Raw genomic sequence first — 50,525 nt, 5'->3', positions numbered from 1 at the left:
CAATTCTCGGTTAATATTTTCGGAGCAATTATGCATCTGTCGACAAAGACTCGCATATAAGTATGTAAGTAAGTAATAGTAAGTTTATTATTACTCTACGTACAACTAAACATTCCAAAAATTCTAGTTAGATTTTTATAAAAAGAAAATTTACTTTAGTAAATGTATAATAAAAAAGTAAAGTAGTTATGTGATTTGACCGTATTTGATCGATCTATTTACTGTTTGATCTTGTTAAATCCTAATTTCTATACATATGTAATTCCTTTTCAAAATATATAAATCCACATTTACGGAAGACTTCCTTTTTGGGCGGAGTTACAGTAAAATCTGTCCATCTGCTTAAGTTATAAAACAAGTTTGCATTCCGCTGCGAGGTGCACCGGCTGACCGCTCCGCCCCAGCCCGCCCAAAGGCGCTCCGTAGGGCGGCAACAATTTTCCACGGGCGTCGCGGGTACCAGGAGAACAGAACACCAACAGAGCTCACCGAAGCCTCCAGAACGACGCGTGACGTCACTGCTACCACCGCTAGACAAAGACGCAACAACAACCACTACGCATGCGCAGAAAGCAGACATCGGTGTAAGCATGTGTTAGTACAACGAATGTTTGTTACTGAACTTAAACACATGAAAGCTCCGTGTTATTTTGGGTTTAACTTTGACACCTTCAAAGTAATGTCAACTTATTTACGGCCTGTTATTTAATGGAATTATTTTTATTCTAGGTTTAAACATGAAGCTATTTAAATTAGGTACCTATTTCTTTCTTGAAATCTAGGTAAATTTTTGAGAAATGTTAAATGTACCTACTTACTTCACGTTAGCACTCGTCGACTTCTACGACATAGATATCACCTTTTTTACAACGAGACTTATGGTAGATTTGCCGCAGATGGCATTAACTACTTGGCCGGACAAATAGGGAGCGCTGAAGGCTCTCACCCGGTACAACGTTTAAGACAACAGGCTTGAGGGTGCCCGTCGAACCTCGGCTCAGGGCGTCGTCTGAGAGGAAAAATATTTGAAAGAATTAATCGACCCTAGTGGGTCGATAGCGATAAGCGCTGATTGAGGGAAATCGTCGACCACGGCGGCGGGGTCGGTATCGGGGTCCTGAAGTGATTGGTGTCACGAGCTGATAGGCTGCCTCTATGGCTAGTAATCTGGTCGTCGGGATCGTATATTACCTTCGAACGCCGGTACTTTTCAGTACCGTCCCTAAGTGGAATGTATTCGGAAGCCGCAACTACCAGGGTACTTGGGTGGTGCGGAGCAGAATCGAAACAACGTTTTGAAGCTAATTTGAGCCATTGGGCAATGGTTGGCAGAATAGATATCACCTACCCCGCATACATGTAGAGGTACTAAACATCAGATTATTCTACTAGTTTCTTTTTGTTCTGAATTTTGAACCAATATTTCTATTAAACAAATGAATGCCGCTAAAATTATAAGTAATAGAGTAAATCTCAGAGCAGCGGTAGCCAATATCTCTGGCTGCGTCATTGACCTATCAACGCAAAAAAGTATAGAATATTTTGTCTAACAGAGTTGGCTCGACCATTATAGACGGCGTTTCGGCTCACCACCTATTATGTTGGTCTAATAGAAAGCTCCGTGCTTCGGAAGGCACGTTAAGCCGTTGGTCCCGGTTCCGTATGAGCCATGTCAGGGGCCTTTGGCGACTCAATAATAACCCTGACACCAGGGTTGATGAGGTCGGTAATTCACCTCACAACCCACACGATAGAAGAATAGAAAGCTGGATGAGGTGAAGGTATTTAGTTTGTCTTGCACTCTGACTACCCCATTGGCATATAGTCGGCCAATAAATAATATTGATTTCTGCGAGATTTACTCACAACTCATGCTGTAATTAACACGTTCACTGTATAACAGAAAATTAAGATATCAACCCCTCACGTGCATTGGTATTTTTCGATAAACACATTGGAGTTTATGTGCATAGACACACTATGGCAAGAAAAAATGTGCCCCACATATAGGACATGCACGTACGATAGTTTCAAATTTAATGCCTCATATGTGGTTCATAGTACACCGTGAACGTGTTAAAATAAGTAATAAACAATTTTTACACGTACTTAAACTATGTTACAGTGTAACTATGTTACCTACTGAATAAAGATATTTTTGAATTTGAATTTAAGGCCATAATCTCTATCTGGGTGAGCAGAGCCGGGGTTTGACAGAACACAATCTTCAGCATAGCTAGCAACTGTAGCCTGGACACATTCAGTGGTTAAACTAACATCAAACATGTTCGTGGTATTTGAAGAGTCGAGTTTGAGTGTTGAGTCAATGTTTTCTTTTGTGCCACTGTGTTACAAATCAGGGGTGTAAGAAAATATTATTTCCTAAACTTTTGTCTAGAACTTAATTTCCTTAAAATACTCGGCATCTGTCGTATAAAGAGTCGTCGAGATGTCGAGTGTCACATGTTTTATCTAGGTCCTTAATTATATATATATATATATATATATTTATTTTTTTTATTTGGGAAAGCAACAGCCTTAGTCTAATTATTTACATTATATGGTTGTTAGTAATACACATTCAGAGGCCAATTATAGCTATCCACGTGTTACATAGAAAAAAAAATACATAAGTAGTTAATTGAAACTGGTTGGAACTGTGGCTCAATATAATAGGGGAAAAAAACAAAAGCTTATAAACATTATACCAACAGGGAGGGTATGTGAAATGACTGTGTGGGGGTGTGTTTTGTGTACCTATGTTTGTTACTATGCTCTCTTTCCATGGTCTTCATGTAGATAAATATCACAACACGATCATCCCTTGAATCAAAGCTATCGAACAGTCAACTACATTGTAGGGGAAGAGGCAATGAGAATAAGTAGCAATGGATGTTATGTTATGTTATGTTAGTGGGCTCTGTTTTCCGCATTTAGACTCTAAGATGGCCCATTATGCGTGTAATTGTTGACTACGTAAGCCAACCTGACTCCTTTCAGAAGCTCAGAAGCTTCCTGGGGTTTTCACAGGGTTTGCGGAGCGACTCTCATTCCTTTGAGGGTTTTTACCCGTTGTGCTGACACTCCCGTGCATTCCAGGACTACATGGGAGGCAGTTTCTTCTGCATCCAGACAGCCTCTACAAAGTGGGCTGTCCGTTATCCCTATATTAAACAGATGTTTGTTGAGTGGGCAGTGACCTGTAAGTAATGGAAGTCACACCTATATTTACAAAACTACAATCAAATTACTAGAGCCGCTTACGTGGCCTGCCTGCCCCGCTATGTACTCCTATCCGTTATTGTGAATCGCGCCGGCATCACCGCCACATTTTCTGTAGATTTGCCGCAAATGGCATTAACCACTTGGCCGTACAACGCATGGCCACACCGAGAATGACAGTAGTAGGTATTTTGTTTTGCGACATACTCAAATCGAGTCAAATTTACTTCTTCTTTATTTAAAAGCTCAGGTAGGTCTGATAAGTTTTGTTCTTTGACGAAGCTTGTGTAAATTTCTTTGACTCTTTAAAATTACATTTTTGACGCAGCCTGCGGTAGATTCCTAGTAGTTTTGTCCTATTTTTTACAATTGGAAAATATTTTAATCGCTTATATTTTCCAAAGTTGAATAACAAAATGATTATAATTCGTCTTAAATGATAGCCTATTGAGTAAATAGACTTTGATGTGAGGCGGTTGTAATTCATATAAATTATTTTGAAATAGGTTTTTTTTAAGTTTCCTGAAAATACCTCCCTTTTACTCCCTTTTCCCTACTCTAATGTTTGATACTAAAGCCCTTTAATTTACGACTGTTACGACCTTAACCGTATGAAAATGACGTCCCTTGCTGACGCAGTCGAAGCGTACTTTCATATTTCACTTTACGTAACGCGTCGGGAGCACCCGGCGACATTTCACGAGCCAGCACATCAGGAGCGGGGTATCGAGCTTTCCGTACGGCGTCGTAGGTCGTGACGCGGCCAATGACGTCACTGCTGGGGTGGCGGGCGCCACGGCCGCCCGAGGGTACTCACCCCCCCAGTGAAAGTCGGCTCCACGGCGTCAGTCCAGCCTGGCCCGCACACCAGGCCGCATGGCTCGCTATCACCGGCTCTACTCACGATCAGATAACCTCAAAACTCCATGCAACACTCCAATACAACCTGTAAAAATAGAATCAGTTTCCATCTACGAATTGCTGGAAAGCCATCAAGTCGGGACGCGTAAACTTTGCTGTAAGGTTCGAGTGCACTGAAGTGTGTTGACAGTGCCAGTAATAAGTATAGTAGCACCGTTGATTATCGCAAATGTCTGCAATGTGTAAAAACCATAACAATAACATCCCGGTTTTCAAAATCACGTTAATATCATCATAAATACTCAATTAATTCCGTAGGTTATTGGTGAAGTTTTCAAAGTTAGTGCAACTTCGAAAATGTCCCAGATTGATGTGTAACCCTGTATCCGGGTTATAAATAGGAACTATAACCCAGTTGGAGTGGCCATGAATCGCCTCGTTTTTCAGTTGATTTAGTTTCCGTGTTCCACATGGACGTCATCAAACGAAGGGTTGGGAGCGCAGGCCACCAGTTGCGGCGTTGCACTGATCATGAAGACAGATCTCAGGAGTTAATGAGGCCTACGACTCCTGTTAACCCAAACTCTTTATTTACAATCTAATTTCAGCGGCGATGCACGAAAGCTGCTAAAAATAACTGGGGTTCGCGCGCTCCCGTCTCGCCCGCGGCCGCTCCGCGTTTTCACTCACTACACTATTTCTGTCTATACGAAAGCAATATTTCTACATGAAAAAGATTATTGGACATATTCTTTGTAGACAATGAGAAAAGTGCGTAAAAAGAAGCCGATAGTCGCGAAGCGGCTGTGACTATATGTGTTGAAAGTGATCGTTTAATATTGTGTTCCCAGAAATACAGTGCACTTTTCAGGTGAGTACAGCTATTTTTTGTTCCTCTTTTTTATAACTTGTAGTAAACTTTATAAGTACGGATTGTTAACATTACTAGAGGTAACGTCGCGAGCCTCCTATGGGTCAGTAATCGTAAAATTCGCAAATAACAAAGTGGAGTAGGTAAACTGTAAACTAAGCCCAAGTTTGAAAATGTTTACTGCGTAGGTGTGTGTGGGTTTACAGACCGATACATATGACATTAAATTGCTTTATGGTTGAACAAAACAAAAGATTTGTTAGTGGTACATTCTGGAATAACATGGTATTCTTTCTGATCATGTTTCTTGAGCAAAATATTCGTAATGAAAAGGACATGTGACAGTAAGGTCAATACAGATAACCTACCTACTGCAAATATTACATAGCTACCTAAAAAATATTATTATTATTTAGATATAAGATATTTGGCAGTGTCACTTAAACTCCTACATAGGTATTTAATGTTGTATCGCTGCGTTGTTTTTATATGATTAGGTCAATCTTTACGATATATGAAACGTATGAAGTGCCTCGAAACGAAATCGACTCGAAAATATATAAATATTCCTCATCCGATTTTTACTTTCAATTGCGATCGTAGTCATGCAAGGATAAGGATAAAGCTCCGTGGAAAAAACTGGACTTTGAAGATACTTAGTGTCCAAAGAGATACCTATTCCCTAAAATAGCAATTGAATATTTTAAATTCAGAACTCAATTCAAAGGCGGTGTAAATCCTAACTTAAGATTCTTGTAACCCGACTGACACGAATTTACTTCTGACTCAACTTCCTTAATAGACAGCGCTCGTCTTTCATAGTTGATGTCCTCATTTACGTGAAACTAGCATGTTTATAAACAGGACATTTCATTTATGTTTCAGTTTATTTAAATTAGTAATTTTCTAATGCTAAAATATCAAATTCAGTAAAATCGGGATTTTCCAAAATACCAAACCACATGCGCGCTGTTCGTTTCCACAGAAGAGAAAATTCGGAGAAATACCGACTACGAAATAACGTCATGTCTAATCTTATGGACCTATAATAGACGAGGGGTTGGTAAGCTGTAGCCGTATAATAGACGTCCATTATAAACCGTAGGTACCTAGGTACTTACGACGCCAATACAAAATATCTACTCATTATCTACTGACGAATTGTGGTTCTGCCGACCTCAGTAGGGATTGCGAATGAGAGTATTAACAAATTAATCGAATACTGCGACGTAGATAAATAAAATACAATATAATGACTAAAAGGATATAAAAAGCTCTATAAATCACGAATGACGGACAGCTATCATAAATCACCATTACTGTCGTGTGCAGTGTGACAATTACTAAAATGGTCATCTTTTGGCACCTACCCTACCCGCATTGTTGAGCTTGTAATATTGACAGGTAAATAGCTTTACGACGCCGGAAATATATAAATTATATTAATTGTTAGTTATTTACGCCACACTCGTAAGGGATAGATAAGATTTAGAGTAAATTCTCAGTTCTAAAGAGGATCAGGTAGGTAATGTAGATGGGCTGATGGGTTTGTGACTAATTCTGACCTATCACTATATAAGTGCTATGAGTAGCAAGTTGTTGTCTATTGACTGAAAGCTCTGCCTACCCTAATTGCGAGTATTTTCTCTGTAGGTGTGTGTGTATGGTAAGATTTGATATTATCAATATTTTGTCATGTACTCATACAAAATATTTAGAAAAATGTTGAAGGCAAGAAAAAAAACGTTTAATTAACAGCAACACTATTTATTCACCATTATCTCAATAACATCATAACAAAACTCTAAAGAAATGATTACATAAACAAAACGAAAGTACAAATATTAATAATTGGATAAAATTGATAAAATAATAGTTATAATTATCTTCTAGGTCTACATGGCATTGTAAAATGCCTGAGCAAGAATTACAATTTCACATGGCTAGAAACTTGATTAGAGACTAGTACATACCATATAAGTAACATTATGATGAGCCTATAAGGCACTAATATTATAGCTTATTATATAATATATATATATATATTGTATACAGTTTGTGCATTAAAATCACGAAATATGGAAGACTGTCTAGTACACTGGACTAAATCTGATTTTCAATAACATGTGTAAAATATTTAAGATAATAAATTATGTACAATATTTATCAGTAGATATCAGGTAACTTCTTTGGTGTGATATTTGTTAAGTTTATCAAATAATTGTGCAGTTTTTATGGCATACTACTAATATTAATAGGTATGATATCCGGTTATACTCTCTACAATTGTAGGTACAATCTTAAATACAGGAGCAATTGCATTCCTGTCTTAGCTAGCTGCTACTTACTAACTGGATAATTGTCAAGAGACTATATTTTAATCTTAATTGTAAAATGACACTAGCACCAATAGGGTAGTTTCCAACTAGTCAAATCAGTTACTTTTTACTAAACACCAAGACACAAAATTACTATAAAATTTATATGAAAAAGCAACCTGTGACATCATAGAAAAATGTGACATAATGCCGAACTTATTATTACATTTTTCTTTATTCATTAATAAGTTAAATAGAAAAAAGAAAATATTTTTGTCACCTCTAGATCTGTTTTTATTTAGTAATCAGAATTTCATAATTTTTAATCTTTGACCTAGGAAACTACCCAATTCTTACACTAAGAATAACAAACAAGTAATCAAAAACTATCATTTCTTTGCAAAAATAGGGTCTAAATATGCAATTACCTTAGGCCATATTTCATCAGAGGTACGTCCTTCAAATTCCTTTAGAATCCCTTTCTGCTTATAAAACTCTATGACAGGACGAGTGACACTTTCATATATCTCAAGCCTTTTCTTTACTGCTTCAGGCTTATCGTCTGGCCGTTGAATTAGATCATCACCAGTTTCATCATCTTTGCCCTCAATCTTAGGTGTATTAAATCCAATATTATACACTCTTCCTGAAGGCAGATGCACCCAACGGCTTTTTACTCTATCAATAATAACCTCAAATGGCACCACAAGATTTAAAACAACATCCACAGGCTGTACCTTCCACAATGCGTTTGCTTGTCCAACTGTTCTAGGGAATCCATCTAATAACCAAGGCTTATTTTCAACTTTCTTCAGTTCTGTTATCATAAATTTAATCATAACATCATCAGGAACAAGTTTTCCTTCCGTCAAATATTTTTTTACCTCTTTTCCAAGTTCTGTTTGCTTCTCTATATGATCTCTGAGTTTATCTCCACTGGATATATGCTCAACTGAGTACTTCTTTACAATTCGAGACGATATTGTTCCTTTTCCTGATGCTGGTGCTCCCAATATGAGAGCTTTAAGCAGTTTGGTCACAGTCATGGTAGATGTGGACTTTGATACGTTTGTGTACTTTGGCACTGATAAGTTAACAAACTAACCTATAAACCTGCGTTTGTTCATTTAATATTCGACAAATAAACTGACCTTGCATCTACACTTATTGATAAAAAGAATAGCCATATAAATTCCACTTTGATTGTGATAAAAGTCACTCGAAACGATAATTATTAATATCGCAATAGCGATAAAATATATTTTGTTACCGAATATTATATTATATAAACCGTTACTCTTATGCTATTTTAACGTAAACCTTGTGGTTATTAATAGTATTGATTTACACATCACTCAGGAATTAATAACTTGTATAAAACACGAAATTGAATCATTTTGAAATCGTAACATTTCACAGATGAAGAGGAAATGTCAGATGCAAATGTCAAAACAAAATGTCATTTCCGCGCGAGAACGTTTATGGAGCTCGCTAAGAGCTATCTATTTGTACTGCCCAGTCACATACAGCGACACAGCACAAGCTATTATAAGATTTCCTGGCTTTTTTTGTTCATATCTGTAATGTGGGAAAGTTCAAACAGTTGGACCAAAACTAAGCTCTATTGAACTATAAAGTAACAAAGTTGTGTAATTATTTTAACGCATTTCCGAAAGACGCATCCGTTGAACATGATATTTTTTAAAGTCTTCTATACTTTTAGAACGTTTAATATTTGATATTCATTAATTATAACAGAATGGCGCTGGTAATGTTGCCTTGCGACCTCCCCTGGTGGACGTCAGTGCAGCGTCACCTCAAACACCTGCTGCTGGCGTCATCCGCGTCTAAACTCACCGCCAGCATGTTGAAAATACACGACATGTGCAAGTACGTATCTAAGTATTATAAAAATACTGTTATCACTGGCGGGATTTCTTCTCTAGTATGGGTTGTAAGATCAATGATCGACCTCATCAGCCCTGGTGTGTTGTTATAGAGCCGCCAAAGGCACGAAAGCCTCTGATATGGCTCATGTAACGACTACATACTCGAGATCGACAGCTTAACGTGCTCTCCAAAGTACCCACGGATAATCTTACTATCGGACAATTCGGGTGATCAACCTGCAATATTCCAGCCAAATTAGGAATCACAAAGTGATTTCAACGACGTAAACCGCCGCAATTGTCCAGTGGTTGAGCGTTTAACTCACGATGCGGCGGTTCCGGTTTCGAATCCCGGTGGGGACATAAAATCACACATGCTTCAGATTACGCAGTCACATAGTCACCTAACCTAGCCAAAGAATTATTTTGACGTATATCACCCATGTGTCATCAATATTCATATAGACGCACTGGCGTAGGTACGTAGACGAAGTGCTTGCGATGCACAACAGAGCCTGTTACAAAAAAATATGGCTTTAGTGGTCACTTATCTAACATTCGCTTTTCGATGTTTCAGTAAAAAATATTTGGTAGACAATCGCGTTTAGAATCTGAAATATAAAAGAAACGATTGATTTTTTTATAATCTTACAGCATAGGGATAGACCCAGACGACGACATCAAAGACCCGGATCTCATGAAGGGGTTGGAGCAGTTCCTCGAGGAGGAGATGGATGAAGAAGAGAGGAGGAACTTCCTGGATAACACCATCCGCATCATGGTCAACCGCGCGCTGCACCTCAAAAGATGGCGCCCGCCTAAAGGACTGATGTTCAGCTTGCAGCAACAAAGTACTTAACTTTACGTTTTCCCAAGTAGAAACAATTTACCTCCGTATTCACTATCGGGGTAGACTGAGCTTCGAATGGTCTATTGATACTTGTAGTAAACAGTGAAATAAACAACTTTTAAACCTCAACATCGAATAAGTATCTTTAAGCGCAGAAAATCGTAGATGTTAAACGACCAAAAGCGAAACACCATTCGTATTGAGAACAGCAGTTTGGTTCCCAGCTGTGTGAACGTTTGAGGCGTCTTGCTACGACACAGGCACAAATCATATCGGTTCAAAAAATAAATACTACTTGGATTAAAATAATGTAACTAAGGTGTGATTCATATGTTGTAACCAAAAGATAAAATAGATACGGTATTTACATATTCATAGTATAATCAAACATTGCTAGAGCGTGCTCTCCAACAAACTGGTGTCAGTTTGGCGAGAGAATGTTATTTATAAAAAATGTTTAATTTTTGGTTCAAATAAACTACAAATAAAAAATATTGTGGGTAGAACTGTCCTGATGCGACACTTAATCGGTCACGCTGTCATGTACATACATAGAAATTGTGGCGCTCAATAGATACCTTAACATCATATAACGTAGGACACCAAAATCATAACATAAATCAACAGGCCGATAAGCCCATGTAGCCTCTCTTATTTATTTACTAAGCATTAAACCTACAGTAGGTACCTGTCTAACAGCAATTAAAGAAATTACCGTAGATACCCAAGACACGAGTACCTAGGTAGTAAGTAAGTAAGAACCTAGGCATGTTTTAGCGTAGAAACGTTAACATCATCAAAAGTCCGTGGGTAGCAGTACCCTGCTTGTATCTTCAACATAATAATAATGTCATAATTAAGATCTCTAGTTACTTAATTAATAGGATAATGTTCCTAAAATAACCTTGCTTGCGTACTATAATTAATGGGTTAGAATTAAAATACGTTCATGATGGTGCTAATTCCTGTAACTACCATCTAATTTTATTTTAAGTTATATCTGTCATTTTCTTATCCGCCGAAAAGGAAAGGGACGGGTAATCGACAAGCATAAAATTTATGGAACACACGTCAATTTTAAGCACAAATCTAAACCAACCGTCTAAAAATTTTACCATGTCAATAACCCGACACAGTTAAGTAGACAGCACGTCAAACGTATTGCATACCAGCGACGTACCGTTTGATTCGCCCGGGTTATTCATTCATTTACTCATTCTTCCTAAAATTAAGAGCTGTGAATCATCCGTCCCTTTCCTTTTCGACGGATATGAAAATGACGGATATAACTTAAAATAAAATTAGGCGGTGTCTGCAGGAATCGGGGCCATTGTATACCTAAGTTCATGATGTTGCTCTTATAAAATTCTTAAAAATGATCATTCGCACAGATGGGGCTTGCCAAAAGTTGCTTTACTTTGGTGATTGTTTTCAATCGATAAAAGCAACTACTCGAATCTGCTCAATCGAAGGCTGCGAGCTTCTAAACGAACACGCAGAAATAATCCCAACCATCCAAGTAGTAGGTACTATGGGGCGCACACACTGGGTGTTATTTGGTTGTCATAGACTAGACGAGTACACAAGCCAGAATCCATCCAAAGTGCGACTGGCGCTATACATAAGGCATGCTTGTGTTTCAGGTGACGTCACTGAGCTGGACTACAACTTCGTGTCCGCCTTGGTAGCTCACGCATTCTTCTCCACCTTCCCCAAACGGACGCTCAAGACGCACCCTACTTTACAAGACTTCAATTTTACGCATTTTTTTAAGAATTTACATAGGTAATACTTGAGAAACATAAAATAAGTAATAAGTAAGCCTCTTAGCAAATATCTATAAAGTGACGACAACTTAAGAAATTTTGTTACAGAAAATCACAAAGGAATAAATTAAAAAGTTTGCTACATTACTTCGAGTGGTTAGATAAGAATAACAATGAAGGATCAATTAAATTAAGCAGACAGGTAAATATTTTGCTTTATTAAAATTTCCCGAAACTCTTTAGCTTAAGTAATTAAGTTTTTACTCACAAAAATTAATAAAGTTTCCACAGAGAAATATCTACAAAACAGGAAACAATTTATAGATACCTATAAGTATTATAGTAAAAGGAAAATGGAATTTCAAACTCCGGGTAGCTCGGGAAACATCCTATAAATACTCTCTATAAAGTGTTTCTGTAAAGATACGAAATAAATTAAAAGGGTCTACTTATCTACGAGACTCAATATAACACAAGTAAAACATGTTTTCCAAAGCGTTCTTTGCGGTATTGATGATTGGTCTTTTTAAGGTTACACCTACGGTATGTAGTACCAAAACGCACTTTACTGACTTAGCCATTGCAACAGAACGTCTGAAAAATGCCATGAGTTTACAATACGTTTCGATAAGTTTATTGTATTACTATACACCTCTGCCATGCTATGTTGTGTTTACGAATAAATAGACATTGTAGATAAAATTTCTGATGTGCAGGTGATGACAGCAAAGCAATGGTTGACTATCGAAGACTGGTTGGAGTGTACCCTGCCGCTGTGCAAGTTGCTAGTGCGACATGAGGGTCGGCCAGAGCGCTGTGAGAATGATGATGCCATTAGAGTGTGCTTTGCGTCTAGCAGGGTCGGCGGTGACACGCTTATTGATGGAGAATCACAGGTACTTTTAACACGCACAATGCAAGGACAGACCGCCTACAGGCGATGTCCTGATTCCAAATGTCGTACTATTATGAAAGAAAGCTCAATAATCAGTCTGTGTCCCTGAAAGTGTTGACTAAATGTAGTGGCGAAGAACACAAGTAACTAAATATTCCTAATTAAATAAAAAAATATTTTATTCTATACAAGTAATTAATTATCGATTATAAACTCTCAAAACAATAAAATGCGGGAAGACCGGCACATGTGCCGAAATCCCACGATTTTGGCGCTCTAAAAGCTCTTACAGAGAAGCGTTTAAAAGTTCGTCATCTATTATGGCGATTTCGTGCTTTACCGAAAAAAAAAATTAAAATATAAAACTGTTATTTTAAAACTAACTCATAACTACGTCTACAACTATATCGACGACTATGACTATGTCCAGACCATGTAAAAATACGTAACGTTAACGTAATTCTGAATTACAGCCACATAAACAGCCAGTAACAATGTATTATTGCACAGTCAGAAGCAAATACTTATACTTAGCAACATCCAGAATGTCCAATAATTAGCGACGTTCTAGGTGGCCGTATAGATAGTAACACTCTAAGTGACCAAAAACATCGGCAGAACCTACGTGTTCAAAAAGTTGGCAACAAGCAGACCCTGTAATAAAGCGGACCCTGTGGAAAGTGAAAATGAGATAACGCTGCGGAGCTAACGACCTCTGCAATTGTTTCTATCAGTGCAATAAAATGTATTTGTATTTTAGGAATCTCTATCAATGTTCATGATGCCGGAACTATTGCCGGCGATGCTGTCGGTCGAGAGTCTGGAAGACAACGAGGTGCTCAAGGTGGAAGGTGTGCGGACGTTCAGCCGGATATGCGACAAGAAGCAGAAGACGAAGATAGAACTCCTCGAAGAACCTAAAACGGTATGTAAAATTAAAAACGCTATAAGAGAATCATCATGTGTGATGACCACGAGTCAAGATCATTAAAAAATGCCATTAAAACTATTGCAACAATCAACCAACTGCATTGATTTCGCGAATCATTCTTAATTCGGTCAGTCGCAGAAACTGTAAAAAAACTGAAAAATCTATTGATCCTATAATACTTCTTTTATTTCTACTTGTTAGAAGACAAACAAGAATAGTGAGTATCGTGTACAGTAGTAACCGCAACGGTTACGATTGAATATAGGCTCCGAAGGTTGCGTAGTCTCATTTTTATTGAATACTAGTTTTATCCCGCGGCTTCGCACGCGTTAAATTCGGGATAAAACGATTCACGACATTTTTTGTTAGTCACAAATAGTCCACATACCAATTTTTAGCTTTCAACCTTTGAAAATTGCGGAGTGCTCTTATACAAACTTCCACCCCCCATTTTAGGGAAGTGGGTGGTTAGAAAGAGACAAAAAGTAGCTGATGTCACTCTCCATCCCTTCAACTATCTCCACTTAAAAAAACTTGTCAACTCATCGATTCGATTCGCCACGAAAGACGGACAAACAAACTTTCCCATTTATAATATTAGAATGGATTTCACGTCCTAGGTGACAGTATGTCTAATGGACGCTGAAGACTACAGTGCGCTGCCACTCGGGCAGTGGGAGGAGGACAACGTACTGCGTGAGCTCAACAAGTGCTTGCTGGCCTTCCAGCAGACGCCGATGAAGAGTCGAGACAACCCGAGACATGAGCGGAGATTGTCACCCATAGGTTCGTATAGGGCAACTTTGTGATTGCGTATTGAAAGAAATCGCAATAGATCGTTAATTGCCTCGGAGCGTCTATCTAAAAGGAGCGTTATTCAATACGTGAAATAAAAATAATCTACTTACTGTGATGTCCAAATATATGCAATATGAAATATTATATTAAGAGAGTCTCCAAAATGTAATCCTTCAACCCAAAAATTGCAGGCGAATCGTTCAGCCACACGCCCCCGGAGGTGGAAGCGACGGTGATGATCAAGCAGCAGTCCTCATGCAGCACCATCAACAGTTACGACAGCAGGAGTCCCTCACCACAGACGTACTGCGCCGCCACCCTCAACTTAAATGACCCTAGTGAGTGTAAAACTGACCAGCCCAAATCCGATCAGGAAGATCAGGGTTTGAAAGGATTTGGAATCGGCACTGTGCCGAGGATCCTTGCAGCTACTTTTCCTCGGATATACAGTACAAGTAACTGACAAGTACTAAGAACGGATTTTTGTTATTCGACTCATAAATGAAAGCCATTCCACGTGGCTAAAAATCTAGCGAGAAATAGCCAAGAACAAAAACAATTTGTAATGTCGGATCTTCTATGTTACCAAAATACTGCATAGTTCATGCATTCTTAACTTGAAGTGAAGCCACTGTGAACTTGTTTGAGCAACTTATTTTTTTTAACTCTTCAGCTTTTCAGGTTATTCTTAAGACCTGTTTTAAGACAATACGTTGTTTCAGGTATAGAGTTATCCAAGCGAAAATGCTGGCTATCACCCGACGGCGCCACCCTCAACAATCGTCGAGGAAGATTCATTGTGCTGGGGTCTTCTGGAGAATGTCTCCCCGTCACGAGGAGTCCTGCCCACCCCAATTTGGAGACGCAAGAGGACAGTCTGTACTCCAGCTGCAATTCCAGTGACGACGAATATCATAGTGCCAACGATAGTTTTGATTATGGTAAGTTCGACCGTTTATTTAAGTTAATTAGGAGAATCTAAATAAATAGGACACAATTTACAACCGTACCTATAAGTAAAATAGCCTATTTATCCGATGATAAATGATAGATTTGAACTTGATAGTTCTCGACCTGAGACAGATCTATGGGCCGTATGATGCATTTTAAATAACACTGACAGCGCAGTGAGTGTAAACAGATACAACATGAACATCCGAACTGTATCACCAGCATCCAGATGTAAATTACTTTGAACAGTGACCTAATAAAAAAGGTAAACAGCAGCACGAGATAACGAGAAAAAAAAATCTCGTGTGGTTTATCATGAGGCTGGTGGTCAATATCCGACGTCACAAATGGCCAAATACTTAAACTGACTTTATCATTAATCTAGGCAGCGAAGACGAAGGCCGAGGCGAGAGCGCTCGTCCGAATTCATTCCAGTATTCCAAAGATTTGTCAACCGAGGAGAGGAGGATCAGTTTCGCGGACAGACTACGGGACGCCTTGCGGAGAGAGGCGGAGAACTCTTGTACCACCAGCTCCACTGACGACTGGTCTACTGACAGCTCCAGCTACGCTGTCGGCATCAGCATATCCGGTGCTGAAGTCAACGATAATGATATTAGGTGAGAATCTTCAATTTTAAATTAAAAAAAAAAACATTTCTTCACCAACACTACCGTTTTACATAATTTAATTTTATTAAGTAATTTATTCTACATTTATATTAAGTCGGGCAATCCTAGGACTTTTCGGGCCTCCTCCTTATTAAGCCAACCAGCCCTGACGCGTGTTGACCTTCTCAATCCTTGTAGTAGATCATCTTCCACCGTTTAACTGCTCTCCCTCTTTGCCTTTTGCCATCTCTGGGGTATCATTCCGTGATTTCTTTAGTCTACAAATAATCTCTAATACTATGAGCATGAAGAGAAAAGAGAAATATACTCTTTCCATTATCTTCTGAATTAAAAACTGAAATCATAGCTTGTCAATTCCTATATTTATAGCGTCTTTCAAGACACTTTGTTAATCTAAATCTGCAACAAGTTTACGAAAGGATTTGAAAGGAATACACAGCAAAAAGTCGTGTAAATTTTTGATCAATCAAGCTTGATATGAAACCCTTTTTCAATTTCAGGGTAAAACGCGGTGGTTCCGTGGGTTTCGTGCTTACAGACAAGGAAACTGTAAGCAACGGTAATCCCTCGCCGAGGCACCGGCCGCTGTGCAGGAGAGAGACAGGGAATAGTTCTAAGTATAGCTTCAGCACCGAATATACGTAAGTTCCACAGTAGGTACGATGTTTTATTCAAATAAGAAGCTTAAAGAACCAATAGCATCTCGATAAAAATAAATAAGATTGTGATTCCAGACGGAAAATTCCACTTGATATCAACTAAGAATCATGGTATGAATCATCCCCCTCAGTATTCGTTACGATATCACTAACACCCTGTATAAGTATAAAGCCTACATAAACCGACAGAATATACATGATGTTAGAGGGGCATAAATATTCAACAAGCTAATTAGAATTCTTATGTGGATAAAAACTACAACACAGACTCAAGCTTCAAATCGATGCTGATTCTCTTCAATTGCTAAGTAATGCTAGGCTACAAGCTCACACAATCAATACGGTCTAAATTAATTGTTACAGATCAGAATTAGAAGAAGTATATGAACAATTTAACCAATGGCTCAGCGACCCGATAGTGGACACGGAGTCAGGAGAACACAAACCTCGAGAGCTGGACCCTCGAGACTTGGCTGTGATAAGGTAATGAGACGATGAAAATGAGTAAATATCCAAGATGTCTACAACGGTGACCCATGTCGGTTCGGGGAATGTCTATTACTCCTGTTTCACCCTCATTTTTTCAATACCTCACACAATTCACTTTCTATTTACACCAAGACTTCTTCTTCTTCTGATCCTTTTATCCCCTGTTGGAATATAGGGTTTGAATAACAGATTTCCACTCCTAGCGATTTTTGCAGCTTCTGTAGTCAAACGACTCTCGGTCAAACGAGCGTCGCCAGGTCGGTCTTTGGGCCGCCCCCTTTTGCGTTTTCCACGCGCTCACCAGGTCAGAGCTGGTCGAGGCGGGTGTTCCATAAATCTTCTAAGAACATGACCAATCCACTGCCATTTCCGTGTGTGGATATCAGCCTCCACAGTATTTTGCCCAGTCAATGTCAATCACACAAAGACAAAATCCTAAATTGTTGTCTTCGTCATCTTCGAAAGGCGTGGAATAATTACATTAACGGAAATGCAGACGTATAACTTCGAGCCGGACTTCCTCGACTTTCAAAGATCTCTTTGAACTTGCGATGATGAGATTTTTTTATTTTCTTCTAGATTTGCGGGTTCCCTCCTAAAGCGGACGTTGAGCGAGTCAATGGCAATGGGCACACACGCGGGGGCGGCGGGGGCGGCAGAGGCAGCCGAGCTGTATGGCCGGGACTCCAGGGACCGCACGGGCCCGCGGCGGCTGGCTCTCGCAGCTCGATCCTTGTCGCTAGAACTTGCTAGGCAAAGACATAGACTTGCAGCACAATTGGTAAGTACTAAATCACTGTTACACTTATAGGTTTCTCCGTTTTATTAGAAAATAAAAGTTGTGTATACTGCAACGATAGCTTCGCTTTACTCCTACGAATCAGTAAAATATATGAAATGGACATCATTATATGCACATTCTGTGTAAGTTTGTCGCTGTCACCTAAGTTTTTAAAGCATAGTTTTGAATATAAACTCATGTAAATATGTTAGTGGACGTGTACCTATAGATAGGTACTTAGTTGATATAAGCACCCGATGAAACACTCAACTAATCAACGCACATGTACACAATGAACACCAAATTTTGGATACACATTATAATAAATAATCGACACACTAACAAAATCACACTGATCTCAAAGCAGAAGATGCCATTTGAGAAACTTAATTTGTTGTTGTCACGTGAGAGCTTTCGCCGTTTCGTCACGAACTGTCAGGAACTGGTATTACAATCTTATATGTTTTGACAGAAACGTAAAGTAAGACAGTCTATTCCGGAGGAGATTATTGAGAGCACGCGTCCGCGAAGCGTGGAGGAGACAGATACAGATTCATGCTCGCGGTCTCTTAGCACTGAGACCGGCTCCACGCAAGTATCGAACCCTCAAGTTAGGAAGAAGAAACTAAACTGGATGATTAACATGATAGTAGAGACTATTGAAGAATCTGTCGTATGTGATCCCGTCACTATCAAACTAAAGACACCTAAGGTCAGACGTGCTCTTGTCTGTCGCTAATTTTCAATATCATGGCAAAGTTACCACTATGAACTACTAACATAATTAGCTACATCTATACAAGTATTTTATTACCATCTTTGCTTTCTGTCGAAACATATATCTGTGTGCATGGTATGTCTGAGAATAACGCACTGTGTTTTGTACCAACAAAAATCACCCAGCTAAATTGACACAATTCGCGCGTACATAGAACAATACTGTGTGACCTGCTCTGTAATTACATTGTGCACACTTGAATAATAAATACTCAAAAACAGTGGCTAAATTACTAAAATTTTATTGTCTTCTACTTATTCACTTCAGGATAAAATCGAGATCAAAGTGTAATAAATACAACTACACTCTCACAAAACACATGCAACTAACATTGCCTACCTTGTACAAAACAAGAAGCTTAATCGAAAAACTGGAGACAACACACCGAGTAAAATGACCAACCAATGTATTGGGAAACAACCAAAGTCAACAATAACCCTGACACTGGGAGTGATGAGGTTGGTCATCCACCTCGCAAGTCACACGAGACAAGAAGACAAGTTAAATTATTTATAGTCAATTAGTAACTAATCAGACGGACTTGTCTCGGTGATCAAGACCAACAGCGACGAAGATTTAAAAAAAAGAGTATAGAAACAACCAAACAAGATTATTTATATATTATAATAGCCTTCCGATTGCGAGTAGCGACTTTATTTCTTAATAGTGTTACCACCAGTTTTTTCTCTGTAAACGTAACCAACAAGCAAACACATTGATTTTCGAAAGGCATAACGTAAAGGTCTACAATACAAGACTTGTTTAAAAATCTACGGCCTTTCACAGCTTAATCAGTTAGCCCACAAGATAGTGTCTGGCGGGTCGTGCCGGCCGGTGGCGAGCGGCAACTGGGGCTGCGGGCGTCGGCTGCGGGGGCATCCGCAACTCAAACTGCTGCTGCAGTGGCTAGCTGCGAGCGTAGCTGACGTCCCCGCCCTCATCTACTACACGTTTGGAAACGAGAAGCTTTATAAGGTTAGTATTCAAAAATTATACCTTATGTGTTATGTATCCACGACAAGGAGGTTAGTGCTAGAAAAAGTTAGCCCACAAGAGAGCTGTCATGAACAAGAGAAGAGGATACTAGAATGATAAGTTGATTTGATAGTCTTAGAAAGAGACAGGGCGAGACAAAAACCTAACAAAACTCTTAAGCTGTAAAGACGCAAAGGGAACAGGAAGCCCTTCGCCCAGCAGTTACACAAGCTATAAGCCACCAAATACTTCAAAAACTACTTTAACTGCTGCTAACAAAAACATGGTATCTCTGTCCACAGTTGGACACACTAGTTCGTGTGATAGTGGACCGCAAGTGGACAGTGGGCCAACTGACGCGAGCAGTGCTCAAGTTTGCACGCCAATTGCTGCACGAGCCCCACGTCATACCAGACAACCACTCGCTCTTCGACGAACTCATCGGCATCGAGAAGATCCCTGACGACATGTAGCACATATATTTTCGATAATTATAACCCGTAAACAGTTGTAAAACTTTTTAAAACAACGGCACATTAGGTATCTTTTGAGCGATGTTGAACAGAGGTATTTAATAGCAATAGGTCCGCCTCTTAATATACCTACTGTTAGTTTGTAGTTTATAATGTATAAACTAACAGTAGGTATAAAAAGTTGAAAGGGAGTTGTAATGAAACACTTCATGTACCTATCAACATTCATGCACATATGTGCCGATTGTGGAATAACTTCGATAACAAACATATACAATTTAGAACAATACTCCCTCAGCATATTTACTAGGTATCAATAAAAAAATAAATTACTATACCACACATTAATTAAAAAGGTAGTTTGTCCAAAGTAACTTTGCGGCAAATATTTTAAAGCTAAATTAATGGGAAATACATCATATAAAACATCTGGATATACTAGACTTTTGTCATGAAAAAAAAACTTTTTCAATCACTTACCATTTTTGTGCATTTACATAATCAATCATTCATATCAAAATAGTGATTGATAATTAGTCAACCATGTCCTATTTATACCTACTACAATAGATATACTTGCTTTATATAGGTACTTAATCGTTATGTACGTTGGTCGCTGTTATATAAAAATATTCATAACATACAGGAAAGCAATATTAGAATTCAATCTTCGATTAAAGTTAACTTTAGTATTTTTTATACAATCTAATTAAAAGTACAAGTTTAACCACATAAGTAATCGAAAGTCATTAAAATATAGATATAAAACTTAAATATAAAACAGGTTTATAAAAAAATATATCGAACATTTTTACATGAGTTTAAAATAAAAAAATTGCATAAAAGTGTAAAAACTGCCTAACTCTACATGTCCCAGAAAATCTGACCCGAATTGCTAGTTTACACCAATTACAAGTTAAAAGAGACTAAGTATTAAAATTATGACAGCAACAAATAGGTATTTTTAGGGATGTGTAGCCTGCTTTAGGTCAGTGCTAATGTTAAGACTGTATTTATTAAGCACGTACATATATAAAAAATACTTTTTAATTATTTATCAGCTACCATACATTTCTATTCGAAAATTTTTACTCTCAATCCGTAGTAGTTTCGAAGCTTGAAGGGCTGACGTATTTGTAAATATTGGCTAGTGTGTTCCACGGTTTTCTTTTGGTCACTTGCCTCTTGCAAAGATACTGTACCACAATGCAGACTTTAATTTTCAATTTATTTATATGGTCGTCTGCGTCCGAAGTAAGTATGCACGCAAAGTTTGCTAAGCACGGCTCAATACCGCAGAAGTATATTTTAGAATCTATGCTAGATAACTTAAATTCGGTCGTAGAACTAAGATGTCTTTAGGGCGGAAGCTCGCAAACATTTCCGTGTTATGCGCTGTGGTACAGTTTATTAGCAAACAAATGTACAACCGTTTATAAATATAATTTTAGATTACATAACTTCGACAGTTTCGGTTCGTCGGTGGCATTGTACTCGTATCATCGAAAGCGGGTCAGAATCCGACCGCGCTGTTGTCTTCCATAGCATGAATCTCGACGTGTCCAAACATTTGTTAATTTGTGTAATTAAAACGATAAAGTACTCAACCATGAGATGCGAAATTAAATTATTGCGTCAAAACTATTGCGTTTTACTTGCAATTTCCATTTTTTAAGTTTATTTGTGACATTGCCTACTGAAAATTTATATTTATTGCATGATATTAATGTACCGACATTTTGCCAGCACTTGTACCATTGCCAAATATTTCGAGCCAAATGCCTGTAATGCCATACATTAACGTCGGCATCGGGACGTTAATGCCAATAAAAGAAGAAGTTACTTCATTACATTATTTATTATTAAAGTACCTAAAACTAAACATTTACAAATTCAGTCCCATTAACGTAATTGGGTATGCTATCGAAAAAATCTTCACCAAAATATAATTCTGGAGTAACAAAATGCACTTATGACCTTCTTATTTTAGGGATAGAGGTAATATGGAGTTGTTTTCAATAAGGAGAAATAATGAAAAATTAAATTACTTCTCCAGTTTCTGAGATAAAAAGCGGCCTGTTCGTTTCAGAGATAGAATTAATGGAAAAATTGTTCTGAGTGTTGATCTTTACAGTTTCATAGAGGGTTCCCTAACTAACCGTACCTTGAAAATAGTAAAAACTAATAGTAAAAATAAAGTAGTGCCATACTACCGAACGTTATCAATGGAATCGATATCACTGTCGATAGTTGGCTATTTCGTAGTGTTTTGCTATTTATTCCGAAATGTAAGATTTTTAAAGTACAAAAAGGAAATAAACTGGCGTTAATATTTCATATAACATAAGACCAACACCCACGGATATTAAATGCATTTGTCACAATGATTACAGTGCACAAATAAATACGGCTATGTCTAAAAGAAAATGTTGCCGTAAAAGTGTCTAATCGCCATAAGTATTGCACTATCAGACAATTTTGACAAACTACAAAATCGGTACATTTATAACGCGTTCAAATTGCAATTAAGATCTGGACTTTATAGAACGAAACAATAGGCAATCGCCGCCTTCAACCAACCAGGCGGCACGAGTACTACAAACAAGTATTCTACGCTAGCTGGTGCAATACAGCCTTTTTTATTAGAACACTTATAAGCTGGACAAGACCTTTCATTGACTTCGCTGCTGCCCACTTAACAGAGACTGTGACGTCATGGTTTTTCAAACGAGAGCTTCCGTAACAACATACACTTACAAACCAGTTGCTCCATGTTGAATTTAAAGTTAAGGCAAGTCAGACTCGTGACTCAATAAAGGTAAGTTCAGGCAATCGTCGTCTAGTCGATCAGAGTCGACATACCTCAGCCTCAAAAGGAGATATGATGAAAACCCTCATTCTAAGTCCACATTAAATAGCGTTACTATGTTACAACACTTCATTTTCCACTCACCCTATACTCTCTTAGTCCATGTTTATATTAGTTTCCACCCTAAAAGAAGAGGCCGCGCATCCTGCGGCCCATGCCTTGTCTGTCGTAGAGCACGTTGAATCTGTTGACCAACTGGTTGATAGCGTTGCAGCCCTTTGTAATTGTGCCTAGGTACGTCATCAGTGCTACGTCGTTGCATTGCTGTGGACCAACAGTAACATAGCATTAGAATATTTTTTTTTTAATAAAGTAACCATCTGTGATTATCCCGGCTTTGGTATATTTATCTAGTATACATGTAATTTCTCAGACATTTCAATTGGGAAGTTACGATCGAACGCCTTGTAATATCGAATATTTGAATACTTGATTACTTAAAGGGCTTCATCATCATCATCATGTCTCATACATCTTTTCCAGATGATTTATAGTGTATAAATAGGAGGCACTTTCTACTAAAAGGGCACATAATGGTGTTGATTCAGGCAACCACTAATTTAATTTTAACTTAATTTGACAGGACTAGAACTAGCTACATCTCTTTCTTGCACGTATAGTAAGTGAAGGACGGCAATAATTTAAGAAATGTCAAACTAAAATTAGATTAGGTTAGGTTAGTTTATGTCCATTTGAATAGGAACCATAATATTACAAAGTTGTTCTATGGACCAAGTTGTATGAAATATTTTTTTTTTTTTAATTGAAATGTGTAATGACTCTTTTAGAATTAGGCATTCATGTAAGTATCTCACGTTATAGAAGTGTGTCCGGAACTGCTGCGAGGTAAGTAGCGGCAGTCTGTTGGAGAGTGCGCGCGCCTCGCGCAGCAAGGCGGGGCGGGGCGGTAGTGTGCCGTCGCGGATCGCTCGCACCGTCGCTAGCACCGCGCGCACGCGAGACACCAACATCTTGATGGCGGAGCGCTGAGCTGTTAGGTGCTCAGCAACTGTTGACCATAGTTAAATGATACAATTTAGAGGTTTAAAACCAGGGAAAGTAGTACAACCAGAGCTGCATCGCTTTTTCATCTGAGTGATAGCTATATATTTAAAGCCATTTATTTCGATTTCACACCTCTTTCAGTATTCATTTGAAATGTTGTTAGTAGTGTATCTACACTAATATCGTACATCTATGTGCGTCTATCTAGATGAAAATAATAGGACAAAGTATTCTAAACTCACAACCTAGGTTGATTCTCAAGTACAAAGAAAGGATAGTTTATACAAGAATACATACCCAAGCTATTGAGTGCTGCTTCTCCAGAAGACACCCTTGCAACATGGTCTACTCCAATCCTCTCTGCTTCTTCAGCAGCCAAAGTATATGTAAGTGGAGCTAGTAGCATTGTCGCCCGACCATTTACTACGTCTATCACAGACTCGTACAGGACCACTGGGAGTTGCTGAAATCGTGAAAGATTGGGATAAAAACACCTTACACATTTTAGTATGATACCTAGACCCGATGGACTAGACTAGACTACTCACTTCACTAACATGGCTCAACCAATTAATAAGACTAATACAACTTTGAAACCTCTGGAGGTACTCTTGTTCATTCTATGAACTCTCTAACACTGACCAACAGAGATGAGAAGCAGGTTATAGGAATACTTTTAGGATATACTTAATTTCATTGAATAGCAAAGGTTTTTATTATATAGGTTTTATTTTTATTTTATAACTATAGGCATTATCATATCATAGTCATTAAGTTGTCACATAATGGTTTTAGATTTTACATTCAAACTCACATCTCCATTTCTGCCGGCAGGGTTGAGCATCAGCATGACGGGACACTCGTTGATGTCACAAATTTGTCGGTGTACTGCTATATCTCGTTCTGTGGGGGCCTCCCCTGTGGTGTACCATCCTAGGAAATCCATGTCCGAGAACACTTGTTTAACTAAAAACAGAATTCATGCTTTGAATGTGGGTATTGTTTTAAATAGCATCAAAGTAAGGTGAGAGTCAACCAACCATTGAAAATATACTATTTGCCATTGCTAAATATTTATGAGTCAAGCTAAAAAAAAGAATATCAAAACCACCAAATAAGGTCACAAGGCACAGTATGACCATGGCTAATTTATACAAAAATTGCACATGAAATTACAACTAACTGTTCAAATAAATTTTTAATGTCCTATTTAGGCAAAGAATATGAAGAAAATATTTGGCAATAAGAGGGTATCTCTTCAATGGTTTCAAAGAAAAAATATACAATAATCAAATAACTACTTACATTGTTCCTCCTTCATATTGTAATAATCCCTATCTATAATAATGTCTCCATCAATGACACTAAAGACTAGTTCAAATGAGTTCATTACTTCAATATTGCGGCCCTTCTGCTTGCCGATCAAAGCACCAACCACTGTAATTGTAAATAAAACATTTCATAACCATTTAAAATACTTTATAAGATAATTAAAATATTATATCTTTGCTTTCATGATTACTGTGTTTATTTTTATTGGCACTCTTCTTGTCCATTATTGTTAAAGAATTAGAGTATCACAAAACACTTTTTAGGAAAATTAACACATCTCACATAGATTTATATATTCTACAAGCATTTTTAGTTATTTATGAACATATAGGTTAAGGCGCTAGTAGACGATTTCAAGGGATCTTAAGTTAGGGTAAGGTTGATTTAATAATGCTTCAGGAGTCCTGGTTGGATGGGAGGTCCCATCCAACCAGGACTATACTGTAATAGTTTCGCATTAACTTGGACCCTTGAAATAGTCTCTTGAAATAGAGTGTCATAATAAAGAAAAGTTATTTACCAGTCTGAGGGGATCCTTCTTGAGCTCTTAAGCGCGTCCAGTGTTCAGACACGTTCATGATGACAAGTGGGTGCAAGGAGACAGTCACGGAGCCGGTGGTAGCTGTGGTCACCACCACATTCTTGCCGCCAGGCGCAGGTGGCGCCGGCGATGTTGGGTTCGGAGGATCCACTGCTGGCCCTGATGACGCGCTTTCCACTTCCACCTCCATTTCAAAATCAATCCTATCGGCACTGGACATTTTGCATGTGGTTTTTTAATTAAAACGATAATTATGTATTTTCACTGTCGAAGACACCACACAACAAGAATGAAAAATTTAAAACGAAAATCGTATCCAATCCAAACTCTGGAAACTGGAAATGTCACATATGACATGACACATTTTTTTAGGATTTTTGGCCTGGTTGCTGAGACTTAGGCCCATTGACAACCAAAGAGCATAAGGTCGTTTTGGCGCGAGATTGAAAGATGTAATGGGGTTGAACAAAGACCTTGTATAGAATAGACGGAGCATATTTAAGACGAAAGAAAAACATAGGTTTTGTCTTTCGCACTCATGTGAGCCGTCATAAGTTAAAAAGAGATAAATATACTATCGTCGTAACGTCTTTTGTACTCGTGTAGCGGGTTTGTTATAGAAACGTACCTATAGTATATGTTTTTGTATCAGAACCACTAGTGCCGTTCCATGTCTTTATCGACATTATTATTGGCTAAATATTTCATGTTAGTCCAAGATCTAAAAAAATATGCATTACAAATTGAATGATTAATTAAATACAGAAATAACGACCTAGTATCCATACCTGGGTGGGTAGAACCACAAGTAAATTAGTTAAAACGATACCTATTTGTACCCTGATAGAAAGATACCTAAGAAGAACCGTACGTTGCGGTGACAGATTCAGAACCACTTATTCAACGTAATTATCATGGACAAACTTGTTAAAGGTCAATTTATCATTTTTGAATCTATGTCATTTCGCAAGGTGTTATGGCCGAGGAGGTCGAGGACGGTCCATCTAGTCCACATATACTATAGTATCATTTTAATACGACATTGCGGCCACCCTTTGGTTGCTATAAATCACATACCTACCCTTTTATAAAAATTAAATACACGTTTTTCATTGACTTGACCGGAAATCGAATCGGCTCTCGATACAAGAAGTAGACGACCTTCTAGTATATTTCGGGGATTATCTCAATGCGATTAAAGAATAAAAGCAAATACTTCTTTATAAGATTTTTATTCAATATAGTTAGAATACAATGACTACGAAGCACTGAACAATTCCGACTTTTGGTGATAAAAAAAAATATTTCCTCTTGTTCACTTTCTTTAGAAGTGTATAGTGTCGGCTCTGGTCGTTATAACTTTAGCTGCAAGAATGGCACATATTAACGTGGAGCACACAAATACACAAGCATTGCATGTTTACACATTGCACATAGAAGGAATAATCACAGGTAATTACAAAAATAGTTATTCATACTAATTATTTATAGAAGGAATAATCACAGGTAATTACCAAAATAGTTATTCATACTAATTATTTTGTGCAATAGAGAATATTTTGTATTGTATTGAAATATTTTTTCCATGCTAATGTAGAATACAAAAACGAAATAGCTGCAAATTTATCTATAAACTTATAACTAAACTTAAACTCACCTTATGTGAGATATGTGAGTGAATATTGTTGGTACTGCATCTCTATGTAATATTTTTGTTTGGTATCCTGCTCGATAGAAAGCAAGATACATCGAAATGTAATTAGCACAGGCTTAAATAAGGAGAAGGCGTCCTTCAGAAGAGAGAATTATCTCGTTTCATGGTCTGAATCTAATTGTTTCTTAATTTCTTGTTTCGTAAATTAGGATATTTAGGAAATCTGGAAAATACAATATCTTTATGTAATCTTCATCCAAATCAGAAACAGGTCGAAAAATAAATTAAACGTGAATAGAATAACGCAACATGTAGATGTTACATTCAAACATAATATTATGTTATCGATATCAAAGGACAACACTACTTATAATACTTTGGGTACATAATCTGTCAAAGCTAATTAACGTAAAATGTGAAATCAATTATTTGTACAAATGTGACGGCTTTGCTGAAAATATGCGTCTGCATCGTGTTTAGGGCTCAATAAACTTTACAAAAACCAGACCAGGTAATGTATTTCTTGCACACAAACATGTATTATGTGGTCGATAACTTACCCATGGTGAGACATTGTTTGATCGTTCTCCATTATAACACCCATTCTACTCTCACAACCAATAGCTACGCAAGCCATGGTTCATAATGAATAACTATTTCACAGATTGTTTATATAAAAAGTTAAAATAATGTCCCAAAACACCAAAAAACTAACGGCAGGTTTGGTATCCAGCTGACTACCACAACATCTCAAAACGGTAAACACTGACGTTCTAGACAGCGGTGTTTGTCTATGTTTGTTTCTTTTTTCCACAGAGATTGTTGCCATAGGGAAGAAAGAGAGCTGTGATAGTTTGATCGTCACTCTAAAATATTATCCGTCTATTCTATACAAGGTCTTTGGGGTTGAAGGACTCAAAAAAGGTCAATCAAACATCAAAATTCAACAATCTATTATTACATCTATCAATTAACTACTGCACTGTGTTTGTTATTTGTATGTATTGAGTTGGTAATATATTTCTTATATGGGTCAAAAATTCATAATCATAAGTATAAACACTGAATGAGAAAAGATTGACCACAAACCACAATCACGCGGGTGATGGTAAAGTTATTTTTATATAATAAATATTGATTGTCAGCAAACGGTCAATTATTGCTACTTCTCTGTAATTATTATTGGGCCATATTCGGATTGCCAAAAAACTATGGTTTGTGGCAATCAGTATACCACATAGGTATACCACCCATATATACAACGACTACAACGATAAGAAAAGTATACTAAAAGACGATTTTTCTTTGCATCGTAAAACATGAATACATGATTGCGAAATATTGAAAGTTATCTGTGCATGAATGCAAGCAACCAGGCCAAAACCGCTGCAAAAAATAGTAGAAAATAGAAATATTTTGTCTATGGTAATCTGTGCTTGTGTGCTTCCATAAAAATGTTTTTAATAAATATTTCTGGATTCCTGTGACTATTTGTACACATTTGTATTGGTAAGAAGATCGAAAGCAACAAATAAATATAAAACATCGGATAAAGTAATAATCACGCGACGTTAAACAGTCGTTGACATATCTCAAGACCTAACCAAGAAGCTACATCGCAAGTTCTACGAGTTCAATAATTTAGTGCACAGGTCAGCTGGTATATCTTTAATTACTTCTTTAACATGGCAGCAACAGCAGTACAGGCAGTGGGCATTGCGAAAAATATTTCACCGCTGTACTATAGGATTTTGTCGAAATTTCCACAAAACTTCACATTCTGTTTCGCATATGGATCAGCAGTGAAGCCTCAGATTGGAAACCAGAATAAACAAAGCATGATAGACCTTATCTACTGTGTAGATAACTCATACCGATGGCACGGAGCAAACATTCAACAAAATCCTTCACATTACTCGGCACTTCGTTACCTGGGCAAAGGGTTTGTTGCAAGGTTTCAAGAAAACTGGGGTGCTAAAGTCTACTTCAATACTCTAGTGGAACTAAAGGATGAAAATATTATGATTAAATATGGTGTTATATCTCAGAAGGATTTGATTGCTGACCTGCTGGATTGGGATAACCTGTATGTAGCTGGTCGTCTCCACAAGCCTGTTGAAATCATAAAACAAACCAACAGCTCCCAGCTACAAAATGCTCTGCAATCTAACTTACGATCAGCTGTACATACCGCTCTTCTTATACTTCCTGAAACATTCTCAGAATACGACTTCTATTTCGCCATTTCCAACCTGAGTTATGCTGGAGACTTTAGAATGACTTTTGGAGAAAATAAAAACAAAGTAAGAAATATAGTTCAACCTCAGTTGGTGAATTTTCGGGAACTGTATAGGCCAATCTTGCAGCAATTCCACGCCTATGTAGATTTTCCAAGTGGAGATGCCCAGTGCCACCAGGACCTGAATCCAGAGACTAAGCTGCACCACCTGATGCAATTGCCAATGATCCCACAAAGGCGGATAGTTAAGTTCTGGAACCATGGTGGTCTTCAACAAGATATGGAAGATGTGCTCCGTGCTGTTGCTTACGACATTGATTGTGCAGTCATTTTGAGACAAATACTCAAAGATTTGGTTTGGCAGTCTAGTGTAAGGCAGTCTGTTAAAGGCATCCTTACTGCAGGATTTTTAAAATCAATACGTTATAGTGCTAAGAAAATTGCTAAAATGTTTTAAATGTACAAATTAGTGACTTTAAGCATAATAGTGCAATAAGACAGTTGATTTATGTATAAAAATAAATGTAACATGCTTAATCAATAAAGTAATTTATTTAATTCCTAACTTTAGTAAAAATCCTTCTTTTGGTTTTAGGTGTTAACATGCTTTCTGATGAGTCAAGCAGTGATTCAGAAACAGGTAGATTTAAAGGTCGATCAAAAAAAGAAGATGATCAAACAAAAACTTCTCAGAAAGAAGAAAATTTTAGATCATTAGGAAGAAGTAGACCTGAGAATGATAGATTCCGTAGAGGCATAGATAAAAGTCGAGAAGAGCGCGACCGGTATGACAGGCGTTCTAGAGAGCAGCACAGGTACAGCCGTCATTCACCAGTTAGAAGAAGGCATTCAAGGGATAGGAGTCCATACAGAAGATCACGTGAACGTGAAAGACCTAGACACCGCGGTGATTCTCCACGCAGATCTAGGCCAAGAGACTACAGAAGCAGCAGTAGAGATAGAAGAAGACATTCCAGGTCCAGGTCACACAAATCACCAGAACCTAGAAGGGATTTCAAAGCAGAAATAAAACGTAATATAAAAGATGAAATAGCACCATCATCTAAAGAGAAAACAACAGAAGATCCAGCCAAAAAGTCTAGAGAGAGATCTTTATCTCTTGAGAATAAGGGGAAAAGGTCAGAAATTCATAAACCAACAACTGCTAATAAAAGAAAAAGTAGCAGCCCAATTGTTATAGAGGAACGTGAAAGTGATTCTGAAGAAGTACAACCTGGATCATACTACAGCATGATCCCAGCTGTGATTAAAGATAAGAGGGAAGACTCACCAAAAGAAGTCTTCAAAGAGAAGTCTGATGAATCGAGCGAAATTGATTCATCTGACGATGAAAAACTTAGGGCGAAGCTTTTAAACCTCGAAAAAGAGCTTCATAAAACTAAAAAGAAGAAACATAAGAGAAAACACAAAAAGAAAAGTTCTAAATCTAGCAAGGAGAGAGATCGAGAGCCAACCACAGTTGAAGTAACCAGTACAACTGACATTGACAAGGCTGATGTGTCTGGCTCTCAAACTGAGACTGCTGAAGTAACTTCCACACAGAAGGCCAATCAGAAGGAATCGAGTGAGGAAGGAGAAATATCTAGCGATGACGATTCCCAGCAACACATCGAAATTGATCCAACAGATTTGAGACATAAATTAAAACGCTCCAAAGTGGGTACGAATAGCGAACGCAAGTCGCCAAGTGGCGGAATTTGCGGTCCAGCATTACCACCTCACCTGCAAAAAAGATATGAGCGAAGCAAATCTCCCGATATTGAAGGGCCGGCTCTTCCGCCTCATTTGAAAGACAAACCCAGTAAAAGTATAGGTAAGCAATCTATTTTGAATAATATACCAATAGGTACGTGTAAATTTGTCTTATAGGTATTTTTCTACAATATTTAGTATTTATTTCCAGGACCATCTATTCCGGAAAATATGCGAAAAGTTTTAGCAGAGCAAGACCCTGATGAAGTAAAATATGTAAGCTCTGATGAAGATACAGGCATTGGACCACTGCCTACAGGTTTAGAGGACAAATGGTCAGATGCTCACAAGCGTTTAGAAGAGCGAGCACTAGATATGAAAATCAAAAAACTAGATGGGCACTCTTTGCAATCAACAGAGGCAAAATCCCGAGAACAATGGATGTTGGAGTTGCCTGAAGCTAAAGCTAAATACCTAGGATTGGAAGCTCGAAGTTTTAGGGCTAAAGAAGGTCCTGACATGTCTGATAGGTAAACATAATCAAAACCATTCAGCAGGAAATGCATTCGCAAATATAGATACATAATAAATAACATTTGTCGCGCAGGTCAAGCTGGACTGATACTCCTGAAGAGAAAAACCGAAAGGCCGCTGGTATACAGAAGGAAGAGGATCCAGAAGTGACGTTACAGCGAGAGGCGAAGGCTCGGCATATCGCAAATCGTGACGATGAACAAGAGAAAGCTGTTAAGTAAGTTGCACCATAGAGCAACACGGGCCTCCGGCGGGCCGTCTTACACCTGACTCCATTCAAATTATGACTTTTATTGATTGTCATTAACTTAATTTTATTTTTTACTATTTCCTATCAGGAAACATAAAAAGAAGCACAAGAGGGAAGAAAGTTTGCTTGAAATGCATCAGAAGAAGTTAAAAAAGAAAAAAAAGGTATGTTTTTTTATTTGGTTTCTTGTTGCTGTAAAAAGATAATATCCGGTTACATTCATGATTTGTTTACCTATTTAATTACGTTTTGTTAAGAGTTATCTGCAAGAATAGTGTTCGTTTAACGCGCGTTCCAAAATTGAATAAGATCACGACACATGCTGATCTTCTAACGTGAGTCTAAGTGAATTTTCTTGGACAGGACTCAAACGTTCCAAATTCATTTTATCTTGTAGTTCATGAACTTCTGTGATTTGATCGATGGACATAGTCATCTCATTTTGAATTGAACGGCTGTGACATAATACTGAAGCAGACCCAGATCTAGTCAGTTACCAATGCTATGCATACTAGTTTCGTATATAAACTATATACGACTATTTCATGTTAATCTCGTCTCTAAACGTTACAAGATAGTCTCTTGACATTAACAAAATTAGGACGCAATAAATTAAGCGTTGGAAATAGATGTGATCGTAGGTATACATTTCATGTTGTCGTTTGAATTAAATCGTAATCTGTTCCTCGATTCAGATTTTCTAATAAATTAATACTCTTGGACTGTTTCTTAGGCAGACACATTCCCGTGTATGGAATATTTAATTTAAGAAAGTTATTAAGATTGCTTGATCCATTAAAAGACGTTCGACGTATGCCGGCCGCTACGTCAATTACTTATAGTAGATAACTGGCCTATACCAATGATTTTCGAATGTGTTTTTGGCTTCATACTTGGATTATAAATGATTACCACATGCTTAGCGGTGAAGGTAAACATCGTGAGGAAACCCACATTCCAGAGAAACACGCAGAGGTATCTGATCTAATTGGGCTGGTTTCCCTTCGCGGATTGAAAAATCAGACAGGTAATATAGCTCCTGTAAAAAATCGGACCTGTCCAATGGTCAGGTTACGTAAGCGGACCCCGTGAAAACGGGATGATTATATCAGATATTGACGCAGTTAGAACAGCGATATAAGTAATCTACTTCATTCATATTTTATAGGACATAATGCTAATGTCGTAAAATATTTTTGATGCCTGCGTAAACATCATTACGTCAAATGATGTTTCGGTGACAGTTTGAGGAGCGGTCTTTAAATACATCGACATTAACTCAAGAAAATTACATTCTTTACACTTGTGTCTGGAAATCTCGGCCTTAGGAGGTTCATCATCATCAGCCGTACGACGCCCACTGCTGGGCATAGGCCTCCCCCAAGGATCTCCACGACGATCGGTCCCGCGCTACCCGCATCCAACGGCTTCCCGCGACCTTTACCAGATCGTCGGTCCACCTTGTAGCGGGCCTACCCACTGAGCGTCGTCCGACACGTGGTCGCCATTCCAGAACCCTTCCGCCCCAGCGGCCATCGGTTCTCCTCGCTATGTGTCCTGCCCACTGCCACTTCAGCTTTGCAATTCTCCGAGCTATGTCGGTGACTTTAGTTCTCCTGCGGATCTCCTCATTTCTGATTCGATCCAGCAGGGAAATACCGAGCATAGCTCTCTCTTAGGAGGTTAAATATTTGAAAATAGGCTCGCCCCCTATTACATAAGACTTATAAGTCCATAGCTGGCGAAGAGTGGGTATATTAGGGCCTACCCCTGTGGGGATACAGGCGTGATGTTGTGTTATGTCGCAATTCGTTTTTTCATTAAGTACTCGACATGATTTCACTGCTAGAAACGTTATTCGCTTGAAACCTTACCCCCGAAGCCGCTTCCTAAAGTTTAGTCATAGACCTACATTTTTTGAGATAGTACTCCCTCGTTTACGGGGTCTACCTTAGACATCCTGTACCCATCAGTGTTACGAGCAGTGCATATCGCTCCGGATGCATCCGACATACGTTCCGGCCCAGTTCCATTTCAGTTTGGCGGATTTTCTTATATAGGTATGCTTGAATCAATGATATTATGTAAAACATCATGTTGTGTTAACCTAAATAAGTAAATTATTGGCTTGAATACTCGTCATTAGCATAAATATTTTTGTTTCACAGAAGGATGAAAAAGAGGATGGGAAATCAGAACGTCGGCCTTTCAGCCGCGAGGTGGACCTGCAAGTGAACCGGTTCGACGAGGCTCAGAAGAAGTCTATCATCAAGAAGGCTCAGGAGCTGAACACACGCTTCGGTCGCGGCGAAGCTAAGTTCTTATAAACACTTACAAATGTTCCTTGGCTCGAAAGGAGTTTTAGCATTATATGTATATCATAGAATATTCTCGATTTTTAATCCAACAATGTACATTAGGCTACGATTGTATATAAAATTATGTATTACTTAAATTAGTTTTTTTAATGAATTTTGTAGGTTTTAGAGCCCGCTGTGATGCAACATTCGTTATTCATGTTTGTTCTAAAGTTACAACTCATCTCCCATGTGTCTGTGAGGCTGTCCATGATTTTTAAAACTAGTTTCATATGAAATAAAAGTTCTCTTTCAAGTTTAAATTTATTGGGAGATTCGGTTTCCCTGTTGCGCATTGTTGGTTATAGAGGTAGTTTTAGTGTACGAAATTGACAATTATTTTATTGTATAGTGGAGGGTTTGTTACGTGAAATTCTCCCATATTATAAAATTGTGCTGAAACGTTGTATTTTTATTTCATCCTTTTACGTTAAGAAAGATTTAAAGCATCAATAATGACGACGGCATCTGTGGTCTAGTGGTTGAGCGTTGCGTTGGGCTCACGATCCAGAGGTTCCGAGTTCGAATCCCGGTGGGGACATACCACAAAAATAATTTTGTGATCCCTGACTGATCACCTGATTGTCCGAAAGTGAGATGGTCCGTGCTTCGGAAGGCACGTTAAGCCGTTGATCCCGGTTACTACTTACTAATGTAAGTTAGTAGTTACATGACCCATGTCAGGGACCTTTGGCGGCTCAATAGTAACTCTGACACCAGGGTTGATAAGGTTGGTAAACTACCTCACAACACTCACTTTTTTTTTCTGTTTGTTTGTATGTATTTAATTACAATCTATTTATTTAAACTTTACCACACAACGGAACGGAAATTTATTAGGGTTCTTCAACAGGGATAGATCGACGGTATAATGGTAATTTCCTAGCACCCATATGTGCGTGATTCTATAGATGTAATGATTAATTTTGTTCCCAGTGTTCGCTTGTGGCGGATGCTATACAAATTTCATTCTAGTCCACATGACAATGTACAAACTTATGTAGTATAATTATGTAGTTTCAAACCACGCCTATTTTTTCTCGCGCATTAATTAATATAAAACAAATATTAAGAACTGAATATTTTATTTGATATTAGATGTACAGGGAAGGGAGCAAAGTTAGAGTAACGTGCTTTAAAGCTTGATTTCGGCGGCGGGCGCGGTGGCGTTGGCGGCAGCTTTGAGGGCGGAGGCGCAGGGCTTCACCTTGCTGTTTTCACAGCACAGTGGGAGCTCCGCTGTCATTTTGGCGTATGTCCACGGCTTTTCGCAGGTTTTGTAGAACGCCGACAACTGAGGAAATACACTCCATAAGTTATAGTTAGAGTAATTCAGTTCGCTTTTTGACACTTTTACATAAAACCACGTGTTCGCCATCTTTATTAGCGGAGTATATTTATTTATCTCTAATTTCATAAAATATATTTTTAAATGTCTTGATATTGATTGCTTTTTTCGACTTTAGGCGCTATTTGATAAACACTTTTACATTACAACCAAAATACCTTCAATTCATCCGCATTTTTGAGCCGGTTGCACAAGATCTCTGGGCCTTTAGCCTTCGTAGCTGTAGCTAAGGCTATGCAGAGGTTCTTGCATACGTTCTCGCCCTCGTCGTCACACTTGGTGACCAGGCCGGGTGACTGCGAGAGTAGAGGCACACTGCCGGCCACTGGGGTCGAAGTCGGGAACCCACCACACGAACAGTTGCCCTTGGGACCTTCGTCGGGTTTTGTGCTACTGAAAGAATATTTGAAATCATGAAAGTAGCTACTTGGCCTCCAGCTGTTATAACAGCCCAGATAATAAAATCAAGAAAACCCTCACCGTCAGCCCATTAACGTCCCCACTGCTGGGGCACGGGCCTTCCCTATGGATGGATAGGGAGATCGGGCCTTAAACCATCACGCGGGCCCAGTGCGGATTGATGGTTATTAACGACTGCTAATGCAGCCGGGACCAACGGCTTAACGTGCCTTCCGAAGCACGGAGGAGCTCGAGATGAAAACTTTTTTTTGGTCACCCATCCTACGACCGGCCTTTGCGAAAGTTGCTTAACTTCAACAATCGCAGACCGACTGCGACCGTTAACCGCTGCGCCACCGAGCTCCTCTCTCTGGCCAAGAAAACCCTAACAGATAAGTACTTAAAAGTAACAAATGCCAGCTACACACCATTTAGAACAATATTTTATTCGCTATTTGAAAATATTACTGGCATGCGAAACCCACTCTCGGACTGTCCCTTCTGTGTAACCATTCTGACCACGATCCAACGCCGATGTGTGATTATCAGATTGGCACCAGCCCATATGACTGTAAAGTCCGCATGCATCTCTACCCCTGATTGGCCTGATTAACCTCCCCTGTTAACAAGTCATCAAAGGAAGATGGTAAGTGTACTTACGCCTTGGTCTTTTCTTCGGCTAGTATAAAGGAGAGGCCGAACAGCAAGATGACACAGAGGTCGCACAGAAGTACTTTTGCCGATGACATGTCGATGGTGGCGGGACACTGGCCGAGAGAGTCGCCGGCACACATTTTTTATACCTTCTTGTAGCCACAGGCAAAAGAAAACTAGGAACACCATGTGTTTCAGGCACATTGAGACATTTTATTAATTTGTGTTTCAATAATACTTATACTTCCGATGTTAACTATTTAAAATGTAGCATTAAATTGTATCTATGATAAATAAATAAAATAAAAAATAAATAAATAAGTATGTATGTGTATTATCCTGCGTGAGGACTTTGTTCGTCATGCGATGGATGTACCTCTCATTACCGTGTATTTTTATTTGCATAGATATCATTACTCCAGAACTCTAAACAAAATACCTCTTCGTCTCCTTCTGTAATTACAAACACGAATTTCCTATTCATCATACCTAATGCTAAAAGTTTTCAGTAGGCCTCATTTCATTTTGAAATATTTATATCGGGCACGTATCACCCAGGGATAACTTTAAAAAATATTAGGCACAGACATCAAGTCAAGAACGGGCGGATAATGTTAGGAGAAAGGCCTTCCCCTTTCGTAGTCGGCGGATAAGAAAATGACGTAACGTAAATAGCCTATAGGTATACGTCCCACTGCTGGGCACAGGCCACCTCTCAATCGACCGGAGAGGGTATGGAGCATACTCCACCACGCTGCTCCACTGCGGTGTGGTGGAGGTGTTTTTACGGCTAATAGCCGGGACCAACGGCTTAACGTGCCCTCCGAAGCACGGAATCAACTTACTTTTTCGGACAATCAGGTGATTCAAGCCTGAAAAGTCCTTACCAAACAAAGGACAGTCTCACAAAGTGATTTCGACAATGTCCCCATCGGGAATCGAACCCGGACCTCCAGATCGTGAGCCTAACGCTCTTACCACTAGACCACGGAGGCTTGAAGAAAATGACATATAACTTAAAATAAAATTAGATGGTGTGTACAGGAATTAGCACCATCATAACTTTAAAAATAAAAAAGGCCAGTAACTTTCCTACGTATCCAATATTCCTTAAAATCATAAATGTATGGTCACCGTCACGTTATGCGACTGATAGTGTTTTGATACTAGAGCGCGGATTGTTATGGTTTAGCTCTTGTTCAATAAGCCGTTAGCGTATCGAGTACGTTGTTTGGACTCGCCAAATGATGTGCAGTGCTTAGAACATGGACGGAAACGATTGAATATTCACAAACAAAGTAGCTAACTACTGATTGCTCTTGTAATTCTAGTAAAAGATACAAGTTCTGTCATTAACACTTAGTAACGGCGGGAGTCTCCGTGGAATAGTGATTAGAACGCTCAGCTATCCACCTGTAGGTCCTCGGTTCCATTCCTACTGTCATAATTAACTTTGGGATCCCGAGTTTGGTTAGGAAATTGCATATAATTCGAATTCGGAAGCACATTATCACATTATATATATCATTCGCACATTATGTAGGTATCAGTCGTTCCATGTAGGTAAGTATGTTAGGGACCTTTGACGGCTGAATAGTAACATTAGCACACCAGTGTTGGTAAGGTTGGTCATCGACCAACGAATATTATAACCATAATTATTTAAAGCAAATAGGTATGGTACTACTGCAAGATTTGTTCTTCCGACATTATATAATATTTTTGAATACCTAGTTATGAGAAAAACAGGTAGTTATCACGCTAAATCTGTACAACGCCATCTATATTGTGTTTGGGGAATGTAGCCTGGAAAGTCCTCGTATCAGGTGCTAATGCGCGACGTGGATTTTTCTGAAGAAAAATTTGGCTAGATCACAGTCATAAAAAGTATTTACAGATAAACTTATTGTGCTTTGTAATAGGTACGTATACCTACCTAAGTAATGATTTATATTATAATACTAGTAATTCAATGGAAGAAGCTTCTGAGCTTCTCCCATTCCTCTGGGAATGAGTTAGTTTCATTACAACTCTCTTCCCAATGATACAAGTTTTAGGGCTGAACCGCAACTAGCAGCATGCTGACACTTGTTAAAATATTTGTTTCGAAAAAATATATAATAAAACTCCCTTTTATTTCTCTATTCTGCGTCTCACCGCACACTATCGCCTCGTCGATTCTGCCGGGCTCTCTCGCTATAGGAAATGACAGTTCTGTACAACAGAAGAGGATAGAAAGCAGGTGCTGCCAGATGTAGATGCCAACCCTGAAATGATTGGTCCTGGCTTAAGATGGATGTCAAAACAAATCTAAAATTAGGCATCTCTGGTTAAATTTATTAATTGCCTGAATCATTAATAAAAAACAAGATTTAAAAATTACTTTTTATTGAGGTGTTCAATTACAACTGTCAGTCTTATAGAACAAAACAGATTAAATTAGATACTACAATACTAATATTTATTATAGTACTATAATACTAATAATTATACTTAAACTAATTAGTATACCAACATAGGTACATGTCATATTTTTATTTCTATACGTAGAAATGTCTTAAAGCGCATTATATTATTGTGGATGTATGGCTCAAACACCTGTGAGTCAAATGTATAATGATTTATAAAAAATCACATCAGATGATACATAAACCAATAATTTAAAAAATATAGGCATTCCATTTCCAAAACTCTTTCTAATATCAAGTGCAAGTTGCCACAGAACCTGTAAAGTTTTTGACATAATATTTTCATTTAGGAAATATAAGATATGATTTCCCAAGCCATAACAGAATTTAATAAATGCATTCTTTTTTATTTGGATAGGTATAGATACTGATTTTACTAACCCTATATAAAGTTAGAAATGACAGATGAACTTCTAACTTGATTAGCTGAATGTGAAGTATATTTAGAGTATGTCCCCTATGGCTACATTCTACATTTGTATATTATCTTTGTGGAGCTGGCTTTGGTTTGGGCATCTTAGCAAGCAGGGCTTGTATTTCTTTCTTCTCATCATAACTCTTCCACATCTCATACAGGTTAATGATGGAGCGTACAATTTCTTGTATCTGAAAAATATGCGAGAATTAAGTGAAGTTAAATTTAAAAAATAGCACTTTATTATAGTTCTCTTACACCTGTCTACCCTCTCACTGCACATTGAATGAATGAAAATAGAGTTTTGATATGTCTGACTTTCTACAGGCTATTTATTGGCTTGATAACCATTGAAAGAATACAAAAAGATACTAATTATTCCAATTAGCCTTACCTTATCCATGTCAACATTCAATTCTGCAAACCAAGGCTTTAAATTTTCCTTGCCAAGCATAACACATGCTATATGAAGAGCTCCTATTGCAATCTGCAATGAAGAAGTATAAGAGGTATAATACACCAGCTTGATGATATGTTGGGCAAAATATACTGTATTCTATAACCTTATTTAGGTAGGAAGGAATCAAACAGTACCTGGTAAGGAGGATACAGCAAACTGACATCAGTTCTCAAAGAATCGTTGACTATCCGCCAAGCATATGTGAGTAACTGGTCATCTTGCCCTATATCTTGCACAAAGAGTAGTAATGGTCTATATGGTTGGTACACGATCAAACAACAATCTAAATTCTCCAGTAAATAAAACTCACATTCTAATATGTGATTTGTTCTGTATGGAAACTCTTGTTGGCCATAGGCATAACTAAATTTGTTCTTAATAACAGTCTGGCATGTGGTTATAAGCCGTGAGTTTGATATCACACCGAATTCTTCGACTTTCGAGGCAAGAAACACGCATGTTGGTGCTAGAAGTAGTGGGTCGATTGTCTTGAGAGAATTCCTTGCATAAAACCTTTTGAAATACACCGTAGCAGTCGCAATCACTTGTTGTCTTAGCTTCAGCTGTTCTCCAAGAACCTGAATGATGCTTGCAAAGAAATTGAATATTTTCTGATATTCATCTTCTGGCAGTATATTCAAGTCGTGTTGGCGATCTCTGATTAGGTCCTGCTTGTCTAAAATCCACTGTTGGTTATGTGAACTTTGCCAAAAATTACCTGCCATGTTATTTTATTATCACCTACCTATATCTATTTAATAAATACGATCTATTTCGTTAGAATTAAGTTAATTTTTTTTTTTGTTTTGTTTTTCCCCGAAGGGTAAGGCAAAGGGAACTATGCCCATACAGCCATGTCTTACGTATTTTTTTTCTTGATGATTAATGAAATGATGAAAGGTGATGATGATGAAACCTAAGCCCCCACCCTCGGAGTAGACTCCTACTCCGAACCCCAAACGAATTAACTCAAAAGTCCGCATAAACTTTTGAGTTATGAAGCGGCTTCCCGGCACGAAGCGAAAATAGGCAGATACACTTTGTTTATTGAATACTCCAATATAATAACACTCGCGAATGTCTTCCGACTAACTTAATGCGATCATTAACCACAAAACACCACTTCGTATTAATTATTTAGATTACTCAATGAAGAAAACAACTGTCCCGTTCCCGTTTCCCGCCGAAAAGCCGAATTAAGTTAAATTAGTGTTGGTTGAACTTATTTTGACAGTTGGCTTGGCATGAGACATTGACAATGACAGCCAAGTTTTTTTTTTAGTTTTGAACTAATGCCGATTTGTAGTTGCCCCGTTTTATTTTAATTAATCATTCGAATTTAACATTTGAAAAAAAAAACCTAGTTAATAATAAAACTATGGAAATAATGTAAGTAAATATGTAGATTTCTATATATGTAATATAAACCACAATATTTTTAGAATTTAGGAAATAAATTGGCAACATTTAAAATTATGTTTCCATACAGCAACACGAGCCTTCGGTCGGCGGAACCTTGTTTCCGGTGGTAATGTTACGTTACCCTACCGCAAGGAACATGTAATGTTACCGGAACTGTAATTAGATTTGCTGATTTTAAGTTTGTTTCGATAAGATAGAACGCGTTACTTTGGTCTAACAAAGCTCCGTGAAACGCGAGTACTTATTGTCATGCGATGGTTGCTTATAGGCATAAGTTACAAATACCTCTGACTACCCTAATCGGGAATATAGTCTTGAGCAGGAGCGAATCCAGCTTTTATGTCACGGTGGTCACCAGATGATGGACAACCTATCTCCATAGAGGATTAGATAAAATTGCCGTGACCACCCATGACCCAACCTGTCGCCCAGGGGGGATCATGACCACCCCCCTGGATCCGCCCATGGTCTTGAGCTTATGTCATGTTTTATTTGCGCTAAACTAATAAGTAGGTAGCAAGAAGTTGTAATGTAGCCGTCTAATGTCCGATTTTTTTTTCTATTTATATTGTAATAAAGTACTTAATTATATGATTTGTACAATTATGTCATTGATATTTAGATTAATTAGTCTATCAAGAACGTCAATAACAGTTAAATTGGCGAGCATATTGTTAATTATGTCAAAAACATCTTGGCTTAAGGACTGGTTGATAGCGTCTACTCCTTTTAATAGATTCTGCGTGGATTGTTGTAACCAGGAATTAATTATATTGTTAAGTACTGACGATCCCACCATGCTACTGGCAGCTATCTACAAACAAACATATAAGACGATTAAAATATACAAAAAAAAATATCAAATCTATTGGTGGTATCATTTGATACACCAATAACTTACTTGGATGTCCAGAATGTATATTTTTATGTCAAATTCTCGTAAGACTAAAGAACCTCGATCAAACGCATCGGTGCCAAATCTTGCGTAAATCGAAACCTGCAGACGGCTGACTGATGCTCTGGAAGTAGAAGGTTCCAATTCAAATAACGTAAATACAAAACTCAAACCGGAGTAAATAAAGCTAAGACACACCAAAAAAAGACATGTCCTGACAAAGAAGTAAAGAAACAAGTCACTGTGGTCCTGTGTGTCGTCGGCTTGCTTCTCAAACGAGATGTGCCAGTTCGATACCCGGAATGAATTTTTCATAAGTGATATACATTATATGTAGTTACGTGCACTTTTTACTAACACAGTTGGCTCGACTCGAATAGACGGTGATAGGGCTCACCACCTACCACGTTGGTCTAACAGAAAGCTCGATGAACCTTGATTTAAGTACTCCAATTATAGGCAAATTATAAAGCTATCAACCGATCATCGCCCTTAAGATGGTCCACATACGTTTTTTACCTGCAGTCCAGCGAAAAAGTAGGCAAATCTACGTTTCGTGTGTCTTCGTGTATGTAGTTACACAATGTTCCTTATAGATTGATATAAAGAAAAACTTACACGAAATCACCTCCCGATCTCTGAGACGCATTATCCAACCAAGCTGTAGCATCATAGGTCCCTACAATCACATTTTAATTAACAACTTTTTTATTTATATCAGGAATAAGTACTGTAGATACGTCTATTAAATAAATAGTCTCACCAGATATGATAAGCCAAGGAACGGTTATGTTGATTCCAAGGGTCAGTTGGAAGGAGTCAAAGGAGACGCTGTCGACGAGATACGATCGAAGGCCTTTGACTTCTATGTAGTGAAAATGTATTGATGTGCGAACCCTGTATAACAATGTCACACTGATGAATGGCATTCACGACCCTGTACGCTGTACACCGCATGCCTCCTTAACCATCCGCTTCGGTTGCCGGTCGCAGGTTGCAGTGTCAATCAAAAGCCGGGTCTACATTCGGCCGTGAACCATGGTCGCAATTCGAGGGCACGATTCGTGTGAGTAGTCTCCGCGTGAGAAATGTAGCCCCAAGTCGCGAGATAATAAATCCAACGCCTATTTCACGGCGCGAGTGTAGAACTCGCTTTACATCATCGTTAGCGCACGGCTCCTGCACACAGGATGGTAAATGTCGACCATAAAAGGACAAATTACCAACAGAGAAGTAATATACCAATGTTACTTACGTTATAATTGTGTAAATGTATGGGCCTAGATGCCGTATCAGAAGAGGGTCCAGAGGAGGCAGGACTCGGTTTCCATTAATAACGACGTCTCTTAACTCTTCGAGCAGTATCTCTGTGGCATTTTTTATGCAATTGCGTCCTTGCTCGCGGTCCATGTTCAACAGGTATGCAGATACTAGGTGGTCCTCGCCAACAAATGAATTACCAGAATCGACGTGCGACTGTAACTTTTGAGAAGACCATTTGCCTTCCACCGCTGGCGACTTGCCGCCTAAGGAAATTAGGTGTAGGTAGGATCACATTTTAAAAGTTAACTTTTTTAATGACGTTATTGTAAGACCTCGGATGGCCTTCGATTACTAAGCCAATGCAAAAAAATTAATACCTTACCTTATAAAATCTACTGAAGGTCTGTCGAGAAAGAAAGAAGCGGAACCGCAAGCGATTCCATGCTTTTCGTTCCGGGGAACGGGAGTTTGTATGAAAACGCGCCGCGTATTTCTCTATGTACTACGCATACACTTATTAGAAGTAAAAAGAAGAATAATTAACTTACGGACTTACTTGATGTTTTTGAAAAGGCCATTACAGCAAAAGTAAACTCTTTACAGAAACAGACCATCAAAATAGCACATTGCTGAGGCTTCATGTTAAAGTGATACTTGTCCCTTACGGGTTAGGTCTGGTTATTTAGAACGTTCCTTCAACTTCCGGTTTGAAAAAGTTCTGAATTTGAATTTGTTTTTTAAGTTAGAAGAGCGAATTTAGTAGAAACACAGACATAATTTTATTACCTACAGCGTTTATACTGTTTAACTTATTGTAATAGACTGAATTCGTACGCAAAAGTAAAACAATGTTTTATTATTTTTTCATTAGAATGCGTAGATATTTCTCATTTCTTTCTATTGTGTTTTTGCAACAATAACATGCCCTTGTGCATTATTCTTCAAGCAAGTAATCTAAATAATATTATACTCATTTGCTATCAGATGATTCAACAAGCTGGCAGGCGAAACATTGCATACAATTAAAATATAACTTTGTTATTTATAGTTTAGTTAGCAGTTAAAATCTCTCATAAGCTCACGACTATATCCCAATTGGGGTAGTCAGAGGTACATCCATGGCAAGATTAATTAAACACCCAGTAAGATAATCCGTGCTTCGGAAGGCACGTCAAGCCGTTGGTCCCGGTTGCTACTTACTGATGTTACTGAGTAATCGTTACATGAGCCATGTCAGGGGCCTTTGGCGGCTCAGTAATAATATGGCAAAGACCATAATATGGTAATAACCCTGACACCAGGGTTGCTGAGGTTGGTAATCCACCTCACAACCCACACGATAGAAGAAGATGACATTCGTTAAATTACTATGCAAGTACTATCTATCAACATGAATTTAGTTGCACTTAACATAAAAAGCTTATACTTACTCTCATAAGCTCACGACTATATCCCAATTGGGGTAGTCAGAGGTACATCTATGGCAAGATGAATTAAATAGCCACGCTCCATCGAGCTTTCTGTTAGACCATCGTGATAGGTGGTGGTTAAGATTTACTCTTCGGGCCCTACGTGGCTACCTGAATCATGATGACCCGAAGTGCTATGTAACATAACATGGGTGACACATTAATTTCACTTGTGGCATGCTTCGACCACTTTCAATGCACAATCTCTGACTACTTACCTATTAAGATGGCTAACTTCCGCAACCAAAACCTGATCGAACAAATAAGTAAGTAGGTACTTAAGTTCCAGCGTTTTCTTGTTTTCTCTAAAGTATCTCATCGATAGGTATAAGTATAAATTAAGTGTAAGTAGTTATGAAAATGATCATCGCTTTGAGTAGGCATATAGGTATATTTCTTTTTATTCAAACAATGTAATAAAATTTATAATTACATGTTTTCTTCTTTATATATTTATCGCAATAATCCGTAGTAATAATTACAGATTAACAACAATACATCAATGCAAATCTTATTATCACAGGACATTATCGTGGGTATTACCATACTTATCTCTATTAACACGTTTAGGTATAGCATCTTGACGTAAACATTGCAAAATCGGTAGAGAGCCCTTAACGCCCCCCATTCACCCGCAGTGTAATAGAATTCTGCGACATGTCAGTCAAAAACAACATTCTATAGGTAACTATAGCTCACCAACAGAATTCTGAACATAAATAAAATTTTATCGTTTATTTACAATTGTTCATTTGTTCGTATGTCCATCGTCAGAAGGTCGTTGACCCTAGCCGAGAAGGTCGTCGAGCGTGAAGTTAGCCAGGAACTCAGCGACGACGTCGAACAGCTGTTGGCTAAGCAGCTGACTGAAGGCTTCCAGCTCGTCACGCAGCAGGTTTTGAGCCATGTTCTGCACCCACGCGTTGATCATATTGTTCAACAATGACGATCCCACCATACCATCGATTTGAATCTGGAACAACAGTGAAAATAAATAAGTACCTATAAGCTCCAGTGAAGACAGAATGTCAAGACCGTACAAAAACGGATAAGCTACCAGATATACCCCCACAAAAAAGAAAAGTAGATCGAAAACATAACGGATACGTTTAGCTTTTGCACACTTTGGGCTCGATATCTTAATAAACCGGATGAAGTATTATTATTATTCCTAGCCGATTTCGGCTTCAGCGACTGTGCATTATCCAGAATAAAAAATCAAGATCGGCGCTCATGGGCCCTGATGTGACTAGTATAGCCCAATTTGTTCCTAAAGGTGCGGCTTTAGGAACAAATTGGGCTATACTAGGCAGGTGGCGCATGTCAAGATGTTGTTGACATAATGGTAATGGTAGGCTCTGGGTGGTCTGGCCTTAAGGTCGTCCTTTTCCTATCCTGCTCTGAGGTTCGTGCAAGTTCTAAGTCACGCACGCTCTCCTGGACTAGCTTCCTCCACGAGTCATGATCATCAGCAAGTTCTTCCCATTTGAGAACATCGATGTTGCAGTACTTCAAGTGGCGTTTCTGGACGTCCTTAAACCTGAGGAACTGACCACTGAATTTACCTTCTGTCAGCTCTGCATAGAGTAAACGCTTAGCAAGTCCATTCCATTCTATTTAAACCGCAGTAAACCCACTAACTATTCAGTGGAGAAACAAAGTGAGTTACTTACATTGATATTATGGATGACAATGTCGATGTTGAGCTCTCTCAGGATGAGGGTGCCACCTCCGAGGATGTTGGTGCCCACGCGCACGTCCACTGAGGTCTGCAGCCGGTTGATAAACACCCTGGAAGATTTATAATCTAATATAATTAATGGCGATGTTCGGAAAGCACGTTAAGCCGTTGATCCCAATTACTTCTTACTGACGCTTACGTCTACATACTTATATATAGTCGTTACATGCGCCAGGGGCCTTTGGCGGCTCAATAATAACCAGGGTTGATGAGCTTGGTATTCCACCTCACAACCCACACGATAAGAAGAAGTAGATGGAGATAATCCGGATAATTATTAACAAATGAGATAGTAAATACCCGTTCTATGTATGTAAGTATGTAAGTATCTAGATATGATATGAATATCCTGTTATATTATTCGGTGAAGCATGGGTATTCAGTTCATCTTGCGATGTACTAGCTTGGATATATAGTAGTGAAAGTACATACCTGTAGTTGCCTCCAGCATTGTGGGTCACCAGAGCCACTCTCGCAAAGGCATCGTAGCTACCTGATAACAAAAATTTGATATTTGATGATGAAGTTGATAGGCACTCCACCTTACAACCTACACGACAAAAGAAGAGAGAATAACATAAAATATGATCACAGATTAGTTAATAGTGACTATGTAAATAGAAGTAAGAGGAAACACATGCTAGGAAAATATGATAAAAACTGCAATCAAATATGGGTATGTGTTGTTAACATTCGTTGTGTATCGGCCTCTGTGGTTGAGTGTTAGGCTCACAATCCAGAGGTTCCGGGTTCGAATCCTGGTGGGGACATATAGCAAAAATCACTTTGTGATCCCTAGTTTGGTTAGAACATCACATGCTGATCACCAGATTATCCGAAAGTAAGATGATCCGTGCTTCGGATGGCACGTCAAGCCGTTGGTCCCGCTTACTACTTACTGAGTAAGTATGTAAGTGAGTAATCGTTACATGAGCCATGTCAGGGACCTTTGGCGGCTCAATAATAACCCTGACACCAGGGTTGCTGAGGTTGGTAATCCACCTCACAAACCACACGATAGAAGAAGATGACATACATACATACATACACATACATAAACTCACGCCTATTTCCCACCGGGGTAAGCAGAGACTATAGAATTCCATTACATAATAAGAAGATGACATTCGTTAAATTACTATGTAAGTACTATCTATCAACATGAATTTAGTTGCACTTAACATAACATAAACAGCCTATACTTAGCACTTATAGATAGGCTCATTTCAAGCGGAGGGCGTACGCGGGTAAATGTATACTGAAAACTCAACCGAATGGATCGGTTCGCCATTAGTATAATACAAGGCCAAACTCCACCAACCCGTAGTGGAGTATGCACCTCTTATAACGCGATAAATGAGATAATTTTACGGAACTGACCAGTGAAAGTAAGCCAGGGCACAGTGATCTGGACGCCTAGCGCGAGTCGCAACGTGTTGAAGGTGACGTGGTCGACCACATACCACCGCAAACCTTCCATTTGGAAGTTGTGGAGGTTACCACGCACACGGATCCTGAAACGAAAACATTATAGGAACATTAAGAGAAAACATATGAAAAGTCAGTGTTTCTGGTGGGATTTGAGTTTTGTCTAGCAGTAGCGGCAAGTTAACAATGTTGCGTCAAAAGTCGGGATTACGTTAACAAAAGACATCAACGAGATTTTTCGAATCCGTCATAAAGCGTGACTAAAATTTAAAGAACATTGGCGAGAAAATATTTTGAAAAAAATTTAGCGTCTAGAAATGCGTCATTTACTAAACCTTCATGAAATAATTTTGGCCAATTTTTCAATATATCGTAATAAATAGTAAAACCCGGGTATGAAACTTATATTTAATTAGAACCACGATTGATTAAAATATTAGAATATTGTAATTTGGACTTAAATAAAAACTTGTATGGGCGCTCGCCATTGTTCTTTGTTTTATGCAGCAAACAGAACAAATTTATGATTAGTTAGGTATATAAATTATTGTTATTATGCCCATTTACGTTAGGCCAAGTGTTATGCGGATTTGCGTTATGAAGATTACTCGTAGATTATGCCAATAACCGTGAACTTAAAAAAAAATACTTACGCAGTGGCAGAATACTCGAAAGGTCCAATATGGGGGACGTGGAAGGGGTCCAGCGGTGGTAGGACATCGTTGCCGTTAATGACGTCATCTCTGAATCCCTCTAGGGCGTCCCTGATAGCGTTGGCGACGAGGTTGCGGTCCTGAGTCTCTCGCGTCTGTAGCTCTGCGATCAACTGCTGGTCGTCATCAGTGATCACCGTAGATCCTGCGTGGAATTGCAGCTCCTGACGGCCTAAATGGGCCTTTATGTTATCGCCTGAAGATAAAAACATTTAATAAGTACTTATTTTTATACAAAAAAAAATAATATTATGTTCAGAAAAAAGGTACTTACTTGCGCAAAATTAAAAGTTACGCTAGGGTTCTACAAACGAATTGGTTTCCGTGTTACTTAATTAATTTTGCATCAAAAAGTCGAGCGACTATTTTGTTTGTTTCTAGACACAGAATATTATTTCTGGGTATTATATTATACTAGGTATTTTCAATATTTTAATTATACGTATCTTTGTTCAAGTTGAGGATTCGATTACATTATGAGACAGCTTATGTTTAACTTTAGACGATAACAGAGAAGGTAAGTTATTTATTTTGTTTTATTTTTATTATTAAATACATAAGTAACACATATTCTATAACACGATATATGAAAACGATAACTAAAAATTACCAATTTCATTTTGGATGGTAACGCCGGCGTGCGCACACGCATATAGCGCTGCAACAACCAGGACCAAAAGTTTCATTTTACTGAAACAAAATAATAATAAAAACAAGGTTGCATTTAAGTATGTTTATTTTATTAAAGTTTAACAAAAATAATGTTTACTTACATATTGTTCGCCAAAGACTAGTAGTTGTGTATTTAGCCACCTGTCTTATAATAATGAACTAATTCATCGATCATAATTAAGATAATACATTATTTTGGTTGTCGATACAAGGATGCGATCAGCCCTGTCATGATCACTGTTGAAAAAAGGTGCAAATTAAGTACTTATTATTGCGTGTAGTTGTCGTCAAAAGACGATTAAACAAAGGCATAACACATTGAGCGATAAAGGTAGTGTGCACGTGGTGGTTTATCTAAATCTATCAACGATTGTACAATAACATTTTCTATATTGATTTCTGCACTCTTTGCTAGACTGTGTGCGACTAGCAACTTTCCATCTCAATGACCTCTAAAAGTTATCCGAGTGCCTTCATCACGTAAACCAAGTACCTAGCTACTAATGAATGCATCCCGAATAATCGCGATCTCGCAAGATCTCGTC

At 38.3% G+C, this 50,525-nt stretch overlaps 8 protein-coding genes across 9 annotated transcripts; 3 read left to right on the top strand and 5 right to left on the bottom strand.

Moving 5' to 3' along the window:
• The first annotated feature begins 4,074 nt into the window (after positions 1 to 4,074).
• LOC126381892 (uncharacterized) lies at positions 4,075 to 21,799 on the top strand. 2 transcript variants are annotated; one of them, XM_050031453.1, is made up of 17 exons: positions 4,075 to 4,954; positions 9,031 to 9,162; positions 9,816 to 10,012; positions 11,655 to 11,796; positions 11,886 to 11,979; positions 12,494 to 12,673; positions 13,433 to 13,597; positions 14,224 to 14,389; positions 14,593 to 14,739; positions 15,124 to 15,342; positions 15,738 to 15,972; positions 16,485 to 16,625; positions 17,007 to 17,126; positions 17,712 to 17,913; positions 18,386 to 18,625; positions 19,478 to 19,666; positions 19,969 to 21,799. In XM_050031453.1, the coding sequence occupies exons 2-17, from the start codon at positions 9,032 to 9,034 to the stop codon at positions 20,137 to 20,139; spliced, it is 2,739 nt and encodes a 912-aa protein (XP_049887410.1). In that variant the 5' UTR covers positions 4,075 to 4,954; position 9,031; the 3' UTR covers positions 20,140 to 21,799. The 2 variants fall into 2 exon arrangements, with proteins under 2 accessions (XP_049887410.1, XP_049887412.1); XM_050031455.1 differs by lacking the exon at positions 18,386 to 18,625 and having other exon boundaries at positions 4,076 to 4,954.
• LOC126381904 (GTP:AMP phosphotransferase AK3, mitochondrial) lies at positions 6,701 to 8,764 on the bottom strand. Its single transcript, XM_050031469.1, has one exon. It carries the CDS (start codon positions 8,316 to 8,318, stop codon positions 7,662 to 7,664), a length of 657 nt encoding a protein of 218 aa, XP_049887426.1. The 5' UTR covers positions 8,319 to 8,764; the 3' UTR covers positions 6,701 to 7,661.
• A 179-nt stretch (positions 21,800 to 21,978) lies between the features above and the next one.
• On the bottom strand, positions 21,979 to 26,234 carry LOC126381896 (COP9 signalosome complex subunit 6). The gene is made up of 6 exons (XM_050031459.1): positions 25,866 to 26,234; positions 25,319 to 25,450; positions 24,828 to 24,979; positions 24,311 to 24,476; positions 23,824 to 24,017; positions 21,979 to 23,272 (listed from the first exon to the last, which is right to left on the bottom strand). The coding sequence occupies exons 1-6, from the start codon at positions 26,104 to 26,106 to the stop codon at positions 23,132 to 23,134; spliced, it is 1,026 nt and encodes a 341-aa protein (XP_049887416.1). The 5' UTR covers positions 26,107 to 26,234; the 3' UTR covers positions 21,979 to 23,131.
• A 2,704-nt stretch (positions 26,235 to 28,938) lies between these two features.
• Positions 28,939 to 35,035, top strand: LOC126381893 (peptidyl-prolyl cis-trans isomerase G). The gene is made up of 6 exons (XM_050031456.1): positions 28,939 to 29,192; positions 30,375 to 31,613; positions 31,704 to 32,022; positions 32,100 to 32,243; positions 32,365 to 32,440; positions 34,445 to 35,035. Exons 2-6 carry the CDS (start codon positions 30,383 to 30,385, stop codon positions 34,601 to 34,603), a joined length of 1,929 nt encoding a protein of 642 aa, XP_049887413.1. The 5' UTR covers positions 28,939 to 29,192; positions 30,375 to 30,382; the 3' UTR covers positions 34,604 to 35,035.
• LOC126381897 (phosphatidate cytidylyltransferase, mitochondrial) lies at positions 29,191 to 30,337 on the top strand. The gene has a single exon (XM_050031460.1). It carries the CDS (start codon positions 29,226 to 29,228, stop codon positions 30,234 to 30,236), a length of 1,011 nt encoding a protein of 336 aa, XP_049887417.1. The 5' UTR covers positions 29,191 to 29,225; the 3' UTR covers positions 30,237 to 30,337.
• Positions 35,036 to 35,728: 693 nt separating the features above from the next.
• Positions 35,729 to 37,277, bottom strand: LOC126381905 (uncharacterized). The gene is made up of 3 exons (XM_050031470.1): positions 37,041 to 37,277; positions 36,140 to 36,374; positions 35,729 to 35,927 (listed from the first exon to the last, which is right to left on the bottom strand). The coding sequence occupies exons 1-3, from the start codon at positions 37,172 to 37,174 to the stop codon at positions 35,769 to 35,771; spliced, it is 528 nt and encodes a 175-aa protein (XP_049887427.1). The 5' UTR covers positions 37,175 to 37,277; the 3' UTR covers positions 35,729 to 35,768.
• Positions 37,278 to 39,405: 2,128 nt separating this feature from the next.
• Positions 39,406 to 41,172, bottom strand: LOC126381902 (cyclin-C). Its single transcript, XM_050031466.1, has 3 exons — positions 40,512 to 41,172; positions 40,312 to 40,404; positions 39,406 to 40,108 (listed from the first exon to the last, which is right to left on the bottom strand). Exons 1-3 carry the CDS (start codon positions 41,100 to 41,102, stop codon positions 39,986 to 39,988), a joined length of 807 nt encoding a protein of 268 aa, XP_049887423.1. The 5' UTR covers positions 41,103 to 41,172; the 3' UTR covers positions 39,406 to 39,985.
• A 4,704-nt stretch (positions 41,173 to 45,876) lies between these two features.
• On the bottom strand, positions 45,877 to 50,227 carry LOC126381901 (uncharacterized). Its single transcript, XM_050031464.1, has 7 exons — positions 50,082 to 50,227; positions 49,919 to 49,998; positions 49,249 to 49,504; positions 48,548 to 48,681; positions 47,600 to 47,660; positions 47,100 to 47,217; positions 45,877 to 46,399 (listed from the first exon to the last, which is right to left on the bottom strand). Exons 2-7 carry the CDS (start codon positions 49,992 to 49,994, stop codon positions 46,214 to 46,216), a joined length of 831 nt encoding a protein of 276 aa, XP_049887421.1. The 5' UTR covers positions 49,995 to 49,998; positions 50,082 to 50,227; the 3' UTR covers positions 45,877 to 46,213.
• Between the last annotated feature and the right edge of the window lie 298 nt (positions 50,228 to 50,525).

The sequence above is a fragment of the Pectinophora gossypiella genome, chromosome 3, assembly GCF_024362695.1.
Source record: "Pectinophora gossypiella chromosome 3, ilPecGoss1.1, whole genome shotgun sequence".
Classification (NCBI taxonomy): domain Eukaryota; kingdom Metazoa; phylum Arthropoda; class Insecta; order Lepidoptera; family Gelechiidae; genus Pectinophora; species Pectinophora gossypiella.
The sequence above is the reverse complement of the archived record's forward strand: the minus strand, read 5'-3'. Positions and strand labels throughout refer to the sequence as shown.

Bases quoted from the DNA above. Each gene is read 5' to 3' on its own strand.
- LOC126381904 (XM_050031469.1), bottom strand. From the start codon at position 8,318: ATGACTGTGACCAAACTGCTTAAAGCTCTCATATTGGGAGCACCAGCA.
- LOC126381892 (XM_050031453.1), top strand. From the start codon at position 9,032: ATGGCGCTGGTAATGTTGCCTTGCGACCTCCCCTGGTGGACGTCAGTG. The intron at 12,674-13,432 runs GTACTTTTAACA...TTTGTATTTTAG, and splicing joins TTATTGATGGAGAATCACAG to GAATCTCTATCAATGTTCAT. The intron at 14,390-14,592 runs GTTCGTATAGGG...CAAAAATTGCAG, and splicing joins GCGGAGATTGTCACCCATAG to GCGAATCGTTCAGCCACACG.
- LOC126381896 (XM_050031459.1), bottom strand. From the start codon at position 26,106: ATGTCCAGTGCCGATAGGATTGATTTTGAAATGGAGGTGGAAGTGGAA. The intron at 25,451-25,865 runs GTAAATAACTTT...TTACAATTACAG, and splicing joins AGAAGGATCCCCTCAGACTG to TGGTTGGTGCTTTGATCGGC. The intron at 23,273-23,823 runs GTGAGATACTTA...GTTGGTCCACAG, and splicing joins TCCGGACACACTTCTATAAC to CAATGCAACGACGTAGCACT.
- LOC126381897 (XM_050031460.1), top strand. From the start codon at position 29,226: ATGGCAGCAACAGCAGTACAGGCAGTGGGCATTGCGAAAAATATTTCA.
- LOC126381893 (XM_050031456.1), top strand. From the start codon at position 30,383: ATGCTTTCTGATGAGTCAAGCAGTGATTCAGAAACAGGTAGATTTAAA. The intron at 32,023-32,099 runs GTAAACATAATC...TTTGTCGCGCAG, and splicing joins GGTCCTGACATGTCTGATAG to GTCAAGCTGGACTGATACTC. The intron at 32,244-32,364 runs GTAAGTTGCACC...ATTTCCTATCAG, and splicing joins GAACAAGAGAAAGCTGTTAA to GAAACATAAAAAGAAGCACA.
- LOC126381905 (XM_050031470.1), bottom strand. From the start codon at position 37,174: ATGTGTGCCGGCGACTCTCTCGGCCAGTGTCCCGCCACCATCGACATG. The intron at 36,375-37,040 runs GTAAGTACACTT...ATATTCTTTCAG, and splicing joins GCCGAAGAAAAGACCAAGGC to TAGCACAAAACCCGACGAAG. The intron at 35,928-36,139 runs GTATTTTGGTTG...GTATTTCCTCAG, and splicing joins AAAATGCGGATGAATTGAAG to TTGTCGGCGTTCTACAAAAC.
- LOC126381902 (XM_050031466.1), bottom strand. From the start codon at position 41,102: ATGGCAGGTAATTTTTGGCAAAGTTCACATAACCAACAGTGGATTTTA. The intron at 40,405-40,511 runs GTACTGTTTGAT...TCTTCATTGCAG, and splicing joins TGCTGTATCCTCCTTACCAG to ATTGCAATAGGAGCTCTTCA. The intron at 40,109-40,311 runs GTAAGGCTAATT...CATATTTTTCAG, and splicing joins TGAATGTTGACATGGATAAG to ATACAAGAAATTGTACGCTC.
- LOC126381901 (XM_050031464.1), bottom strand. From the start codon at position 49,994: ATGAAACTTTTGGTCCTGGTTGTTGCAGCGCTATATGCGTGTGCGCAC. The intron at 48,682-49,248 runs GTAAGTATTTTT...TTTTCGTTTCAG, and splicing joins TTCGAGTATTCTGCCACTGC to GATCCGTGTGCGTGGTAACC. The intron at 47,218-47,599 runs GTATGTACTTTC...TAAATCTTCCAG, and splicing joins AATGCTGGAGGCAACTACAG to GGTGTTTATCAACCGGCTGC.